This window comes from Thalia democratica, unplaced genomic scaffold, assembly GCF_965202585.1.
Source record: "Thalia democratica unplaced genomic scaffold, ktThaDemo2.hap1.1 HAP1_SCAFFOLD_610, whole genome shotgun sequence".
NCBI classification, from domain to species: Eukaryota; Metazoa; Chordata; class Thaliacea; order Salpida; family Salpidae; genus Thalia; species Thalia democratica.
In genome coordinates, this window is record NW_028139624.1 from 1 (window position 1) to 55,840 (window position 55,840).

General features: G+C 26.3%; 3 protein-coding genes across 3 annotated transcripts; 1 reads left to right on the plus strand and 2 right to left on the minus strand.

Moving 5' to 3' along the window:
* Positions 1 to 23,650: 23,650 nt before the first annotated feature.
* LOC145846765 (solute carrier family 15 member 2-like) lies at positions 23,651 to 32,924 on the plus strand. Its single transcript, XM_082953379.1, has 14 exons — positions 23,651 to 23,729; positions 24,216 to 24,450; positions 24,678 to 24,777; positions 24,966 to 25,155; positions 25,595 to 25,755; positions 27,406 to 27,540; positions 27,902 to 28,105; positions 28,546 to 28,662; positions 29,072 to 29,221; positions 30,030 to 30,184; positions 30,432 to 30,546; positions 30,961 to 31,077; positions 31,468 to 31,646; positions 32,780 to 32,924. Exons 1-14 carry the CDS (start codon positions 23,651 to 23,653, stop codon positions 32,922 to 32,924), a joined length of 2,082 nt encoding a protein of 693 aa, XP_082809505.1.
* Positions 32,925 to 34,192: 1,268 nt separating this feature from the next.
* Positions 34,193 to 34,675, minus strand: LOC145846766 (tubulin polymerization-promoting protein family member 2-like). Its single transcript, XM_082953381.1, has one exon. The coding sequence runs from the start codon at positions 34,673 to 34,675 to the stop codon at positions 34,193 to 34,195; it is 483 nt and encodes a 160-aa protein (XP_082809507.1).
* A 6,073-nt stretch (positions 34,676 to 40,748) lies between these two features.
* On the minus strand, positions 40,749 to 44,437 carry LOC145846767 (monocarboxylate transporter 14-like). Its single transcript, XM_082953382.1, has 8 exons — positions 44,233 to 44,437; positions 43,496 to 43,639; positions 42,953 to 43,116; positions 42,457 to 42,661; positions 42,026 to 42,164; positions 41,512 to 41,650; positions 41,160 to 41,373; positions 40,749 to 40,912 (listed from the first exon to the last, which is right to left on the minus strand). The coding sequence occupies exons 1-8, from the start codon at positions 44,435 to 44,437 to the stop codon at positions 40,749 to 40,751; spliced, it is 1,374 nt and encodes a 457-aa protein (XP_082809508.1).
* Positions 44,438 to 55,840: the final 11,403 nt, after the last annotated feature.

Genomic DNA, 55,840 nt, shown 5'->3' on the forward strand with positions numbered 1-55,840 from the left:
ATACGTACTAAAACGTACGTTTTCTTAGAACATTTATTTTCTGAACCAACTTTTCTAGTCTTAAAAGACGTTTATAAATGTTTATTGTTAAAAGTTTTGATTATTTTTCTAATTTAGGTAGTTTAAAATAATCAGTACAAGTTTTTATTGGTTACGAACAAACAGACTGACTTACGCAGCGGGCAGAAACGGCCACATGATGTCAGTGTTGTCGTTCGTCAGCGTTGAAAGACTCACACCTTCTCCTGCTCTTATATTCAATGTGGGTTGTTAAAAATTAGTAACGCTCGTATGATATTTCAGTGATTAAGATTTCACTAGATTGTGATTTTTTTACAACCTTCAAAAAGTTCCTAACGTAAAATGAAAATACTACCTACTATAGTCCATCAGTTTTTTTTTTGTAACGTTGTTACTTTTTGATTTTAAATATCTTAAATTAAATGAATTCTTCTTTTTAGTTTTAAGATATTTAATTATCTCAAAACCATGCTTTTTCATATGTTATATTTTATTTCGAACATTATAATTAAGCAAAAACACTTTAAGATGTGTTTCAATGCTAAAATTGACTTATAAAAAAAATATAAAGTTTTTGTTTTGTTGCCAAACAAACTTTTTTTTTTTGTTTTACTTGCTAGTGTAACAAAAGTATTATAAATATAGTTGTTCAAAACTACAAAAATTTCCTGTTCATTAAAAGAAATTATCAAGGTTAAAAGAACAGCTGCTAAACTAAATAAGATTTTTTTTAAACCTAGTAACAATTTAACTTTGTAGTCGGCAATCGCGTTGGTGATGATCATACCGGACAGCTCAAATTTTTACACCTTGATAAACTACTTCGCATTTTCATCGTGGATTTTCTACGGCGGAACTTTTCTTTCCTTGCTGGTTTTACGGTGGAAGAAACCTCATTTGCACAGACCATTCAAAGTACGTTTGGTGTTTGTGTGATAAGATTTAAAATATAAGTGAAAGTTGTTAAAAAATCAAAGACTGTGTAACTTCAGATAAAAATAACATTTTTATACAATTTTAACCGTTCTGAATGTTGTATTTTGCTAAGCTAGTAACAAACATTCACTTATATATTTTCACTTTATTAATATAAAAGAACTTATAAATAATGATACTTTAGAGTTTTAACTTATTAAACACTTCAAAAAATATGCCTATGTCTTTTTCAAACAAAAGTTTTGTATAAACTTATTTAAGTTGTTTTTTTTTTGCAACAAACTTTTTTTTAGACATTAAAAGCTACTTAAGCACTTTAACACTATGTAAAAACAATAAAATCCAACGTTAAAGTTATTTTCTATTATACGTTAGTTTTTAAAGGGTAGATTTATAAAGTTTTAAGTCATTAAAAACCTATAAAGTTTCCACACAAGCAATGCAAGTTTGTAAAGTTTCGGGCTTTAGTCAGTCTAAAAACTTTGTAACTGGTATACTTTAACTTATTTTTAACTAAATACAATATAATTCTTTTATTGAAAAACAATCTAATGACTTATTACTTGTCATGTCACCTTTTAACAAAAATTTTGAAATAAAAAACCTGTTAAAGCTACCCATATAAATATGACTCGATATTTTCAGAACATTTACTTTTCTGTTAGTCTGACGTAGTTATTTTTTTGTTTATATACAGTATGCTGTAAAATTCTTAGAGCAGAAATTTTTTATTTTATTTTGAAAGCTTTTTGTGCAAAAGATAGTTTTATCTCTTTTGACCATTACATAAAATTAAATATTAAAACTACTTTGGTTATATATTAAATCAGTCAAGAACTTGATCTAAGAAAACTTTTTTTTTGCAAATTTCAAAGGTCTTTCTTCCAATACCAGTCATATGTTTTCTCTGCTCGATATATCTGGTGATCGCGCCAATCTTGCAAGATCCAACTATAGAGTATCTGTATGCCGCCTGTTTTATTTTCAGTGGGTTGTTCCTGTACTTTCCCTTCGTTCATTACAAGCTCGAAACCCGATTTTCAGGTGGGGTTGTACTTTAAAACTTGCCATAGGTTTTAATTTATTCTAAGTTCTTTTCAAAATAAGTTTTGCCGATTTTTACTCTTTTAAAACCATTTTTACACAAAAAAGTGCTTGTTGACACTTATTTAATTTCGATAAAAACTAATTACTTTAGTAGTTTGAAAGTATCACACTACTGTTGTTTATAACTTTTATAGTACATATTCTATAATATATAATTTTATAGGAAGGTTTTTAAACGTATTTACATACCATTTGTATATTTATATTTAGCTGTATATTTAGGAGTCAAAATAATCTTTTTGATTGATTAATATTCTTTTTATTAATTGTTTTAAACAAAATATTTTTATTATTTTTACTTTTATAGAAATAATAAAACTTTAGTGAAATAAACTGTTTTTATTATTCACAATAAACAAGTACTAAAATTTTCTAATTATTAGAGTAATAATAGAACAATAAATAAGCTTATCTAACTTTTTATGACGACTAACTACTTACATAATTCCTAAGTTGTTAGGTGTATCTAAAATTTAAAAATACAAGATATATTATATTTAGTATATAGAGATTACTCATTTTTATTTTATATTTTGTTTCACAAAGCTTTTCAAAACTATACGAGTTTCGTTGTCAAGTAGTAAATGTTAAATGAATTTGCAAAAATTTTGGTTCGTAAAACAGTTTAGAAATTAAGTTTAAATTATGGCATATTTTACAATGAAACTTGTATAGTTTTGAAAAGCCTTGTGATTTAACATATAAAATAAAAATGAGTAATCTCTATATACTAAGTTGCAAATGGTATAGAAATATTCCATAACATTCTGTAACGTTATATTTTTTATTATTTGGTATTATCAATATACAACAAATCGTAGACACATTGACGCTGTTCATCCAACAGCTTCTAGAAGTCGTACCACCTCCTCCAGAGGGCAGCGTTGAGACTTAGAACAGCTAAATGAAATAAGTAAAGAAGGTTTTAAATAAGTGTGAGAAAAATTAAAGCACTAGCGTTTAAGTAGGTAGTAAAAAAAGCTACTACGCTTGGAGGCTTTGATTATCAAATAAAATTTTAACATATTGTAATACAATGTTTTCAAAACAAGATAATAAAAAACAAATGCTTCTAAATTTGTTTTTTTTGTTTAAATGATCTGAAATAAAGCAGATGTATGCGTAAAAATTAATAATCTTGCTAAAAAGTTTTATTGTTTAACTATTTATTATTTTTGACTAATTTAATTGTAAATTTCAGTATACTTACTAAAAGAAAATTTTTATTGAATTGTTTTTGTTAGTTTATCCAGAAATTTTAGTAGTTTCATTAAATTTTTTTTTTTTAAACTTTGTAATCTTCACAAAAATTTGAATAGAATAGAATTTTTGAAAATATGTTTTACTTTTGTACCCTTTGATGTAAAATGTACTATTAAAAGTATTTGAAATCTTTTTTACCATTAAATACTTTTATAAATTCTTTAAAACACTTAGAATTTAGCTTTATTTTTTTTAGTTAAAAAAATGTTTTTGATTGATTAATATACTTTTTAATTATTGTTTTGAAATAAATATTTTGATTATTTTTACTTTTATAGAAATAATAACATTTTAGTGAAATAAACTGTTTTTATTATTTACAAAAAATATGTATTAAAACTTTTTATTTATTAAAATAGTAGTATAACAATATATTAGCTAATCTAATTTTTATGACGACTAACTAAGTTGTTAGGTATATTTAAAATGTTCTTATGTTTGCTTAGAATTTTAAGAAAAAAATACTTATTACTTTTAACTTTCTCTTTCTGTTTATCGAAAACTATAAAACAATAAAAAAGAAAATAAAAACATTACTAATGTGTCTTTTGTTACTTATTAGTATGCGTTTTAATGAGATGTTTAAAGCTATTATTAAATTTGTCATTTAATTAAATTTTTTTCACACTGCTTTTAAGATTACTTTTCAAATTTTAGTTTTGAACTTTACACCACTTAATTTTTTTTACATTTGTACTCAATTCACATTGTAGTAAATAATAATAATTTAAAATAAGTTTAAATTCCAAGAAAAATAAAACTTTTCCAAATAAAAAATTGGTTTGTATTGCTAAAATACAATTGAGACGTGTATTACTGCAGTTTAAACTGATTTTAAAGGCATGCAAGTTATAAAGCAAAAAGAAAAAAAATTGCTGTTTTAACTGTGAGTCAAGAAAGATACAATTACTTTTTTAATAAAATATTAAAAGTCTTAATAAAAATAAGTGTTTAGTAAATTGTTTACATAATAGAACTATTGTTAAATTCGGCTATGAGCTGAAATAACTTCTTGCAAAAATAAATTTACCATCTAAACTTTTCTTAGCTTTTTAATTTCACGTAAACTATAGTCGTAACTTCTAAAATATGAAGTACCATTAGCATTATGTACACTGTACAGTTCACTGTTGAGAAAAAAAAAATTTAATATACAATTTTTGGTTTATTTTGAGTATAAAAGATGGTAAAAGTCGATATTAATTCTTTAAATAGCTAAGCTATAAAACGTTTAAAAAACTTAAAGTTTTTTCGCAAAGATTTTTTAAATTAAAAGTTAAAAGGTATCTAAATGATAATTGTAGTAATTTATAATTAGAAAAATTAAACTAATTTTAATTATTACTAAAACATTAAGCTTTATGAGTACTTTTAAACACATAAAAATAATACTGTAAAAAAAAAAACTTTAATTTAAACTCTTTAAAATATGCTTCCTAGTTTTTTATTACCACTTAATATTGATACGATTTCAAACTGTTATGTTAAGACTAACGCTTAGTACTCATCTAAACTTAATTACTTTAAACAGCAATTGTTGTTGCTTGTAGTTTAAGGGTAATATTATAGAATTTTTTACATTACCGACTCTTTACTTTTTATCTCAGAATTAACAATGAAGTTGCTTTAGTTTTTATTTGCCTTTTTTGCCTTATTTATTCAGTGTTCAGCTTAATATGATACGAATGCTTTTCAATAGGCGAGTCAGCTTGCAAACACCAAACAGTAGTTTGCGAGAAAGGAATGGAAATGTGCGAGGTATCTTCAATAGCTAATGGAGACATCAAAGCTAGCAGCAAGGGTTGCTTGTTGAAATATGAAAACGTACGCGGTTTTATAACAGAACTTTGGGTTACGACATCGAGTTTAACTTCTGCATAGGTGACCTTTGTAACGGTTAAGAAATATGTTTCTAAAAAAAACTTGTCGTTATCTGTGTTGTCTTAAGCTTTTCGTGTTTTACAAATATTCTTTTTAATTTGAACTCCTTAGAAGTAGCTCTTTAATCTCTAATTAACTCCTTTTTAAAACCAATTTTTTTAATAAAATAATTTTACCGTAGTTTTCTTTTAAGTTATCAGTCATTAAAGACTTGTGAGTAATCATTTAAAAATGTCATCAACAATTGTAAACCTTTTTGTTAGGTATTTTATTTTAGTTCTAAAAAAACATATTCATAAACTATAAATTCAAAAATTGTACTTATATCGAAGTATGTACACTAAACTTCACATGTATTAACAAAATACAGCAACATGCCAACTAGGTACGCTCTTCCTAGGTACGAACTACCGGTATGGTACGCATTTTTTATCCAAAAAAACGCAGTGTTCAAAATAAAGTTTTTTTCTTCATGAAATATTATATTTATATACTAATTAGACTATTTTACTTATGTTATACTATATTAGTGCAATTTATTCTAGATACTTATCCGAATAAATAACAAAACAATTGTATAATAGTTGATAGTTTTAGGGGAAAAAATATAAGTAAATTTTAAACTAATAATATTTTTTTTTTTTAAACAGTCCAGTTGTTATAGATATAAATGTGTATATATAAAAATATATTTACAAAAAAGCGTCTTTAAACAAATTAAACAAGTTAATAGGGCAGTCATTACAGAACTATTTCTTAAAATAAAAAAACTTTGTGAATGGAATATAAAAAAGTATATAAATATATAACATATATAAAATACTTTTTACAAATAAACACGTAGTATTAAACATACTAAATACTTATAATGTATGCATGTACTTTCAACAAACATGTTTTGTTTATTAATAATTGATTTTTTATTGGGGGATTTTGTTATAATAGTCATTTGTAAGCTTTAAATGCTTAAAAATGTTTGTATTAAGCTTAATGTAGGTAATCAAAAACTAACATTTCCTAAGTACGCACTGGTGGTACGCACTTTTGAGCTGTGTTTAAAGTGCGTACCTAGTCAGCAGACTAGTATAACAAATGTATAAAATTGACTTTTAAATGCCATAAAACAAAACTTTTATTATAAAACGTGAAAACAAAAATAAAGTACATTTTAAACTTTTGCTTAACTTTAAAAAGATAGAAGTTTTTTATTACTACGATTTTTGATAAACAAGTAGTTATTCTAACGAAATTATTACTCGGTGGGCCTAAATCGCACAGAAATAGGAATATAAATTTGTATAAAATCGATTACTGTAAATGGTGTAGCTCGGTGTTATATCAATTAATTTTTCAGTACAAAAAAAAATGCAACTAAAGTTATTGAACTTAACGTAAAAGCTTCTAAAATGTTTTGGTATTATGATTTTTTTCTGTTTAAAAAAGACAATTTGTTTTTCTTTAGAAAGTGAAAAATTTTTTTTTTGTATCAGCTTGTTCATACTTAGTAGATAAAAAATATTTTATGTTTAAAAAACACACTGTACTTTAACTATTGGACAAACCTAAAAAACTAAAGTAATTTCTGACTATTACTGTAGTTAAATGCAAATATTTTTATTTATTGTTAAAACCTACATAGTTACTATTTTCTGCTAGTACTACAATAATTAAGAAACGAAATGATTTTAAAATCTATTGCTTATACCACGCGCGCGTCTTTTTAAAGCCGTTAAATAATTTTGATTTTACTAATCAAACCAAAATTGGACCTAAGTGGTATAACTTCAGTTAGAAACGAAATTTAAAATTTTTTGTTGAATATTTTTGTTGAAATTTTGGCTTGTCGAACACTCTAAATTTTAAAGAAAAAATCAAATTTTTATTTTTCATTTACGTTCACCTCTGTATAATTACAAGTTTCTAAAACCTTTGTTCTAATAAAAAGTTTCTTTTCAAGTTGCCAAAAACCACTTTTTTAGTAATTATGAGTTGCAATGCATACTTATTACTTATACTACTTTGTGTTTATATTATTGTTAGTAAATGCAAGACTGTATAATGTAAGGTAAAGTTTAACAAATTTATAGCAATAACAGCTTCTATACTTAAAAAAAAACAATTGTGGAAACCTTGCTGACAAGAATACTCACAAATACAGTATTCTAAATCTATTTTTAATAAATTATGCACCAAAACAAAATAAAATTGGGAAAAAAAAGTTTGGCCATAGCAATATTAATCTAATAAAAACGTATATTTTTTAAGCATTCTAACTAGACCTATACTTATAACAAAATTTAAGACTAAGCTTTATAAGTGGTCATTAATTGTATGTAGTCATGGGAAATAGCTTGTATTGAACAGGCATAGATGTGTTTTTAAACTTTATAAGCTTTATTTCTGAAAAATTATCATTCTGAAATAATAAATGACTAATTTTAAACAAAGTATTTATTAAAGTTTAACATTTATAATTACTTACTATAACCATACTTTAAAATTTAAAAAAAATCTTTTAACCATATCCAAAAACTTAAAAAAAGAAAAAAAATTTTAAAGAGATAACACTATATAAACCGGAACTGCTAAATATTTAATATAGGAAATCTTGATAGTCGGAATTTTAATTATATGAATTTCAACTATCAGATTTTAAATGCGATTTACCCATAAGAACCAAACTACACTGCATAACAATTAGCATCTGTTTACGAGACAATCTACGACCCATCGGAAATTGCAATTGATGGCTGTACGAGGTGCAGTCTAGTGATTTTTAAACGTGAAAATATCACAAAAACAGACAAAATTTTGAAACAGTTTGAAGTTAAATAACTTTATGTTTAACACCTGTATTAAGACTTTCTTCTAAAGTGTTTTTTAAGTTATCGCTATGCTATTTATCAAAATAAACTGACGTTTATAGTATTAATATGATCAAAGTTAATTGTCAATGAGGTTGTAAACTTTTTTATTTAACTTAACATTTTAGAAAAATAACTTTTTAATTTTTTGATAAAGCTCTTAGTTTAGTTTTTTAGACTATACAAACTAGTTTTTGTTATTTAATCTATAACATGTTAAAAAAAAAGGATAAAACGAACTAGTTTAAAAGCTCGAAATGTTGATACTCGTTCAACGCCTCATAAAGTGTGCTTTCTTTTTACAAGTATGAATTACTCATTATCTTCATGCAACATGTAATTCGTAAAACTTTATTTTGTATACTTCTATATTTAATTATGTTTTTTTTTGCTTACATTCTTTATAATACGTAAAGTTGTATAAGTAAAAAAAAACTAATGAAGTTTTACAGTAGTAGAAGAAATTTTTAACTTTGTTTAAATACTTTCCAGTAAATTTTTATAAGTAAATAATACTAAACATTTTCTTTTAATCTGTAATCATTTATAATAACTAATAAAAGTATAATAATAACTGCACAATAAATTTAACTGTTAAATGCAGTTATAACATCTTTAGTTAAAACTATCAATAAAATGAATCTTAAGAAATGTAATACATCACAAAAAATAATTATAAGTCATTTGTTAAATAGTAAAAAAAATGTTGAGTAGATAAATGTAGAAGCTTATCTCATTTTCACATATTTATACTAGGGTTTTATTAGCAAACTGAAAGTATTTATTTTTGTCCACTACAAAAAAGTATGCTTCTAATAGAATTATTAAAACAAAAGTTTGGGAAAATTATAAAGAAAAATATAAAGTCTTTGAAACTTGAATAAAATTTTTACAAAAATATATTATTTTTGTACAACCAATCATTTTATAATCTTCAACAAAATACAAACGCTATCAAATATTAAGCACAATAAAAATGTTCAAATTAGGTGTAACTCAACACATCTACTTTCACTACAACAAATCAAATTCTCAGTTCGCACATTGTTCCGTATTTGTACGGCAAACTGCACCTTCCCGCAGTAACCGCGTGGTACTTCCTGTTATAGGACAGGCAGTAGTCCCTGTTGTTGCCGACCACGTCCTTGATCCACCAGTCGGTCATGTCGCTTCTTCCTTTGAGGGGAGCAAATATTTTTCTGCAGGAAAAGTTTCAATTTACTTGAAAATAATACTTCTAGCTTATCTACTTTTGGCTTATTGTAAAATTTAAAAAGCTGAGTGTGCTTTTCTAGGACAGTTTTGAAATTATTGCTAAAATTAAAAAAAAAAAGTTAGAGCTACATTTACTGGAGTAGAAAAAGAAGATATTTATTTTCATAAACTTGCTATGCTTTACAGCTTGGCTTAGTTTATTCAATAAATCAGCATAAAACAGTTTTTTTATATCATTTTTGAAATAAAAAACTATCAATTTTATAAATATACTTTATACAAAAAACTAATACAGTTTCACATTTAATCAGACTTAGTTTTTACAAATAACCTTAAGTTTTCCATAGATTCTTCGTATATTTTTCTCTCAATTGACTTGGTTCCTTGGCTGTATACTTCTGGCACCACGACCTTTTAGTGGGAGTTTTTATTAGTTTTTAAATACACAACTTACGTGAGGTACTAACTTTAACATTAAAAAATAATCTTATCTAAATCAAGATATACAAACATAATATGGGGAGATGGCATCTTATTATATACACATATACTAGAATCAAAGAAACAATTATGAATTACAATAATTTTCAAAACCATCAAAAACACTTTTTCGTTAAACTAATAAATTATTAAAAAACTCACCTCCCACCCTGTGCTGCTCTCACTGCTCTCGACGACGTTGAACATGGTCTTGAAGGTGGCCAGCTGCCAGGCGCACATCTCGTCAGCGTTGTACCAGTTTTTCTGCAGGTACCTGTAGTCGTGCCTGAAGTGGTAGAGCTTGGGCGCGTGGTCGTTGGTCCGCCTCGACACCACGCTGTCGGTGAACCTCGCCATCCATTCGTGTCCTAGAGGTTGGTTCAGGTTGTTTAATTTGTTTACAAAAGTGCTAGTGAAAATTTAAAGCGACTTTTGGAGTACTAAAGCAATTCTTAGTTAAACTATAATGTTGTCGTTGAAAATCAAGTGCAAAGCTGTTTTTGTACTATGTTGATAGTTTAAGGTGTTTTTCTATTAATTTTAAAGCATACACACTTTTTATACAATTGGCACCGATTTTTTACAAGTGCTTACAAGTTAAAACGCAAGTTCTTTTCGTTACAAAAGTAGCAACAAAGTAACACTTGAAATTTTTCAATCAAAAACAAACGGTAGCAGTATCCCCAACTGCCCCCGGCAGTCTTGCACCAAGGTTTCCACCCGGACGCCCCGTCATACTCGTAATCTCCCGCTCGACTGCCGTCCACTATGCAGTACTGGTAGTGTTTGCCCCACATTCCTTGCGGAAACGAGCACAAGTTGTGGTTCGGTGTGGTGATTCTGACGTCGTACAATTCTGCAGTAATCGTTGATATTTAACAATCAATAGTTTTTATACAAAAAATTATACAGCGTGTTTCTCTACATATACGCCTTTTAATTTAACTATATTTTAATAACTTTTTGCATTTTTTTTTTATTTATATTTTTTTTTATTACAGAACCGCAGTTTGATAATACTTCAAGTAGCTTCAAGAACTACGTTCAGCGTAGAAACTTAGTAGCTGTCTGAACTTATAGAAAATATTTTTCAATCTATGGTTTGCAATAAAAAAAAAGATTGATGTAGGTTAAGAGCAAGACGTTTAATGTTTTTTATGGTCATATAGCATAAAAAGTGTACTTTAAATTGGAGAAAACTAAGTAACCAAAATTGTTTTTAAAAACCTCCAACTTAATTAACTACTAGTTTTAGTTTGATTTTTTATTACGTTTTTTAGTAAGAAAACAACAAGTTAAAAATAAAAAAATGTTAATAAAACCAAGGATTGGTCATCTTTAGTAAGTGGTGTGGTGAATTAAATTATAATAAACAATTAGTACCATTGCAATAAAACACTTATAATTAGACTGAAAGAAAACTTGTAACAGCAGATGAAAAAGCAGTTTGGAACAATAACTTTTAATTAGAAGATAAATTGCAGGTCGTCTTTTGCTGATATATACTTCAACTTTACCTACTTATAAAATTTCGCGTTATAAACTTCAGCCCAGGTAAAAGTCAATATTTTTTGTCTAATAAAAGAGATGTGCTAAACCGTGTTACTGATATTTAAATATGAATACTGAAGACTATAATGACAATTTATTTATTAGACTAAAATCATAATATTGTCAAACTAAGTGTTAATATATTTAAGTTTATTCTTAATAATAAACAATTTGACTTACCTAATTTTGCACTTGCAAGGCTACAAAAGGCTGATATGATCTAAAATTGTTTAGTTAAGTTGTAAATTTGAAACTTTTATGATGCTGCTCAGCAACACTTATCAATAACTTAATAAAACATTAAATACATAAAAACTACTTATATACTTCTTATTTATAGTTTACTTACTTAACATTTATATAAAGTGTCAGTTATAACACAAAAAAATGTTGTAGGAAACATGCTTATAAGTAAAATGTGTACAAAATTCTCTATTTTAGTGTATAACTTTTCTTTTAAAAATATAAAAATTAAAAATACTTTAATTTTTTAAATATCTAAAAGTTAAATTACAAAGTTATAATCGTTTTAAGTTACTAACTAAACAAATAAAAGAAACAACGAACTATTAAAAGAAAAAATAAAACTTTCATCTTTGAGTTTTTTATAGTTTTTAAGGTTGAAAAAAAATCATACGCTTATATACTCAGAATAACTATCTTAACCTTTTGTTAAATTTAATACTTAAGTGTGTTTACAATAAATAACATAAAATAAGTATAATGAAAAAAGTTACTTATAACAGTATAATAATGATAGACAATAAGCTATAAATTTGGAACAAAAGACCTACTTAATGATTAGCGTCGCAGTATGAATTACTACAAATTAGATTAATAAAAGTAACTAATATAAAGGTTAAAGCTTAACAGTTTACGAATAATCTTAAAAGCGGCTTAAATAAAAAAATATGTCTAAAGATAATTTGTTTAATTCAAAACAACTTTCATAAAATTGGTTTTTATCGTATTTAGTATATTTTGTATCTATTCATCCTTATTGTTGTAAGTAATAAGTAGCATATAAACACAGAAGTTGTTTTAGTTCTAACGTTTACTTTCTCGTTAATTACTTTTAAATTTTCAAAAGCTATACAGAAAAAGCTTAAAAACCACAATTGCTTTCTTCTCACAATTTATTTAAGTCTAAGAAGTTTCTTAAATACACCTGATAACCTAAAGTTTATGTAAGCAGTTTGTCAAAATACAAATTAAATGCGTGTTTTTAGTTTTCCCAACCGCTCTTTTTTTTTAACTTGGACAACTTAAAAACACCACAAATATTCGTAGAATAGTGAATTTTTTGAAAAAAAAAACGAAGAAAGCTCAGAAATATTTCACATCAGAAAAATTGTTTTGCATAATATAACTTGATCAAAAATTCATGAAGGGTTTTTCGAATAAAAAAAAAATTAAAAATACTAAACAATAAGCCTTAGCTGAAAGTTTCGACACAAAATATCACATAAAGTTTCGTTTTTAATTTTCGCAAGCAGACTAAAACTTGGAACACTTGAAAAGCTGCATGTCAATAACTTATGTAATTTTATTACGTTGTTTAAAATTCTAGCAAAAAAAATAAAAACAATAAAATGCCTACATTTGAAATTAGCATATAAACTCATAAAGTAAAAAATTATTTATTCTTTCATGTGATAAAAACTCGTTTAGTATAAGAAACGAAACATTTTTTTTACTTGAAAGTCAATCAAAGCGAGTAAAAAGCACAATATATTTACGTTTTTAAGGTCTTAAACTTTTTAAATATTTTTTACATACTTGAACTTGTTAACAAGAGTTATAAAAATTTCTTAACTAAAGAACATAGTATTTTGTCGTAAAATATTTCTGCTGTAATCTTGAGCTAAATGGTCTTGAGATTACTGAAATTACTGAAAATTTATGGTCTTTATTAAGTATTTTTACATACTTGAACTTGTAATTAATAATAAAAAGTTCTTGGCACAGAAAACATCCTGTTTTCTCAGAAAATTTGTTTTGAATCAATTTAAATATTATTTTAAGGTAGTTAAAGAGTGTACACTAGAGCGAAACAGCCGTTTTACTAAAAACATAAAGTATTTAACTTCATTTTAGTATAAGAAATAACTTAGTAAGAGTTATTATTCATAGTTGTAAAACTTGACTTAAAATAAACTAAAATATTATTCTGAAAACTTTACAAAAAGATTTAAGTTGCAGACTGCAACGCTTATTAAAATAAGAAAACATTTTGCGAAAAAAATTCAATTTCAGATTAAAACTGTTAATTTCTCACCGTAATTAATCTTTTATCTTAGTATGCTAATTTAAATTGACAAAAAAAGTTAAGATCTGTATCTAACTAAGTTTATTTTAATTTTAACACTTTCAGTAATCAATGGTTTTTTAAATGTATTTTTAATTATCAAGTTTTTTATCCAGTATCAAAGTAAGAAGACTAGTATTCCTTTTTTTGCTGTTCAAGTGAAACAATAAAGACTGTTATGTAAGAACTGTTTTAATTAATGACACTATTTTTAATCTATAAATAAATTTGGTAGCTGTTTTAAATATTAATTTATTACTAACTCGTTTAATTGGTCAGCGATAAGTTATAAAGGCTAATTTAAAATTTATATAATTAAAATCTTTTTAAACAATAAAATCCTTTACATTTTGTCATGCTTCTTTAGAAATTTTTTTTCTTTTAAGTCCATAATGTTGCAGTTTTAGGTTTCAAAGCAAAACATACTCTAACTCAAACTTATATAAAAATCTTTGTAAAAAATCTAACTTTTATTTACGAAAGTTACTTCAAAATTTTAATAAAATTACTTGAATTATAATATTAGCTGTATAATATAGTTATGCTTATATGTGGTAATATTATTTGTTAATACACAATTAATTTAACATAACGGCATATTTATTAAAGATGTAGATTGATTTCATATATTTTACGCTTTTCACAACGTATCTTTAAATATATTTATTTATAAAATTATTAAATATGTCATATCAAAAAACTAAAATAAAACATTTCATATTGTATGACAAACAATTTGATGCGAATTCAACCGTACTACTCCAGCTAGAAACAGTATTGGAAAAGTCCTTTGGGTTGGTTTGGTGGTACACATAACACAGACTTACTATATAAGACTTAGAAGCTTCTTTACAACAAAAACTATCTGCTTTTTTCAAAACACTAGTAGTTTTCTTTAGCCAGTTTTAAATAGAGGTATAGTTTTAAACAGTATGATATTCCAATAGATCAGTTGCAGCAGTTGTGAAAGGAGCTACCATTTCACTTGTCTTGGCTGCATACCATATTATTTCGAGGCAATAAAACGAGATTATCTTATTGTTCTATTGTTATCATGTTAACCATAATTTTTCATTTTTGTAGTTTTTTATCTTAAGAAGTTTTAATAATGACTATTTTATTGTTTTACCACTTTAATTTTTAAACATGTATATTAAAAATATATTTCTATAAAAATAAATACTTGACATATGTTAAAGATTAGTTAACTAAATAAAGTGACTTACTATATTTTAGAATTGTTATTAAATGCAAAGTTTCGTTTTATTTATTTTTCTAATTCTTTGATTTAACTACTTTTGGTTTTCAAATAATTTCTTCTGTTTTCAAACAATATTAGTTGTGAAGGTTTCGTTTTTTTTTTTGTTTTAATTGTGTTACGCGCATACTTTTTGCTTTTAGCTAACGTGATAATTAAAAAATTTAAAATAAATAAGCACTTGAAACATTACTCATGTTTTATATACAAACTAAATTTAATTGTAAACTGCCAAATTGGCAACAATTAAAGTTATTTTAAAGTTGTATTCATACAGTTAACAATTAAAATACGAGGTTTGTTAGCACTAGGTATGCAAGTTAAAACTATATGAGACTTTTTTTCTCACTTCATTTATTAAAAAAGCCTAACAAAGTCTAAAAATAAAAGACTAAATATCAAAACTACAGACTTAGGGAAGACGCACATACCGTTTCTAAAGACTATTTTTGGCTTATATAAAATAGCTAAGCCGATACAAGCTTTTTAAGGAGAAAGGTATATCTTTTGTAACGTCATTTATGGAAAAAATCATAAAGATATAAAATAGATACACAATTCCAAAAACTACAGACCTTAGACGACGCCCATTAAACTTTTATAGACCATGTTTGACTCTTTAAAGGAGAATTAGCCGATACAAAAATTTTAAGGAGAAAAATGACTTTTTTTGTGACGTCATTTGTGTAAAATATTAGTCAAAGTTTTAAAATCAAAAACTGAATAACAAAAGTACATACGTTAGGTAAGACACCCATACCATTTTTAGAGACCATTTTTGATTCTTTGTAAGCGAATTATTTGATCCGAGATTGCAACGAATACTTGGCAAATAAAACAATAAATTCTGCAACGTGTTCTACACTGTACTTTGTGCACACAAGAACATCAACTTGAATTTAAAATAAAACATTTGTATATGTTTTTATATACAATTGCAGTTTTTTTGGAAATTAAACATCCTAACAAAGTATTTAATTTAATTCAACATGTTTTAGTAAATTTCAAATAATTTGGGTTTAAAATTAACCAACTATATATCTTTTTTATACGAATGCAGTTTCTTAAAGAATTTAATATTCAAATAAATTATTTAATTTAACTATACATATTTTAGTAAAAATCAAATAATTAATAAAATAAATATGTTCTGAGTTAATTAATTTTCTACAAATTTGAAATGAGTAATTATAAGTAGATATCAAAATTAATCTAAGTATAAAATTTTGTGAAAAAATATAAAAACACTTGAAATAGTTATATAGGGATTAAAATACGATAATACAAAAAGAAAGAATCATTATTTTTCTTACGAAAATAATTTTTTATTAAGTATTGGAAATCATCTGAACAGTCGATCAACAACGTTTGAACATTGCGGATTTCTTTTGTTTCGATATATTTCTAACTCACTCTTGACGCAGCTGCTCGAATTCTTTTGAATCTACTTGATTTTTTTATGGTAGAAAAACATCTGACTTACTCTTTCCTCTACAACGATAAACGTTTTTTAAAGGTCAAGCAAACAATTAGTCATCACCTGTAGTTCTACCTGCCCTTTAAAATTACATTAAACTGTCAAAAAAAAACTATCTCTTTGACTGAAAAAAGATCTCTAGGTGACACGTCATTTGGCAAACACTCACAATGTTAAAATCTCAACACTGAACACCACAAAGTGTGGAAAATCATAATGCTTAAATCCCTAAGCAATTATTCGCCGATGCTGCAACAAAACAAAAACACACCAACAGTCCAACCATGTGATCACTGCCACCAGTGTCAACTCACAATCGGCTGTTGACAAATTAAGTATACCAATATCAATCTGAAAACTTATTTAAGTATCGATACAACCGAAATTACGTTTAAAAACACAACGAGAAACTATTTCAACAATTACCGAAAACTTTTAAGTTTAAGGTTTGTTAAGGTGAGTTTAAAACAAGATTAGTACATGCAGCTAAACGCTTCTTTGTTCTTCCAAGTATAAATATAAAAGTTTTCAAAACAGATTGAAAGTAAAAAGTTAATTTTTGAAAAAATAGAAACCATGCATGTGTCATAAGAATTTGTTTTGCCCACGATTTCCTGCTTAAATGAGTGGGTTTTTTGCTAACTGACACTACAGCTTAGAGCTAAAAAATACATACACTGACAAGAAATTTGCTTTTAAAACTTTTGAAACGTGAATAAAACAAAATTATAAAAAAAGTGACGATATGCTTAGCTTGATAATAATAAAAATATTTTAAATATTAGCAAAATAAAAGGTTTTTTTAGGTTACTTTTTACGTTATCAGCTAAAACTTTAAAAGCTTATAAGCAATTTAGATATTACAATTTTACTAAAAATTCTCAAAATTGTAACGAAAATTAGTCAAAATAAAGCTACGTAAGTTATTGACCTTAAACCTTTTCAAAATGTCCTCAAATACCAGTCTGCCTACAAACATAAAAATAAATATTAAGTTTTCGTGATGTTTTGTCTTAAAACTTTTATCTAAAAGGTCATTAGTTGGTTATTAAAAAAAAAATTAATTATTTAGAATGCAGTCATAAAAGTTTATTTTTTTATCAAAACTTTACACAAGATATTTTCATTATCTTTACAAAATGTGAAAACATTCTAAGCTTTCTTTTTTTTTCGTTTTATTTCTATTTACGAGTTTTTGTGGCGTTTTCATGTCGTTCGAGTGAAAAAAAGCGGTGGGGAGCGTCTTCTCGGAAGTTTAAAAACAACAAACTTTTGAAATTTTATGAATGTCTTTTTTTGGTTGCAATCTAGATATGACCCTAATGAAGGAAACTTTTTAGTCGAATAACCCTTTTACAAATTAGCTCTCAAAATTAAAAAAAAAATTACTTGCTTGTTTAATTGCAATATCGATTATAATATCAGCTTTTTTCAGGAGTAAAACAGTTTGAGATTTCAAATTTTTCTAAAATCTATATAATTTTTTACTTTAAAATATGCATAAGTAGTTTAACAAAAAATTTGCAAAACACTCAAATAAATTGTAAATTAACGCACTGACGGTCTTAAACTAATAACATAGTCCCATCGAACTCTGATTAATACTAGTACACTCCGAAAATAGAAATTAATGTGCGTATTCTGTAAATACATAAGTTTAGATAAACAATTAAAAAAAAGTAACAGTTATCACATAAATTAATCATATACAGAATTAGTTTTAAACCATATACTATTAATCTTAAAATATAGTAGTACATATTAATACAATAGACATATAAAAGAATTTAAAATAATTTCTTATTGCACTTAATACGACTTTAACCTGAGTGTTCTAATAAACCACTCAAGCTTTTTCAAACGACTCAAACTACTGTTAGTCTAGAAGATGTTAATAACAACAAAATCTAAACAAACAAAACCAACTAACTTTTTGGTTCATACGCGGTACTAGTGCAAGTTTTAACTAAATAGCATACTAATATTTTCTATTTAACTATTACACTGTACTATTACACATCAATGTACTACTACAAACAACTTATTCTGACTTATTGAAAAACTTACAATAAGATTTTTAGGAACTTAAAAGTCTTCTTAGCTGTATAAAGTTTTATAACTGTCTTAGATGTTAAGTAACGAGACTGGTTAGTGTGTTTATTAAAGCCTTTTGTCTAAATGTTGATGTTTATTTTTATTTTAAGACATGTAAAGGTATTGAAACTTAATAAGAACTTTAGTCAGAAAACTAACGCAAAATAAAAAACTAAAAATCTATTTCAACAAAAAAATTATTAATTATGTTTTTCGTTTACCTATAAATTATCAGCATCTACTCTACACTATAAAAAATGATTTAAGTGATATTTATTTAATCGCTAACTTTATTTAAAAAAATAAAACAAGTATACTGAAACTTTAAAGCTACTTAGTTAGCTACTTAGTTTTGTTTGATTATTGTTTATACCATTGTATTTCTAATACTAAGTTCACTAACCAATAAGTGGATCTAGTTTCCAAGCTAGTTTAAAATAAAATACATAAAACTTACTTATATTCAAAAGTTTAGCCGGTGAATGAATTAAATTGAACTTTTAAGTTTATTAACTTTAGATCGAGGATTTATAAAACGTATGCTTCATTTTTAAACCGTTTCAAACAAGATTACTGTAACAACTTTGAATTTTTGGTTTGTTAACAACTTAAGAAGTCATAAATCTAAAACTAAAACTATTAAGTAGTACTTATTAGCAGGTTAAAATTTTCAAAAAAAAACTTCTTAAGGCATCGTGACCCCTTTTGACTTAAAAACTTTGATTATTAAAAGAAGAAATTTTTTATTGTTTTTTTTCAATAACTTGAATTTGTAAAAAGTGCAATTTTAGAAAAATGTAACTTAATTTAATAAGAGACTTGTTTATTAAACTAACAAAAATAAGTGCTAGATTTTTTTCTACCAACATTGCAAAAACCAGTAGATTCAGAAAAATAATTAACTTCTGAAGCAAATAGCTCAACTTAGAAAAAATTTTAAAGTTTTTGTAAAATCTGACTATACTTTTTATTTTTGTTTATTGTACATTTATTTAAGTACCAAAAATAAAGTATTAAATTTTAGTTTGAATTTGTTTAAAATATTGATTCTTTAGCAACCAGTAAAATTTTCAAGCTCTGTTTTAGCATTTAAAACAAACATTTATCATAGTATTTTATGTGTAATTAAATTAAAATTTTGTATCCTAATAATGTTTTTATTTGTCTTTAAAATCATTTTGTTAAATAAAAGTTTGTTAATATTACGTATAATGTTTTTTTAACTAACAGATGAATATGTTTTATTAAAAACTAGTTACCTTTAAGAATAGTAGAGCGTGTGAAGATAGTTATACTATAAATAAAAATGAAAAGTAGAAATCTTAAGTTGATTTATCTACCATAAAATGTGTTTTATTACTTTATTAATTGATACAAAAAGATACACTGGTTAGTTCACTTTATATAGAATAAAACCCTTTACAAACTGAGATTTAAACTAATCTAAGTTTATTATAGTGAGACTAGCACTAAATATAAAACGTGCGCTTTTATCTTTTTAAATAAAATTTTTAAGCTTGTTTATACTCGTAGGCTATGTTCACAAGGTAAGTTTATCTTGTTAGTTTGCTAACATTAGGTAAGGTTTGTTTCCTTGTATCATATCTAATGTTTCTTGTTTTGTTAAGAAGGAGCTGTAACTTATCTACGTATTGAATTACTACAGTTGAATATTTTTCAAAGCGACTAGCGATCTTCAAATGTCCCTCAAAACGAATTTTCTGAACACCAAATATATAGAATCTACATAAGAAATCTAGCAAGGAAACTTAAAGCTTAAACAATAAAACTGGTACTTTCTATTGACTTTTTTTTTTTCTAGGAGAAGCAATTATCGAGTGTTGCTACCCACGCGTCTTACCTGGTGTACAGCAAAACAGTAGTAAACTTGATACAAATGTTTATGATTAACTTCTTTTAAAGACTTAAAATTTAAAGGGTAGTAAAAACAAGATTAATACATTTTTATAAGTGAAAACGTTTATAATTTTTTAATTGTTCGACTTTTAAAAAATATTAGTAATTAAGTACCACAACTTTATTTTGACAGAAAAGTTTAACACAGTATACCAATATTTGTTGATTTGATCTAAAATTAAATTGCTGCTTATAAAAATTATGAAACTTTAAAGGTAAACAACTTTCATTTTATAAAATTTACAGTTTCATAAATATTAACATATTTAAATTGGTTGAAAGTATCAGTTATTTTTGTTAAAAAATAATTTTAATAATTTATAGTTTTGAAATAAAGGTTATTTACAAAATTAAGTTATTTATTAATATAAAAAGTTTTCAAAGTTGAAAACGGCTAAAGAAGGTCTTATGACATGTTTTTACAATTTTTAAAACCTAAAACAGTATGCTTTTTTTTATAACAAACTTAATTTAAGTTTAACTTTTGAATAAATATTTTAAAAAGATATTGTTAAAAAAACTTTACCTAAAAATCTCAACACTAATTTACGTGCTATTGCCTAATAAATTAAAAATTTAAGCTAGCAAGTTCATTAGCAACCGTATTTTAACTTCAAGTAGCTTTTTGCAGTTTTCTATAACAACAAAAAATCAAAGCCTTTCTCTTAGAAGTTTACATGCGATTTTTAGTGAAAAATTATTTTTACACTTTTGTAACATTTTCATGTTTTTGTTTTAATTATCATAAATGATCACAATCTTTTTACATACTAAGTAACTACAACGTTTTTAATAACAAAGCACTTTTTTTATTAAACTATTATTTTGAGAGATTTTAGCTCAAAAGTGATTATAGTTCAATTTTTGTTTAAAGGTTTATAGATTTAATTATACACGAGTTCAGAAAATAACAAAACTATAAATTAAAAAATATTTTGCAACACTAATAATTAGTATAGATTCTTTTTTTTGTGAAGTTAAATACCAGTAATATTACTTAAAAACTCAATTATACTTTGAAGTACTAATAAACACTATATTCTTTAAAAAAAATCTAAACTTTTCAAAGAATGTTTTTAACCATTGGTGACTTGAAAATCTTATTTACAATTTAGACAAACAGAGCTAACCTAGAACAAATGTAAATTATTTCTTCTAAGCTTAAAAACAAAGTAATATTAGAAGTGCTTCGTAAAAGATCATTATATTTTTTCTTAGAAGTTTTAATAATGCTTTATGATTTTTTTAGCAAAATGTTATTTAATAGGAATAGTTTAACGAAATTTTAGTGAAATAATGTGTTATAAAGATCACTTTATCAAAGTTGTAGCAATTCTACTTTGAAAAGTAGGTTTCAGACAATTCGTATTTAAAAGTAGTATGAAAGTTTTAAAGATTATTGGTTTTTTAAATTTGATTTTTCAATTCCGGTGAATTGTTTGAGTTAGCTTATAATTTATCAAAACCTAAAATCAAAATCTACCACAAAACGTTTTCAAATTGTTGATCAAACTAAACTTAAAACAAATGTTTTGGACATAAAGGATAAAAAAATTTTCCTCGTTTATTACGGTAGCATTGTTTCTGTAAACAAACAAAAGCATAACAAGATTAAAACACTATTGTTATTAAAAGCTTTGTTTTTAGCATACTTTTTGTTTACTACTGAAAGCAAACTATAAAGGAAAAAAAGTTTTAAGGAATTTGATATTTGTAGGTTTTACTGACTCAATCGTTTCGTTTTAGTATTTGATTTGTTTAATGATTTCATTAAAATAATGTGACATTTTTCAGATTAAAAAAGTTATGAACTATTAAATTTTAGTTTATATGTTTAACTTAGAGATTTTTTAATTTAAACTATTATACTTTTTTGTCGAAACGTTAATATGAAAAATGTTCAGAGAAGCAAAAAATTTTTCTAGTTTAGATAAAAACTTCAAGTTCAATGCTTAAGCTTAATTTTGCTCGTCAAAATATTGGATTTATAAAATTTCTAACAATCATTTTCTAAGTAATAGCTTTGTTTAATACCGACTTTTTCTGAAACTTTTTTTAAAAACACATAATAAAAAAATAACAACTAAACGAACAAAAGTCTATATAACTGAAATTGAACTGTTATGAATTTGTGCAATTTATTTTGACTTATTTTTTACTGTAGTTGTTTATAAGAAAATGTAAAAACGTTTTATTAAACTTTGAAAATATTTCATTGGTTTAAGCAAAGTACTATTTAACTAACTACTATTTAACTTAATTAAGCAACAAAGTATGAGAAAAGATAACAGCGAAGAAAGAACAACAAATAATGGTAAGAAATAATAATTATAATACATCGAAATTTAAAAAATAAATATAAAGTTAAAAAAGATTATACTGTGTTAAATTAAATTATAAAATATCGTCTAATTTCTTTATAATTTACTACATTTTAAACAGATAGTCACTTAAAAAAAGAACTAAACCAATCCAAAAATTTATCTGGCGTGGTTAGTTAATAGATCTAATAAATTAAAGTTCTATCGTTACATTAACTGTTAATTTTCTAAGCATAATAGTTTAGTTTAATAAAAATTTTATTTACATTAAATCAATTAGAATGACAATTGTTTAGTGCAGTGGCGTGTTTTGACTGATTTCCTATTTCCTGTGCGAAACCTAAAATAACTGGAAGAAAATTAATAAAAAGCCGATTGAATATATATTTTTTTAAGTTTACTAAAAGTTCATACTTATATGTTAACTTTTTCCTATGAAGTAAAATTTAGCTTACTTACAGTTTTTAAAGAACTACGTCAAAAATGACATTTGTTAACTAATACAATTTTAGTTTCATCAAGTGTAAAATAATTCTTCACGTCTGCAATTAGTTTGTTTTAAAAATTAAAAAAAAATGTTTAGTTAATTTTGATTTTAAGCTAAATTATTTCAACTGGAAGTGTTTAATTAAATAATTTATTTACATATCGTTGAATATGTTTATCTAAAATTAAGACAAGTTAATAAATAATTTTGATTAGTGTTTTGTTTTCAGTTTCTCATGTATAAAAAGTTTCGTTGGGTGACACGTCTATTCAAATTCCAACAAATTCAATTTTTTATTTCTACTTAAGAGGCTATATCTAAAAAAATTACATATATTAAAAAAAATACAAAAAGTAATAGTAACTTAATTAGTTATCTACAAACAACTTGTAAACCTATATTTAACCTATAAACTTCAGTTTAGTCAGATTTTTTTTCATTGAACCGCATCACAATTTTTAAAGGAAACGATGAAAAAATACCCGAAGCACATAGGTTTTATCATTGGTAATGAATTTTGTGAAAGATTTTCTTACTATGGGATGAAGTGTAAGTATTTTCAAAACTTTATCATAAATAAAAGTCTAAAGAAAAAAAGAATCATTTTTTATTCTTACCCTATATGAAGTTTATTTTTTTCTAAACTTTAACTTTACAAAACTTTATCTAGCACCAACTTACTAAAAAATTGATTCTGAAAAAAAAAATAAAAAAATAAAGTTTATTAAGTTTAAACTTTTTTAAATATCCCACCAGCCGTTTTTCTCTTGAATAAACGTATAAACAAAAACTATATATTAAACTTAATTTAATTTGATCAAGTTTTTTATTTGTTCTCAAGTTTTCATTTTATTAAACTTTATCTAGTAGCAATTAAAAAAAACATTCGTCTTATATCTACCTTCATTTTCATAATAAAAAAATCGAAAATATAAATTTTAATTTTTAAAAACTTTCTGAATTTCTGAATTATTTATTATACTTATTATGAAATGATATTCCCGATTTATTTTTCTTTTTCTTTTTTTTCACCAGCCGTTCTTCTGTTGTACCTGCGCAACTACCTGGGTTGGGGCGACGACACTTCAACTTCCGTCTACCACGCCTTCTCCATGCTTGCCTACTTCTTTCCGCTGGTGGGAGGCATCATAGCCGACTCGTACCTGGGACGCTACAAGACCATCATCGTGCTGTCCATTGTTTACGTCATAGGTCACGCGCTGAAGACGGTCGGCGCCATTCCGTACGTTCCCGGACACACGACTCACGCGTAAGAATTTTTTATAAATTAATATAACTATTTTTTTTAACAAACACTCTTTTTATATTTCTTAACAATCCTTTGATTGATATCATATCTTAGGTTTTGTTTGAACAAAACTGTTCAAAAACTTAGATATCCTTGAGTTTAAAAAAAAAAGTAAAATAAACTTTTATAATACTTTTAAGGGTTCTAAGCTTTATTCAAGCTTTTTTTCTAATACAAACTTTTTTAAGGGTACTTTCAATGATGGGACTTTTATTTATAGCGATCGGCACGGGCGGGATTAAACCTTGCGTGTCGACGTTTGGCGGTGACCAGTTCTCTTCTGACCAGGTAATATTTTTTGTTGGCATATACTCTATTTCTGAACAAACATAACCTAAAGGTACACTTGATATAGTAATTAAAATCTGTTGTGGCATAATTTTGTTAGTTATGCGTTTCTCGTCTGATACTCATTTTTAAAACAACCTAAAATCAACCACAAGTCGCTTTATGTTAAAAAACAAATCATCATTCAGCTGCACTTGAGGAAGCAGTTCTTTTCAATATTCTACTTCTCCATCAACGCGGGCAGCCTGATATCGACCTTCATCACCCCAATATTTAGGGCCGACCTAAACTGCTACCCGGGGCGCGAGGGCCCCGAGTTCGAGGAGTGTTACGCGATGGCGTTCGGAGTTCCCGGCGCGCTCATGGTCGTCGCCCTCGGTAAGTAACCCGCAAGTGCATTAAAGCCAAGCATCAATAAATGCTTAATAGCTTTGTAGTTATACTGTTATCTTGGTTAATTTATTTTTTCGAGTTTGTTAAATATTTGTACACTCAATACTCTATTTCTAAAAATTAATTTTTCTCTAATTGCGTATCACTTTATATTATATGGTATCTAATCTACTATTTTATCTTTTCGAAAATTAAAAGTTATAATTACTATATTTTACTGAGTAAAGTTTTAAAGTGTTTAGTGAAGTCTTTGTTATCTTAAATGTAACAAAAAAATAATCTCTTTCAAACTTAAACAAATAACTCAACTAAAAAAAAACTGTTGTTCAACTAGAACAGCTAAAACTTTGAGAATAAAAAAAAAGCATTGTAGCCTATCAACCTTTTATCTGATTGAATTTAAAACATCTAAACATTGCTACAGTTTTGTTTATCGCGGGAAGCAGGTGGTACACGAAGTACCCGGCTGAGGGAAGCGTTTTTGTGAAAATGTGCAAGTGCATTGGTTCCGCCATCAAAAACAAGCTCATCACCGCGAGTGAGAACAGGAACAAGGAACATTGGGTCGACTACGCTAAAGCTACGGTTAGTTGCTTGTTTGGATAAACATATACACAAAAATATATTAAACAACGTAGAAAAATAATATGTCATGTTGATACATAGGAAATAAATTGAATTGTTTTTATAAGAATAAAAAGTTAAATTACTGTTTATAAAAATATTACTTGTTACTCTATAAAGGCTTTTGAATGATGTTTCCTAGTTTCCTTAAAATATCTAACTTTACTTTTGTATTTTTGGTAAGTGTTTTTGATCACAATAGCTAAACGTTTATAAACAGAAAAAAATAGGTAGACAAAGTTTCTCTAAATCTTAACTTAAAGCGTTTACTCAAACTACTATCATAGTCTTTATAATTTAAAAGGTTAAAACATTTTAAAAATTGGATCAAGTTATATTGAAAAGTTTAAATCATAAAAGATTTTTTTTGGTAAATTAAGTTAACAAAGTCTTTTGTTTCGACTACAGTTCTATTACAAAACGTATTTTGATCTTTGATAAAAATTTTTACTTATATGTTTTATAGTGACTTAAATAAAGCAAGTTTATTTACCTCACTGAAACAGCTTGTAGCGTTTATAATTACTAACTTTTGAATAAAGAACTTTTTTAGAAAACACTTAGCAGCTAGTGTTGAAAATGACTGGAATTTCTTATGCCTGGTTTTTATAGGTGATTTTGACAAGTAATATGTGATAGAAATTTCACGTGTATTCGATAGCTGTTTGAATAAAAATTATTTGCATTTTTTGTTGTATGTTGTCGTTAAAATAAAAAAATTTGACTGCATGTTAAACTAGAAGAAAAAAAATTATTTCCTCATTAAAACTTATGTTGACTACCTTTAAAAAACACTTAGCTATACTTTATTTTCAAAGTTCCTGATAGTTTAAATCATGTTTATATATTTTACCATATTTTGTTTATGATTGAAGAATTTGTTTAATTCAACTAATTAATAGTATTTTTCGTTTGCAGGTCTGAACTTTGTTGTTTTGTTTTATTTGTTTTTTGGTTTCTTTTAAGCTTTGCTGAGCAAATAGTTTATTTTGTTTTCAAGTAATTTTTCACAAAACAAGTTAATGTTAGACAAATATTTGAATTAGGTCAAAATGCCAATGCATGTTGACAAAACGAAATAACGACTTTCTTTGTGCTTTTTCTTACAATCAAATATCAAATTTTGGTAAATTAAGCTTAAATGCAAATAAACTTCTTTTTAACATTCGAATTTAAATTAAAGTTTAAAAAGTGTATAATATTATTAAGTTGTATTTCTCTATAAAACTTTCCTTTTAATTTTAAGTTGCAAAATAAAATGAAAAGAGATACGAAATAAGTTTTGCAAATTTTCTTTCTTTTTATACTCTAACTAGAAAACCTAATTTGCTTTTAAATCTCATAATAATAATCAAACAAAGAACACTGGTACTAGATTTAAAGCTAAAATGTTTCAAAATGTACTGTATTTTTTTAGTTGTATGGTTTTATAAATAATTAAACTGTTTAAGTCTAGTTTCTTAAAAAATCTAACTACAACTACAATACCAAGTTAATATTAATTTCACAAATTGACTTTAAATTTTTGCCGCTATCTAAGGTAAAAACTTAAAACAGATTATTTATTTCTACCTCTTTGTAAAAATCTTATTTTTATTATTTTCATTTCAGGACAAAATGAAACGAGATACGAAATACGTTTTGCAAATTTTCGTTCTGTTTCTTCCGATTCCATTCTTTTGGGCGCTTTTCGACCAGCAAGGGTCAAGGTGGACTTTGCAGGCGATCCAAATGAACGGAAACATCGTTAGCTGAGTTTACTTTGTAACATTAGGAAAGCTATAAAAACTCTTCTTTTTGTTTGCAACACTCTAATTCGAAAAACTAATTTCCATTTCAATCTTATAAAAATAAACCAGATATAGAAGACCATTGCTAGATTTAAAGCTAAAATGTTACAAATATAGTTTTTTGTTAGTTACATGGTTTTATACACCATTAAACTGATTAAGTCTAGTTGTTTGAAACAGCTAACTAAAACTATATACCAATTTTTTTAAATATTTTTTTTACATCATTTTGAAAACGTTAAGAGTTTTTAAATTTTTATGTTACATTTAGTTATTGTTTCAAGAATCTAAAACTAAAATACCAACTTTCTTCTCAGGGTAGCGTGAACTTCAAACCTGATCAGGTCGGGATCATCAACCCCCTCCTGATTCTCCTCCTCATCCCGACCTTCGAGCTCACCCTTTACCCCCTCCTCCGCAAGTACAACGTCAATTTCTCCTCGCTCCGCAAAATGACGGCGGGTTTCGCGTTCACCGGACTTTCGTTCGTAGTTGCCGCCTTTCTGCAGATACAAATTGATGTCCGTGCTCAAACTTTTATTCATAACTTGTCTAATTTTAAGTTATGAATACTTTATTTTACAAAATCAAAGATATGTAAAATTACAGTACTATTATGTTATGTAATGTGATTTAAACAGCAAGAACCTGTTTAAGCGTTCATTTTTTATGTTTTAAATAGACTTTGAAGATAATAGATTAACAAAACATAGCAACTTGAGAATAAGTTTTTTTTTATTTTTGGTAATAAACCCGTTAGTTAGTCAAAATAAAAAACGATTTTTCAATTATAAATATGTTTACAAGGATTTCTTAGACATATTTCGTTTAATAAAAAGTACAAGACTTCTCAGTAATTTTTGAGTAAACTGTAAAATGCTTTATGTTTAAACAGTACTATGAAAAAAAATGTATTGTTTTTTTTCTGTAACTAAGCTCATTTTATGTATTTTTATTATAGAAAGGACTTACTGCCCTACCATCGCCACAACAATATGGAGTCAGAGTTGTTAATTCGTTTAATTGTGACGTGTCAGTTAACATGACGTCACAAAACTTCAACGTTCCCATGAGCTCTGTTAGTATCTATTTTGTTGTTTTTCACATGTTTTATTATATTCCATTTAAAGCGTGTTTTACTGTATTAAAACACAAAAACGTTACAAATATCAAAATAAGCTTAAAGCACTAATTATAACGAAGAACAAAATTTAACTTTTCTATGTGTTTGCTTTGAAAAAAAAAATGACTTGTTTATTTATTTATAACGACGACTCATTCAATATTTTTAAATCAATAACTGTATTTTCTAGTTAAAGCCGTAAACCGCATTTTTAAAAGAAAACTGTGAAAACATTGCAATCTTTTTATACTAGTAAAATAATATACTGTCTAGCTTTATAGATAATAAAGCATTTTTAATTACTTGTTTTAAATAGCATATGAAAACAGATTTTTAACTAAACTAACAAAGTTTGTGTTTACAGGCATCTGAAATACGAATGCTAGAGAACAGCATGTTGAAAGACATTTCATTTGAAGATTGCGATGGAAAAACAAATAGTTTTTCTTGGCTGCCAACTAAAACTGGCTCTGTTGAAGATATATTTTTGACTAATTCGACAGTATTTTATACAGTGAGTATGACTTTAGTGTTATAAATACTAAAAAATTAAGTTTGTTGAACACGAAAATGTTAAAGCTCAAAACAAATAGTAATATTAATTTTTATTTAGAATTACTGACTTCAGTTATTTTTGTAAACACTTGGTTTTCTAAAAACATTAAAACGATTTATTTAAGCACATTTAGTGACAATATTGTATAAATATTGTAATTAGTCAGTGTTTTAGGTAGTTTATAAAGTATTTTTACTTTGTTAACTTTTAGTTATACATAATACAGCTTGTTTAGGTATTCACTTTTAACTTTTGTAGCATTTTTCCATATTATAGTCAAATTTTTACCCAACATATAGTTAGATTTTGTATAAAACTGATATAAAATTTTATATATTTTTTTAGTTACCATAAATTATTTATTAAACAAATTTTTACTAGATAAGTTTATATAAACATTTTACCTTATAGTGCAGGGGCAGAAATATTTTATAAGTAACAAGCCAATTTTGCTTGAAAAAGTTACTTACGGGCCACAATGTTTTAAAACATTTGAAGAGTTAGTAAAAAGCTGTTAGTTTTAACCAAAAGTGTTATAAAACAATCACTATTAAAGCACTAGTGATAGCTTTTTTTAATAAGTGTCTAATTGTAAGCGTTTACTGAAAAAACAGTTTTTTATTGTTTCAAAAAAAAATTGTTTTAAGCTTAAAAATACATCGAGGGCCGCTGTTTGAAGACGCCTGTTCTGAGTAAAACTGTCGTCTGAGTAAAACTAACATTTTTTAAATTTTGAATAACACTATCACACTACACAAATTTTTAGTCGGAAATGAAAACGAAAAAGTCAGAGAACGGTGGATCTCGTTTAACAGTGATGAACGTGTCTCCCAAAGACCTCAAATACTCCATCAGGGAAGTATTTGGGTCAACTATTGGATCAGGAGATAGAAGTAAACTTATTGATGTCCCTCACGGAACGTTTGTTGTTTGATTAAAATTTAGCAGTTCTTTTGTAGTTTAATAATTACTCAAAGTTTTTAGTAAATATTAAATAAAATTTTCCAACTTTAAGTCTAAGCTAAATTTAAAACAAGATTTAAACTTGTTTCAGTGTAGACTTTTACGAAAAATTTGTTAAAATAACATTAGCACATTGTTAACACATTAAGAGTATTCCTGACAGGTAAATTAACAAACATCCAATTAAATTAACAATCGTTTGCAGGCTCACAATAGATGTACATGACGGAGATGGGATCCTTTTTACTTTCTTGTCTGATGTTGAAACGGGTGGAGTGTACACGCTGGTTCTTAACGAACAAAAAGAAGATACGTTTCAAGTAGTTTTTTGAAAGTTGATATTGTTTTGTTAAGCCCTGAATTAGCTGAGCAATGTTCATGAAATTTAAAACTAAAACGGAATTGATTGTTTAGTTTACAACCATACATTTTTTGTTAAGTATAAACTCCCTGGAATGGTGTTACTCAATTAAAAATCATCTAAGAAAAAAGTTAACCCAGGTACTTTCTTAAATACCCTTGTTTATTTGCTCACTTACCCAGGTTAGTTTAATCTTTTCAGTTTTGTAAAAAAAATAAATACTTTTTTATCTATTACCAGACGTATGACTTATCATTACTTCAACTATAAAAAAAATTAAAAGTTTTTGAATTGTAGAATAAATTTTGCATGGGCTAAGTAAAATTTAAAAAGTAAAAACTAAAAATTTAAGTTGATGTTGAATTTTTTTCAGGTGAAAGATATCAATCCTAATTCAATCAGTGTCTTGTGGATACTTCCTCAGTTTTTCATCATAACAGTTGCCGAAGTGTTTATCTCAATAACTGGCTTGGAATTTTCCTACTCTCAAGTAATTTTTAATTAACAAATTTATAAGCCTTATAAAAAAGGTTGTAGTAAAATTAAGTTTTGTTTAAAGAAACTTTTCTGAATTAAAAATTAAAGTGCTAAGAATAGAATTGTAATCTTTCTAAATTTTTAATAAAACTTTTATTTACAGCTATTTTCCTACTATTTGCTTAATAAATTTAAATTAAATACAAAAAACAAGTACTTCTCTATCATTTTTTTACTTTAATTACTAGATTTTTTTACACGTTTTTATTTTAAGTTTCTATATTGTGCGTAATACATTTTTGAAAAATATTTTTCAACAAGGATACTTACAAAACGTTGGTTAAAACTTAAACTTGTTACACAGTATTTATACTTTTGCTGACGACTTGTTACTCTTTTTCAGGCTCCACCTTCAATGAAATCGGTTCTTGCTTCGGTCTGGCTGCTGACGGTGTCCTTCGGCAACGTCATAGTCCTCGTAGTTGCGGAGGCCAAGCTGGTCGAGAGGCAAGCCGACGAGTTCTTCCTCTTCGCCGGTCTCGTTTTCATTTCCGGCATCGTTTTCGCTTGGCTCGCCTACAGGTTCGTTTTGCTTTTTGTAACTAAACATTTTTGTTTCAAGCATGACTATCGAACTTAGTTAACCGAATTTTATCCTCTACGTGGACTAAGGGTTGGAAAACTGCGGCCCTCAAAATCAATATCTGCGGCCCGCGAGCTCCTTTTCAGCCAAAAATATACATTGGAAAAACAATAAAAATCTAAGATTTTGTAACAAAAACTTACAGTTAGGCTCTTAAATCAAAAAATACTCTTTATTTAAGCTCTAATATTGCTTAATTATTCATACTTTTGATCTTAAATAATATTTCTATACTGATTACTAGAACTTTTTTTAAATGTCTGCGGCCCTCAAAGGTGTTTTTTTTTTAAAGTGCGGCCCACGAGCAATTTTTTCGGAAAATTGGCCCGCGAGTTACATAAGGCTGCCAACCCCTGACGTAGACTATTATCTATTTTAAGCACTTAAACAATTATTAGAAAAACATAGATTTGAGTTCTTAAAATAGAACACATAACTTTACATTGTAAGAATAGTAAAAAGTTGAGTTAAAGAAACTATCTTGTTGTATTATTTAGTACAATAATGTGAGCTTTCAAACAGTTTTAAGTAAAAATTCCATAAACAATTAGTATATAAAAGTTTATGTTGCACACACCCTAATTTATCGAGTTTAACCTTTAGTTTTTATAAAATATCATTTACCTTTTCTTTAAATAAGTTATTATTATTTTTTTTTTTTATCGCTTTACGAGTGTAAAAATGTAGACATTAGTAGTAAGAAACTAAAGCTTTGTCTATAGATAAAGCTAGAAAAACAATTTTTGACACATTCTTGTGTTTCCTTAAAACTAGTACACTTATAAAAGTCAGTACAATGCGTCTCGTTTTTGTAATGTTCTTATAAGTTTAATCTTTTGCTTTTAAGTATTATCGGTAACATAGCTAAAAATACTTACTTAAGCTTACTTCTATCTATGATGAGTATTTATGCAAAAAAGTTGAATACTCAACTATTAGTAAATAGCTCAAAAAATGTATAAAATATTAATTTTGATTAGTCGAATTTCTTTTAGTTATATTCAACTATACAAAAATAAAGTAAAGAACATGTACTTTTTGGATTTAAAATGAACTCTTCTCAATACTTTAGGTACAAACCAGTAAACGAAGACGAATTTGCTGAAGAAATAGAAGAAGAAAATAAAAGGCAGGCTGGCTTATCTAAAAGTAAAGATGACGAGTTAATACTGGAAAATTCTTTTACTCCTGAAAATATGAACACAACTCAGCTATAGGTAAAGGAAGTTTTCATTTAATTGTGTGCTTGCAAAATATCACCACTTCAGTCGCATTAAGTTTTTACTACTTCTGTTAAGTTTATTAATTATTGGACGTATGTTATGAATTAGTTTAATTTCAAAAAAAAATTCACTTTTATTGTATAAACCTTCTTTTTTAAACAATTTATCTAGTAGAAAACAACTACTTGCTCAACTATAATTTATTATTTCTAATAGTGAAACTGTCTTTTAAATTTAACTTTTTTTAACCAGTTGCTGTTGAATACTTATACTATTTATAAGCCAAAACCTGTACAATTTTCTGTCTAACCATTTACTATCTAAATTTTGAAAGAAGAAATATTTGTGATAAATGTTTTGTTTCAATTGTTTAACTTTGAAAAATGTTAAGAATAATAAACATTTAATTTCAAGTACTGATTGTAGTGTGTATTAATTTAAACAAAATTATGTGATGAAATTGTAGGTATCAAACGATTAATTGCTATAGAGTATTTTTTTAAGGTTATGAATAAAAACCGTGATGTATATCCAGTAATATTGTTTTAAAATGTTGTGACTATTAAGTTTACTAACACAAAATATCTTGTAAAATAGTGTTATAAGCTTGTAAACCTTGGTTTTAAATAAGTACTTTATTTATACAAGTTTAAAACTTTGTATTGTTTAAATATCCATCTATTTTTAAAGTTTACTATAAACGCTAACTAATAATCTAAGTATAAATTGTCTTCTAAACAAGAAAACTTCCTTGTAAAAGCTGAAATAATGTTGTAAAACATTTTTAAGTTGCTATCAATATAATTAATTTACACTTAGTGTCAGGTATAACGTAACGTTACTTTAAAGATGTTTTGTAAATAAAATAAAACCCATAAAAGTTATTTGTTTAATTTATAATAACATTAAGACGCATCGACAAAATAATTTTCAAAAATGTTATCCAAAAACTTATGTTTCATAAATATTTTTCACTTTCGTTTTAATCTAATTAATAAAAATAAAACTGTTAAGCTTTTTAACTTTTTCACACTATAGTTTGAACTTTCTTTGATTTTTTTTCAAAAGTTAGTACATACGATTTAAAATCGTAATTGCATGCAAGTTATATAAAAAGGTGGAGTTATTATAAAAATAATAGTAAATTTTTTTTTAACTATGCAGCATTTAATATAATAAATGAAACTAACAACTTAGTGTAAAATGACAACTGTATTTTTAGTCAAATTTATTGTATAAAACAAACATATGTTCAACCTTGATTATTTAGACATCTTTTTATCGTATGTTCCTGCACCTTTGTAACCACCAACGTATCCACTGTCGTCCGCACTATTTGTCCTTCCTTCAAGGCCTCTTCCAGTTCCGTCCGCGTTAAATCGTTCCTTATGAGCACCCGTGTACAACGATGTGTCTGTCATTCTTTCAACACCTCCAACTTTAAGGGCTTTAGTTGTGCCGGTCATACCAGGTTGAGAAGCCTTTATTTTCCCGTATAAAACATCTGCTTCAACTCCTTTTTTTGCAGCAAGAACTTGGATCACAGCTTCGAAGTCTTTAAAAGTCATTTTCTTTCCTTTCGGAATTTTTTTGCTGAACTCGATATCTAAATCTGTGGTTGTTACTTTTTTGTCCAAAATACCAGAGTCTTTGCAAAGCTTTGTGAAGTTTTTTCCTGTCATCTCAGTTGCTCCTGGACTACCAACTTGAGCAAACTTTATAAAGACTTCTTTGATGTCAGCCATTGTTGCACGTTTAATCACAAACAAACACAGAAAACTATTGAAGAAACTATTGTCAAACCAGTTCAGGCTTTTACTTAAAAATAATTACAATGATCTCTTACTAAACGAATGTTTTTTTTTATTATGACGTAATTATCCATGAACTAGCTTTATATTCTATCAAAACAAGAATTGCATTATTTTATTGAAAACTGTAACCTTTTTCACTAGTTTAAAAATGGTACGTATAAAATTGTGTATTAAGGAATTTATTTTTAATAATTAGTAAAACTTGCTCTATACTATTACAACCTTTAACTTATTTAGAGCCCAATCAGAAAAGCTATATAGCTCAGAAATAAACTGTCAAATGAAATTTAAACCAAACTATTTATTCACAAAGCTTTCATCATATATTTGATATTATCAGTGATATAAACGGCTAATTCAAATAGAATCTATTTAGCTTTTCTTGTTGAATAAAACTGTCTAAGTGTCTGAAATAATACATAGATTCTGTTTGGTTAAGCCGTTTACTACGTTGATAATGTCAAATAAATGATGAAAGTTATGTGAATAAATAGTTTGGTTTATATTTCATTTGACAGTTTATTTCTGAGCTATATAGTTTTTTTGATTGAATAAAACTGTTTAACTGTCTGAAATAATAGATAATTGACATTTGTTGTGACCCTGGATTTACTGCTTACTTGAATTTTCCAATTTAGTTTAGAGCCAAGAAATTTACATAAATTAGCATAACTTATGCAAGTTTTTTTTATAAACATATATTAATTGAGAATTGCTTTGAATTTTATAACAAATACAAATTTCAAATAGTTTTATAATGTTTCTACCATGAATTACTACTAGTACTAACAAAATCATATTTTAATGCATTGGATTATTAGCGGTTAAACCCTAAAAGCTTTTATAAATAAAAAAAACTTTTAGCTTTTGTACGAATTAAATACATTATCTCAGGGAAGCTCGAAACAACAATTTACCGTTTTAATTTAAATTTACAATTTTTTTGTCATTCCATATATTTTTATTCAAAGCTTGTTACAAAGTATCATAAAGAAGCTTACTCTACTGTAAAAAGTTGCTTTTTAACAAAAGTAAACTAGCATAACTACGAAAATTGATTCACTGGTTATTATGAATTATTTTCATGCTTGCTTCTAAATTTTCATTTTTGTATAGAAAGCTAAAAACTTTTTTTTACTAAATAACAATTTTTTAAGAAAGGACAAACTTTAGTTATAACTTTTTACTGCCACTTTCTTTTCTTGTTGAAATAAAAGTTATTCTATATACTTTAACTATATTGAGTTAAATAAAGTCTTATATTTAAACTTTTTAGACATTTAAAAAAATAAACTAAACGACTGACTAAGTAAATAAAAGCAATTAATTTTATTACTAAAGTAGAAAAAAAATCTAATTAAATTCATGAGCTTATTTTTTATCAAACAAAAGATTGTCATGAACATTTAATAACTCTAATCAAATCCTCAATAGCATTTCGTTCAAGCTTTATTCTTACTTTAACTAAGAATATTTTTAAAATTTTACCAATAAACGATTTGTAATGCTGCTTGACATATATTGCAGAAAAATTTTCTAAGAATTAAATTAGATACTGTTTAAAATGTTACATTTTTGTATTAAACAAGCTCCTAAAACTTTGACGGTTTTCATACCTAAACAATTAAGTTTTTTCTGGTAGTTAAGTAGAACTTCAATAACAAAGTTTCAGTCAAAGTACAAATAGTTATAAAAGGTTTAAGTTTACTAATAGTTTCAATTTGCTGTTTTAGTTTTAGATAGAAAACTAACTGTACTGCAGTGTATAACAGACACTTTTAATCAAAAACTTTAAAGGCAGAATCCGATTTTTCTAAGAAGTCTAAAAAACATCTACCACTACCTTTTTTTATTTATTTTCAGAAAAATATCTGCACCCTTACTCAAAGTATACTTGTTTAAGTTGAGAAAACAACAAAAACTTGTATCTTTAAAAATAAAAATAAGTTATGTCTATATATAATCAAATATTTGATTTGCCTTAAACTACAACTTATTTTTTTACTAAACTAAATATAAGATTTTATTAACATTTTTACTCTTCACTAAAACCAAATAAAAAAATAGAAGTTTTTGAGAACAATCTAACTGAAAGTAAGGCAAGAATAAGCTTACTGTGTTTAAGAAGCACGCGAAGCACTAATAAATTATGAATGAATCGCTTGCAAGGAAAATGATTTCAGTTTTCTAAGAATTTAAAAAAGCCTACTATTATAAAAATCTGAAATTTTTTCAAAACTAAATGATTTATTTCAATCAGTAACTAATTTTGTTAAAAAGCATTTTCTAGAACTTATTCGCTACTATCTTTACTGTATTATCATGTCTAAACATACAAGCATGCAGTGACACAGTTCAAAAAAAACTACTTTTACTAAAGTAAAACAAAGTATCGAAACTGTTTATGATAAAAACTAATGAACTAAACAATTTTTCTTACGCTGCTAGTACATGTAAATTAGATTACAACATTTAAACTAGTGACATTTAGTTTTGATGACACCAATTGGAAGTTCATCAAGTTTGCGTCACTAATTGCAAACCTAACTTAGACAAAAAGTTCATTTAAACTTTAAAGCTTCTTATTAGTAATGATTTCAAGACATTTATTAAAACTTCAGTTTACTTGTATAAAGCATTTTAGATTTTGTAATTTTACATTTCACTTTTAAAGTTTTTATAATTGTCATTCACATTAAAAAAATTACACTTTTTTTAATTAAGTACTTTTAAACCTAATGTTCGTTAATTTTTACTTTCGTTAACCAAAATTCAATAAGGTTTTGCTTATAAATATGTTATTTAATGTAATTTTATTTAAAAAGCTATTTATTATAGTCTTATTTTTATTAGTTTTAGCAATTGAATAACACAGATTGTTATAATATCTTTTTTTAATTTAAATACCGGAATAAGCGTATATTGTAAGTAAATTCGTAGCAAGTTGAAAACATTGAAGTAGTTTATTAATATTTTTTATAACTGTAATAAACAAATGATGTTTGATTCTTACAAAGATGCATAAATTGAGTCACAGCGTTTTGTCTTTTGCAGCTTAATTTAACTTAACAGTGCTTAAAAAGAAATAAATACAATGTGCTTTTAGTAAGTTGGTGTCGAAAATGCACAAAAGGGTCTTTTTTGCACGAAGTAACTTTTGAACGGAAGATCAAAGGTGCAGAAATTATTTTGTGCGTTTTTCACCACATCCCATTTTTTTTTTTATAATTAAATTTCAACGTATTTATAAGTTTAAGCTGGGTAAAAATATTTTTTGTTTAAATGTTCCTTAAAGTTGGTACGCTTTTATCGTTCCAACAGTTTATAATTGCTAAATAAATACAAGATGATAATTTAATAACTATCTGTGAGAATTATAGAAAATAGTGCAAATACAACAGTGCCAACAAATTATTCTTAAGGAACTAATCATTCTGCAAAACCTGTAGAGTATAAACTAATTTATATTTTGCTTGTCTGTATAAAGGTTCACTATAAAATTGAGTTAAAAGTTTCTTTTAGGCGTTTAAGCAAGCATATGGTTTTTTTAGAAATTTATTTATTTGTATCAAGGTCAACTTTTATTTTCAGGAAACACAAACGTCGTTATTAGTGTAATACACAAGGAAATAAAATAGTATTTGCTTATTCTATAAAACTGATTTTCTATACGTTTTTAGTCAGTCAAAAGATATTCATTTAACTTTCAAAAAAAATCAGACACTTTTAAAAAGGTTGTATTTAGAAAATTAACATGCTTTATTTATATTTAACTTTTATATATTTTAAATTATGTTTGTATTTACTTAATAGTTATAAAGAGCAAGAAAAAATAATTGTTTGTAATAAATAGACTAAATGAACTAATGCAGTTTTAAACAATGTTTTTTACAGTAAATGGGTATGAATAATTCGTTTAACAAAATAATTATGTTATTACTGTCACTCGTTACACTTTCTTTAAGCAAAGAAAACAAAACAAACTCAACCATCGAAATTTTTGCCTCAACTTATGATATCAAAGTAAACATTCTCGCTGGTAGACTATTTCCTCAAAAACAACTTGATGCAACTGATATTTCTAAAAGTCTTAGCTGTTAGGAACACAAGGCAAACTGCCCGTATGTTGACACAAACAAGGTTATTCCCCAAAACATATATTGTTGCAAAAACCTGACGCGGTTGTTCGAGTGCTCCGACGTGGACAAAATGCAGCTGTTGAGGTATTTTGAACTTGCTCAAGTCGTGGAATTGCACCGAGCAACTTGAACAAGAGTGCAGATTGAAAACTTTTAGCTTCAACGAGCTTTGCGGTAAAATGTACTTGTCAGTTTGTGACGTAGCAGGATTCGATACAACATGCAATGTACATTGGAAAAAATATAACCCACTTTTATGATGAAGGTTTTTCAGATAAAATGAGATTGTAACTGATCCTTGCGCGACAGTAGAAGAATTTTACACGTTTGGTTCTGAAATGTTTGTGGCTTTTTATAAAGCGCTTCCCATGTGTTCAATCGTTTGGTGTGCAGTTCAAAATAAAAACTCAGCGTATATTAAAATACTATTTTGGAAGTGTGCTCCTAATTTCCTGAATTCCTGAAATTAATCCTGAATTCACATTCTTTTTTTTTTCTTTCTTTTATCAATTTTTTATCTAGGAAATGGCCAAGGCAAATGATAGTGTAATATACATCATTTTGCTTTTAGGCCAAATCGTAAAAGATATTAACATTATTCATAAAATAAACATTTAAGAGTTTAAATAACATGCAAACTAAGGGAAAAAATATATAATTAAAAAATATTTATTTTGGTTCTAAGGCAATAATAATGAAAAAAAAAACCTTTATCTTTGGAGGGACCCCATGAAATAATTCAAACCCGAAACTTTTTTTTTTTAATTAAAGAAAAAGGTGCGTTCTCTAAAATAAAAAAAAAATTAGATAGCTTTTACGATAAGGAAAATAATTGACATTAAAGTTATATGTTTTTTGAAAAAATTATAAATTTGCCTATAAAATTAACTTATGCTCGTAAAAAAAACAACTTCGAATGGTATGCGCATTTTATTTAATAAAAAATCATAACAAATCTCTTAAACAATAAAATGATGGCAGTATATTTAAATAAAATAAGAACACAAACGGGTACAATACTAATAAAAATTAAAGTTAAGCTTCAACGAAATAATTTTTGTAAGTAATACTTACTTATTGAAAAAAAATGTAAATACGGTTCAGCATAAAGAGCATTATTAAAGGTCATATAGGTTCATAAAAGCTTTTACAATAAAAATTCTAGTCGATCTTTGAAACTTAACTACCGGAAAAAAGTTAAGCCATTATCATGTAGCTTGTATCCTTAAACATTTTTTACTCTATTGTATTTTGACTTCACAATGCAGTATAATTTAAAAGTGTAATAGAAAATAGTATTTAGAACATTTTGCTTATCCTTTATAAATATAAAAATTTTTACACATTAAAAACCTTTTTATGTTCTTTTATATAACATATTCAATATTTCAGTGGTATTATTATACAATGTTAAAAATTATAATAATTTTTTTTTTATGTATAATGATTCGTATACAAATTTGTTTATATTTTTGAAACGTTTAAAACTTTTTTTGTTTTATGACTAGTTTTAATATACCAATAAAAAGTTTTTTGAACCTTTAGGCATTTTAATTGAAACGTAGACTATTTCTAAAAAACTTGTATTTAATTTAATCAATTGTAAATTATTTATAAAACACATTGCAACTTAAAAAAAACAGACAACGGCAATTGAAAATAAAAAATTGTTTGAAACTGGTATAAGTAATTTAGATTATTGCTTAAAGTAACACAAGTGCAATTCTTTGAAATAATAATGTTCTTTTTGTTGATATAATATTCTAACGATCAACTAAAACAATATTATGGCAATGCAAGCAAAAATAGTAACAGTTAAAGATACATAAAGTAATAGTTTTTTAATTAGCTTTTTGAGTCTTTTCCTATATTTTCTCATCTGCTACGATTTTTTCAACCGAGTTAGAACTTGTCGGCTCGCACCTTTCCAGCTGGTTTTTGAAAAATCCAAGGATTCCAGAGAGGGTGAGAAGAGTTCCGCTGAAAACAAATGTGGAGGTGTAGCTTTTCGTCTGAGAGTACAAATAACCTGTGAGCGGTGTTTATAACTATTTTGTTTATTAAATTTTATTACAAAGTAGAACAAACAACAAATTTTGAATTAAAAAATAAAATAAAATAATATTTAAAAATGCATCTACTTTAATGCTTTCTGCGTGCGAAATCGCTTACAACAAAACTTGTCTAAAGTATGTTATACAAGCACGTTAATAACATAGTTTACTAACAAATTTAAAAATCTAAAACTTTTTTTTCGTTCAAACGAGGTAAATCACCTCCGACCGTAGGTCCCAGGCCCATTCCGATCCCCTCCAGCAGAAGGAACCAGCTGAAAGAGGTGGAGTAGAGATCCTTGCCCAGCACCTGCGACACTCCCGTCTTGATGAAGCCGTACGCCCCCGATACGAAGCCGAATGTGGACGAATACACGAAAAGGCCGGTCTGGGTGCTCCACATCGGACTCAGGGCTGTTATGAGTCCCGTCAGGACCTGTAAAGCAATAAAATATTTTGTAAAAAACATTCTAATCTTCTTAAATAAAGTTTTTTTTAATACCACTAGTTAAGGGGACTAAGAATTATTTTCTGGTTAAGTTTAAGCGTTTTTGTTGTAACTTTTTTTTTTCACCTGTAAAACTCCGTACGCGTACAACGGATGAACTTTGTACTTGTAAAACAAAAAAGCCACGATGGGTTTGCCGAAAATTCCCCCGAACCCGTTGCACGCGTTTATCCACGCCGACGTGTCTTCGCTTATGTTGAGCAATCTGTTTGTTGAAAAAAAGTTCCATGTGTGTCATAAATATGGAAAATCAAAGTTTTATTTGTAAAGCCTTAGCTCACAGCTGTTAGTTTTTCCTTCACCCGATTTAGAAAAACAAATATTAATTTGTAAAGCAACCGAGCTGCTTTAGAGTATTTTTGTTCAAACAAATATAAAATTAAATAAATTCGTACGCTTGTATCCTAGAAAAGCCTATTTTTACAGGGACTAAGTAAGTTAGTTTGTGTAAAGTTTATAAAACTGAATATTCTCATTTAAAAAAGTAAAACTTCAAAATGAGCTGTTTTGAAATTTTTTATTGTTGTAAAAAGCTTTTATTGTTATTAGTTAGGTTTTTTTCAAATTTACAATGGATAACCTGGCACGTTCATACAAATGCACGAAAGGTATGTAATTTGAAATCCAGCCGAGGGTGTCCGACAACAACAGAAACAAAAATGCTGGTCTTTTGGCAAGTTTCCATGACTTTCGAAAAAATTCCCCCATTGAATTTCTTTCTGCGGTAGTGTTACTAAATGATTCTACTGATTATAAACTAATGAAAAAAGCTAACAAAACCTTTTAGTATAAAATCAAAACAAGTTTACTATCAAAAAACAGTATTTTTAGATTCTTTCAATTAATATTATATTGGGTGATATTACGTATACGAGAAATTTTCAAACTGTATTGAACAAACGAAATTAATTTTTTACTTGCATGTTTAAAAACCTATGGGATAAAATTACACACAATTAAAATACAACTTTTCGTTTAAAAGCCTTCGCTTTTGTAACACTTTTAATGAACCTTTCAAAGGCACTGCTTTTTCTTCGCAGTTCTGGTTTTTGTCTTCAGCAATGAAAACGACCTTTTCGTTCCGGCTGCTTGCCTTTATATCTTTCTCGCTCTTAAAGAAGTTGAAAGGGTGAGTGGGAACTTGGCTCGGGTGAATGAGAAACATTCCAAGGATCACGATGTGCAAGTGGAAAGCTCCAAAGATCAGCATGGCTCCCTGTAATTTGCAATGTTTTGTTGGCTCAGCGGAGCTACAAAACTAAAACTGTTTTTAAGATGAATTATAAATGCTAATGGATCTTAAATTTACAAGGAGACGGGGAAGATGTATTCTTAGTATACTTATTATTATAAATTATAAATATATATACACTTAAAACTATAAATTTCACATGAGAATAACGGCTTCAAAGAATAAGTTAACTTAATATGTTGTTTGTTCTAACGTATTGTTTTTGCTGTAAACCTTTCAATTTCAAACGCAATTGTCGAAAGTTTCATTTCTAACCTGCCATTCAAACTGATCAACGAGTTTTTGCAGCACGAAACTGCCGACGAAAATGCCAACGCACATCGTGCTGCCGGAAACTCCCTCAGCTAAAACTCGGTCTTTCACGTAGTAGTCGTTGAGCGCGGTGCTGGCTGCGAAGTTGACCAACCCGCCTCCAAACCCTGCGTCAAAAATATTGGTAGTTTTTTGCTGATACTATTTTTGTGTGTTTTAAATTGCGCTAATTGCTTATGAAAATGTTTTAGTTGTTATTAAAGTATTTTAATTATTTATTATATACAAAATTAAGCTCAAACAAATTTAGGCGTTTATAGTTTTGATTTTTTGATTGATTTTGACCAAAATCCACTCTATGCAAAATAATTACAATATACACTTCTTTGATAATTTCTAAACATTTTCCACTGGCGTTGAATTTAAAGTTATCTTATATATATTTTTTATTTCAAAACGCTTTAACTTATTCAACTCGTGTTGTGCAGCTTTTTGTCGAAACGCACTGACGCTAGTTCACCTGGTTCGACGAAGCTTTAAGCTCACCTAGCACGACGCCGAACGTCACGAGCAAGCCTTCGAGGTCGGTCATGAAGCAGCTGCCCGCCCAACCAAGGAAGCAGACCAGACCTCCGAAGCAGGTGGACCTCCTGTAGCCGAACCTCTGGATGATGATTCCGAAGATCGGCCCTGGAACAAGAAAAAAAAAATAGTTTTTACAAATTTAATTTTGCAGAAACGTGATTCTGTTAAGATGCAGCTGATTTTTGTGCGCACTTTTAAAAGTCGTGCTCTCGTACTCTACTGGTGGTTTTCTTTTTCGTCGTATTAGTATTGAAAGTTTAAAAACTAAAGTTGATAAAAACTAGCTGCTTCGCCTCACTTATTATAAGGTTACATGTGAAAAAAATTTGAAAGTTTGATGTTTTAATGCAACTGTAATAAGTCAAATATACTTACGTTTGATAAAAATTAAATAACAAATAGAATTTGTACGACTCGATAACTGAAAGGTTCCTTTGTACACCAGGTCCTTAGACCTAACTTTTTGAGCGTTTTTTATCGTTCAATAAACAATATATATTTGTAGTGAATTTTGATTTTAAAGTACTAAAAGTATCTAATTAGTATTTAAAACATTTAATTGCTTAACGTAGAAGTTTTAATAACTTTAATTTTAGACTAGAATTTAACCTATACTTAAAACTAGGCTTTTAAAACAACATTAAGGAAAAGTAAATAAGGAAGAAACAAAAAATCACTCAAAACAAACATAAAACTACCTAAAAAGCAACCCAAAGCCACCGGCAAGCTGCCGACGAGAGCCACGAAAGCACGTGACCTGTGGGGGAATTCCCTATTCCAACACGACACCAGAACGCCGCAAGTGTAGCCCGTGCCCCACGTCAGGGCGTTGCATAGCGACGAGCAAAACAACACCACCACGCGGTAGTTGCCAACGTCCGGGTTGCTAGGCAGTGGAGACATGTGGTTTCAAATTGCTTAAGATATTTAGAACATAAAAGATTGTGTTGTGTCAAACAAAAAGGTTGATAAGATAAGTCAGTTTATAAAAATACTAAGGAGTGGCAATCACGACCACTGTAAAAATGTTCAGATATACTACAAAAAAAGTTAAAGATAACTTGGTTTATAATATTTTCAATGTTGCAAACTTTTTATCTAAGTTTAAGTGTTTAAAATAACAGCTTTTCTGGTTCTTTAAAATCTCGAAACTAAAAGCAAGCTTTAATACTACCTAGAATAAAATCATATAAGTTATCAAAACAAACTAATTTCTTATTTCTATTTATTAGTTATTTCGTTTATACGTATCAAAATTGCGTAGAAAACGTGTTAAACTTATCACTGTAATAAGACGTTTTATATAAGCATGACTACTAGTTTTATTTTGATTGTGGTGACATAGTTTAGAAAAACTTGCTAAAATATATCAAAAGTAAACATATGTCTAAGTTCGAATTAAAAGTACACATAAAAAAGCAAGCTTATAGTAAGTCAAAAGTTAAAAACCTTATTTTAATGAAAAATAAAAGAACAATGCAAAAAAAAATATAAGTTAACTAATAATAAATACTATGTTACATTTTTAGATAATCATAATTATATCAGCAAAGTCAAATATTTCAATTTTGAAATACAACTAGATTAAAGTACTCTTAAACTGTCTTTTGGTTTTGTTACAGCATCTGAAAGTATTAAAAAACATATCAAAAAATTATTGCTTTTTGATTCTATATTAGTTTAAAAGGACTCAATGATTATCACTCAACAAGCTAGCTATCTAAATATAAACTAATAATCAAGTACTTCTAAAACCGAGTTTGAGAAAACCGTACTTTTAATACTTATGTTTTTTTTTTAATTTAGTTAAATTTAAGCAGACAGGATGTAGTTACATTTTTAAGTTTTAATATATGATATTAGTTAGAATGACCAGTTATATCTGTTTTAGCTGAAAAAAAGTATTTGATGAACAAAAATAAGTTTTCAAAATGTTAGTCATAATGCGTTTAATCATTTGTGATAAAAGTTAAAATAGTCTTATTAAGATAGATTTGTTTTTTCTTGACTCGCTCATTTTTTAACTTTATTGCTCCTAAAGTGTTACTGTATTCTAGTATAATAATTGTCTAAAAAAATGTCTTTGTAGGTACCCTAAAGTTGAAAAGTTGAGAATAGTTTTGAATAATGAATATAAAAATCAAGTAGCTTACAAATTAACGAAAAGTTGGGCGCTTAAAAGTGTATGTATAATTTTTTTCAAATAAGTTTATTATTTATTCTACTTGCAAGCGGATATTGAATTTTTTGGTGACTAAAAAATTGAAGCAAGTTTTATACATAACTAACTTAAAAAAAGGTATTTTCAAAACTTGAAAACGATTTTTTTGTACATCATTTATTTAAACTGAGTCTGTTTTTTTTTTTTGAAAACTAAACAGTTCGTTGTTGAATGACACATTGAGGGTGATAAAAAATCAAAATTATTTTAAAGAAACCAAACTTTGTTCCAAGCTAGAGCACATGGGACAGATGGGATAAGATTTAGACTACAAAAACTTATGTTATTCACCGAAAACTTCTTTTTTGGGGATTTTTTTGCAAGTCTATTGATTTTTTTTCTAATAAATGTAATGTTTTCAAATCAAAAAATAAGTTTTAAGTTTTCCTACGACTTTTCTTAGTTTTCGGGATTTCATTACCATGTCCACAAAAAGTAATAAAAAAAGTCTAATAAGTTGGTATTTAAAGTATTTTTGGTAGTTTAATCAAGTTTTAACTCTGAGGTAAAATTACGCAATGAATGTAAGTAATTTCTGAACCGGAAAAAATTAAAATTTGGTAGCATTTAAACTTACATATTTTCTGAAATACTTGAAGCAGAAAAAACAAAACCAGTTTTGAAAATAAGAAATCCAGTTCTGTTAAATTATGTGTAACACTTGGTTTGCCTTTCTAGTCACCAAAACAGTCGATTGCCGCTTGAACCTTTTTTCACCACACTACGCATCAGTAAGCTAGTTTTTGAATTGAAAAAAGAAAACAGCTAAAAAAATTCAATGCAAAAAATATTGAGTAGAATGCACTACTTAAAAATTAATTGCAAAATGCTGCAGCTTTGCAGCGTTCTACGAAGCTACGTCCCTTGCAGTTGTTGAAAGTAAAAAATAAAGTTTTAAATATTACTGAAATGCTTTGCTTTTGAATAATATTAAAGCTTTTAAAAATTAATTTTATAATCTAAAAATTCTCAACAAGTGAAAAACTGTACAAATGAAAAAAAAAAATTGAATGACATTTTATACATCTTTGTTTTAATTATGAAAACAAATACATAACTGCTACAGAACTAAAAATAAACATTCGAAACTAGTCGTTAAAAAATTAAAGTTTGAAGTAAAATCAGAAGAAAAATATATGACTTAAGCTATACAAAAGTAAAAACGTTTGATGGCAGTCATATAATGAAAGAATAGGTTAAAAGCAATCAAGTGTGCAAAGATTTTTTTTTCATATAAAACCGCTGAAAAATACCGCTACTTGTTGTTTTGCTCATTAAAAACTTTAAAACTCCACGAAAAGTGTGAGAATAGAAACCAAAAACTAAACAAACCAAAAATCTTTAAGAACAACGATTGACACCATCTAAAAAAATAACAAAATAAGTTTGTTCATCTGAATAAGAACGTAATGCAACTTTCTTTATACGGACGTGTTTAGTTACGTGAACAATGCAATGCTTTGCTTTTTTATCAAAAATTCATTTTTAATTTCAGAATTTAAAAGAAAAATAGCAGCTTTTACTCAAATTTCTACAAATTAAGTTCTCTCTGCTTCTTAATGTGAAACTTAATACAAGTACATAAGCAATTACTAGTGACTTACAGTACAGTACATTATTACATAACAGGTGTTGATAAATGGTTATGGAAAGCTTTTGTTTACTGTTTTGGGGAGTATTTACTTTTTGTTGAAAAACATATTACAAATGCTTGTTTCGATTATAAAACCTTATTTTGGATTACTGTATTTAACAAACTTAAATTTAGAAACTATAAAATTAGTTCTTATGAAATTATGTAAATATTGATTTTTTATGATAAATATAAACATAAAGCATAACTTTACTTAATAAAAGCAAGTACAAATTAATAATAAATTAACAAAATAATAACTAGACTATTAAAAATAAAGTTTCTTGATTTAAAAGTGAAGGTTAAAAGCTATAATTTTAAGTAATAAGTTAAAAAACATAAATCTCTAAACTTTAGTGCTCAAAACTTTTACTTACGCTTAAAATTAAAAAAAAAATTATAACTTTTTTTTGGTTAAAAAGTAGTGAAAGATAACACTTTAACAAATTTAATTAAAATACTTAAACTTATAATCAAATGTTTAACATGTTTAATAAAAAAAAGTTGTAATAAACGCTGTTTATAAAAATATGTTATTCTTATCGCACTCATCAAAATCTTATCACTTAAGTCCATTGCAAAAACAATACTATTGAACAAATTTTAAAAATGAACATTTTTTTGGTGCGAGGGCAGAAAATTTGTTCTATTATCATTGTATATACAAAATTTGAAAGCTAGCTTATGTAAACACACAAAGTTTTTCTAATAGACAAGGCTTTTTAGGTCTTACTATTGAGTTTTTTTCGCAATAAACTTACGCTTTTTATTTAGATTTTATTAACACTTTGCAAAGTTTGTGTAATTTTGAAAAGTTATATAAGTGACCAAATATTGAACGATAAGATACCATTGTCTAGCTAATTATTTAAACTTCAAATAATTCTACGTTATATGCAGATGTCGTATGTCTTTTGCTGTTTAATGTTATTTAAAGCTTTATAAAAACACTTATTGATACTGCTAATTAGAGTTTACATTTTACTGTTTAGCTATCTTTAAATAAACATTTTTTTAATGCTTATATCGCCAATATTTAGTAATTTTATTTAAAATTTGATCTTGCATAAAACACCAGATATACTGTTTTTTATGAGCGGTTCTACAACACAGCCCGTAAAGGGTTTCTAAAACAAATCTAGCATTTTGCTGTTTGAAGGCTGCCAGTACCAGCATAAAGAGCTAACGGGTGTAAATCCTGCTAGTTTAAACTGCTACGTTGGTAATTAGTTTTACATTTATTCTGTAACCAACTCGTTTTGTCAACTTAAAGTTGCGTAGAACTAGAACACACAAAATTTTATTTGCAGTATCAAAACGTAAATGTAAAATTTTACTAGTTCAATTCAACATTTAAATACATTTACTTTTCAAACCTAATAATTATACTAAGCTCAATGAAAAGATATAGAAACAATATATTAGCTGTAATACTAAAAACTTATAACAAAATATTTTTATTTGTTTTGTATTTTTACTAGAAGTAAACCTAGCAAAGTTAGATTCTTTGTTTTCACCTCGCTGTTAAATTAGCAACTCAACATTTAAACTTTATCATTTTAGTCAATTCATTTTTACATAAAAACAAATATGAAATAAAAAATCTAAATTCAACACAATGCTAGAGAACTTTAATACTAGATGCTTACAACTAAGATATTGTTTAAAAAAAAAGGAGTAGGTGTAAAAAAGTACTCTTAAACTGCTATGTTTTTGCAAAAACTATTTTAAGGTTTAATGGTTGTGAATGCACAACAAGAATTTTCACTTATTTGTCAGACTACTTATCTGTACAGGGCGTTAAGATATTACCACCAAAGCATGTAAATGTAATTAAAAACATAAATTTTTCGCTATTTTAGTCTTTAAAATTGTAACAATACTTGTTATTTATCTAAAATAGAATTTATTTTTTTATTTTTTAGTTTTTAAATGACTTTACTAAAAAGCAACTATATACTAAATTCAAAACCTTTTGTAAGTTTTACTCACGTATAAAAAGTATTCTTAGTTTATTTACTACTTTTAACTACTAAATGTTGACTAGTTTTAATAGGAAAAATTTATTATTATTCATATATATCATTCCATATAAACTAAAATCTAAAAGATACTGCGAAACACTTATGATATGGGACTAGTTACAGGGGCGTAGCGTGGGGAGGGACGCTGGCGCATGCGTGCCACCCAAAAAAAATAATTAAAAAAAAAATGCAATATCTTTTTCCTTTATTGTTTTTTGTTTTTGCTTAATTTGCCTTTTTTCAACTATGTTTTTCTACTATTTGAAAAGTAAAACGAAATTTCGAATACTGATTAGTGACAAGTTAGGGAAACTACCTAGTATATTGATTCGGTGCGTAATTGCAAATGCGCACCGATGTTGATGAAAAACTCCATAAGGAAAAATTTTATAACTTCATTAACTTCATAAGAATTTAGACTCAAACAGTACGCAACTAGTTAGTGCACCGCAGTAATATAACCTTATGACAGATTTTTTTAGATAGACAAATGCTAACATTTTGTTAACAAATCATAAAGCTAAACCTGTTTTATAGTGATAATGATTCAAGAATAAACAAACTGTAGTAAAAATAGCATTAAACAACTGCTAATAAAATTAAAATAAATTGATAATAAAAATAAAAAATACTAACAACATAATTTAAAAGAAAATGAACAAAATAAAATTAAAACAAATAATAAACAAACAGTTCATACTGTGATACAGTTTTAAAGTATTGTTTAAATTAACTAAACTTAAAATTCTTTTTTAAGTAATTTTTTTTGATCAAGATAACAAACAAATCAAACTTTGTTATTTTATCAGCCATAAAGTTTAAAAATTAATCAATTTTTGTAGCAAGTCATTTTAAAATTTCATTAGTCACATCATGAATAATTTTGTAGCAACTTGTAGAACAGAATTTTTTACAATCAATTTTTAGTCTAAAAGACATTATTGATTAATTTTAAATTTAAGTTTATTTTGTTTTAAATCAAATTTTAAATGATATTAAAAAAAAAAAAATTCTACCAACTGTTTGTAGTATTTGAAAAATGCTATTCCCTAAAGATCTTAGAAAACTGACTTTAAGATAAGTGAAAGGTTATATTTCTTGTGAATTTTTAAGAGCATCGAAAAAGTTGACCTTAAAAAATTTATCATTCAAACATTTTGTTTTGTATCAGAAACATTTAGTAAAATCTTTCCACACACTCAGGATAACTCAGGATTTTATGAAGTTTTGGAAAACTTTAGTATGACTCAGTAAAAATCATGATAACTCTGAATGTTTTAAGTATTTTTAAGCTCAGACTGACTAAGGATTGACTTGTTTTTTTTTTAACTCAGGGTAGATTTATTTGTTTTAAAAGCTTTGTTATAAAGCTTAGTTTTTATTAGTTTAAAAACAATAAAAAAATTCTGTAAATAAATTTAAAATGCTTATGATGACACATGACATTTTATAACTAACTCAGGACAGTTATTTTGACTCAAAGAGTGGCAAGGCAATCCTGATATCTTCAAAGTTAATTGTTTTTTTTTTGTAAAATATGTTTTATAATACTAAGAAAAAATAAACATTTGTTTTCATTAATTTTTAGATTGTTATTTAAAATAGTATGCAAAGTAATATTGTATGGAATGTTGCAAGTATAAAAGTATGTCAGGTAGGAAAATTATCTGAAGTTCAAAAGCTTGAATTCAAAAATAGCAGACTAACATTAGATATTACTATTACTCAAGACTGCAGTTTAAGTGGTATGAATTTTTTTATTTTAATTTAGTTTATATTTCAGATTTTCTTCATTTATAAAGATTTATTTTTACAGTTTTATATTGTAATATAGGTAAAAATGTAGAAGTTAAAAAAAAAACTAGCTCTTTAGATTTCTCCTACAACAAATTTAAAATTTTCAATTTTAATACTAAAGATTTAACATTTTATATAAAGGATAAAGATAATATATTAAAAGCTGCAACAAACTAAAAGTATGAGTTATTTTGAGTTTAATAAAATTATTTTTGTTTATATAAAATAGATACTGAACATTATTTAGAAATTGCACAGAGAAAAATGTTTTGAGGTATTAATTGTTATACTTAGTTGACTATTTATTTGTAGTTTAAGGCCATAGGGAGGTTAAACCATGTTTTTTAGAAGTTGATCTTATTTGAAATATTTTTTTAAAGCTTTAAGATGTTTTTTATTGTTTTAAAAAATTCGAATTAATTTTTGAGATATGACCAGTCAAAGTCGGGACGCATAATAGGTTACCTATTGGAAGGAAAAACTAAAACAGCGAAAAAAGGCTAGTTTGTTTAAAATATATCATCTCCTACATTTTTCAAGCAATCTTCTTCAAACTTTAACAGTTTAATCTTTATACAATAACAAAATTTATAGTAAAAATATATTTTTTTTGAAAGAAAAAGACTATTTTTTTAATTTTTGTGATAAATTTTTTATTTATTTTAATCATCTAAATTCATAAGTAACATTTTTTTCTGTTATTTTTAAAGAAGATTGCTTGAGAAATGAAGTAGGAGATAGATTTTTAGTAATTTTTTAAATTTCCGAGAAAATTGACCCCGAAAATTTGCGGCCCAAAAGTTTTAATTTAGGGGATTTTTTGAAAAAAAAAATTGCGCACCCCCTGACCAAAATACCACGCTACGCCACTGGCTAGTTATATAACTTTTTTAAGTAAACTACTGATTTTTTTTATAATTTACAGCCCGTAGCTAAAACTTTAACTTAGTTTATTGGATGTTTTAGCTAAGTATTTTTTGTAAGTAAAATAAGGGAAGCTCAAGTCAAATAGGGTAAAGTTTAAACATTCTTTTTACTACTCAATTAAACTATCAATTATATGATAAAGTACTAATATCTTACAATAACTTATGTATTATCAAAACTTTAGTTTAACTAAATTATCGAGCTTGGCTAAACTATAGCATTAAAACTAAGTTTTTTTAAATTATAATAAAAAAGATTATTCCGATATTTTTTAAGCTGTGTATATTATTTGAAAAAGCAACACTTTAATATAAAGCAGTAGTAAACTTAAACAATCTAGAAAAATAATGTAGCTTTTTTCATTTTCAGTAATTTACTATGAAATAAAGATTTCGAGAGTCGCTTCAGCAAAAGTTTAAACTATTTTTTTAAATAGGCCAACCTTCTCTATACTAAATCTTACTTTAATTAAGTATATTTTGTTTCGTTGTCCTCTGTAAGTTCATGAATGGCGTAGTGACAAAAAAACAGATTAAATATTTGAAAATCTTTTTAAACTAATGACTTTATTTTACTTTTCTTATGTAAAACTTAATAGTTTAAAAAAAAAACTTTTTCTCAGAAGAGTTAAAAAAAAATAAGTTAGAAGCTAGAAAATTTAAGAGTTTTGTGTATAAATACCGATCAATCAACGCCAAAGAGAGTGGACATATTATCTATTGTTTACTCTGTACATAAATAATGTTGCAATTAATACTTTAAAGTATTATATAATAAATTTTATGATTTTTCTTTTTAAGATATTCGTTCAAACCTTTATTTGTTTTTTTGTTTTGTTAAGTATGTTTCATTTATATATACTACAAAACAAGTTTATTCAACTGCCGCACAATGTCTCTGTAATAAAAAGCTATAGATTTAAAATTTGAAAGGAAATGTGTATAAATTTTACTAGCTAAAACTTTACATATTATCTACTTTTTTTTTAAACTTGTGAGCCGGTTTGTATAAAGCACACTACTTGCTTTTAACTTGTTATATGAACATAAATTGTTTGAGTTAATTTTTTAAATCTGTAAAACGCAATTTGTTTATCTTCAGTTACTTCAGTTGAATAGTTAAGAATTCAGGTACAAACGCATTTATATTTGTTATAGTTACAATGACTGGCAGTAAAGTGCTTAATAACTTAATTTCGTCTGCAAGTAATTGACACAAACGAATTGAACGTTTGAACATTAGTAAATCTTAGGTGAAAACAAGTTTACTAATAGAAACACTTCAGCTATCGTCAGCAAAGCCAAAATAATTTCTTCATACAATGCTATTATGCAATGTGCATTAGACTCGACCGCACGACCCTAAACAACTACCTATGTGAGAATTTGCGACTTGCTTCCTTATTAAGACGTATCTTTCAGACATAGTCACGATGAACCGCTGTTTCAGTTTAACCAAGCAGGCTATACAACATAGGTACTGAATCCACCGTTTGTGGGTATAGTAAAAAGTTGACGCAATTAAGAATAAGTTTAAAAGTTTAGACTAAACGTATAAATTTTTAAAATATCTTACAGTTTTAAATTTGTATTAAAGTTATAAATATATTTTTTCCGCTTGTAAAATGTTATTGATGTTATTATCTTTTTAGCTCGTATTCTTTTTAGCTTATTTCAAGTGTAACATTCAAAGTTTTTAACTTAAATCTAAATAGATAAATACTCTTTTATCAATTCTTAATTTTTTAATAAAACAATATGTTATTTGGTTATAAATGTGATTAATTAGATACTGTTTTAATACAACATTGTTTATGAAAAAAAATGAGACTTATCAAATTTTTATCTTCATAACTTATTAACTTTGTACTAGCTATAAATTCAAATTTCTTAAAGATTTAATACAAAAAGTTGTTTCCAATTAGAATAATAGTAACTCTATGTTTTCAACCTTTTTAATTACTTGAGGTTTTGACAAGAGTCAGGCGTATAATGATAACAAAAACTTTTAAGTTATTAGATAAATTACTTTAAACTCCTATATGATTCTTAGAAATTCTTATTCATGTATTTAGAAGTGTAGTTTATAAACAAATTTGTTAAAACTAAAAACAAACAAAACTATCATCACCAAACTTTGTCCAAAGGAAAAAACTCAAAGTTAATTTATTAAAAGCACGTAGAAAATAGTATTTCATTAAGAGTTTATTACAGTTATTTTACTGAATAAAAAATTTAAACATATAACATAAAGAGTTCATGTTCTTCACAGTTTAGAAAAAAAAATAATTTCGAGTCTATATTATTTATAAATAAAAGATCTAGCAATTTATTTTCTTATAAGTTTCTTTAAAAATCGAACTATGACAAGTTTTTTTACTGCTACGATATCATATGCTAAGTTACTTCCTATATTGCTATATACGTGATGATTTGAAACGAATTCATTTAGTTCACTAAAAATAACTATTGTTAATTTAATGTTTATTTTAGGTACAAAATATGTTTAGTGTGTACGTTCAATCAAACTAAAAAAAATATTTGCAGGTAGTTTAACTATCAAAGTTTTTAAGCAATCTAAACCATTTTATACGGCAATGATTTATTTAAGTAATAAGGATGGAACTATCTTTTTTTAATCATAAGTAAAAGAACAAAATGTTTAAGTAACAATAATAATTTTAGTGTTCAAATTATCTTTCATTTTTCATAAATGAAAACAGATATATATGCATATATAAAGCGTTGTTTTTTTACAGATCTTGGAGCTTTTCAGTCAATTTTTTTCTGTTTTATTAAATGATCAACTAAAAATGACTAAAAGTTCATAATAAAAAATATCATTAATAAACGAGTGAATTTTATTCTATTTATATTTAATGATTTAATTTGTGTTTTTAATATTTTTAATTACAGCAAGCAAGCAAAAGATATAAACTAAATATTTGTTGAAAACTTTTTTCAGTAACTGTTTTGAATCAAAAGAAACTTGACAGATTTTACAAAAAAAAAACTTGAGACGTACTTTTAAATTAACTACAAGACACATTAATGCATAAACTTAAATTAGAGATAATTATATATTTACATATTGTTAATGATAAAAATTAAAAAGTTGCTTTTAGCCAGATCTTAATAACATTATTGTTTTATTGAAAGTACACAGAATTAAAATAAAATTTGATTAAAAATATTAAAATCAAAAATGCTTTTAACTTGCATTAAAAAGAAGATGTTAAATTTTTTGTGAACAATAAAAAGATGAAAATTTATTTTACAAAATACAAGTCTGTCAGTTCACAGCATTGAAATTTTTTACTTTTTTATAAGAACAAAGTAAAGTAAGCCTAATTTCGGTTTTAACTTTAAATTAGCTGCAACTTGGAGTAGTACATTGTATTTGTAAAGTTACAAAATATTTTATTTTGTTTATTGACGAGCATGTTGGTTAAATCTGTTAACCAAAAAGTACAATTTCATAATACAAATAAGTTTAGGCCCGATAAATGTGTTTTATTTTTCAAAACACTGTTTTTTTCATATTAAACTTCTTCACTGTCTTCTTCTAACCTGTCATTTGTAAGAACTTAAATTTAATTTACTTTTTTTTAGCCAATGGTAAATTATATTTAAATATTTTTCAAACTGAATAAGAATGGCTAAAATTTTGTGTTGTCTGCATAAGAGTGGGCCAATAACTTCCTT

Coding starts and splice junctions, on each gene's coding strand:
- LOC145846765 (XM_082953379.1), top strand. CDS start 23,651: ATGAAAAAATACCCGAAGCACATAGGTTTTATCATTGGTAATGAATTT. Junction 29,222..30,029: donor ATTCGACAGTATTTTATACA/GTGAGTATGACT, acceptor ACAAATTTTTAG/TCGGAAATGAAAACGAAAAA. Junction 30,547..30,960: donor AAAAAGAAGATACGTTTCAA/GTAGTTTTTTGA, acceptor AATTTTTTTCAG/GTGAAAGATATCAATCCTAA.
- LOC145846766 (XM_082953381.1), bottom strand. CDS start 34,675: ATGGCTGACATCAAAGAAGTCTTTATAAAGTTTGCTCAAGTTGGTAGT.
- LOC145846767 (XM_082953382.1), bottom strand. CDS start 44,437: ATGTCTCCACTGCCTAGCAACCCGGACGTTGGCAACTACCGCGTGGTG. Junction 42,165..42,456: donor AAAAGCAGTGCCTTTGAAAG/GTTCATTAAAAG, acceptor ACACTACCGCAG/AAAGAAATTCAATGGGGGAA. Junction 40,913..41,159: donor CCTGGGACCTACGGTCGGAG/GTGATTTACCTC, acceptor CACCGCTCACAG/GTTATTTGTACTCTCAGACG.